Below are 72,089 nucleotides of genomic sequence, written 5' to 3' on the forward strand. Positions count from 1 at the left end.
TGATAATGGACTGAACTTTAGAACCTGGAAGCCAGCCCCAATTAAATGTTTTCCTTTATAAGAGTTGCCTTGGTCATAGTATCTCTTCACAGCAATGGAAACCTTAAGACAACATGCAAACATATAAAATAAAAGTTAAACCCCCCCCCCCATTTCTTATTTTAAAGTAGACTTGTTAAGCCTGGTGTGGTGGTTTGAATGAGAATGGCTCCCCCTAGGCTTATAGATTTGAATGCTTAGTCGCCAGGGAGAGATACTATTTGAAAGGATTGGGAGGTGTGGCCTTGTTGTAGGAAGTATGTCATTAGGGGTGGGCTTTGAGGTTTCAAAAGCCCATTCCAAGCTCAGTGTTACTCTCTCTCCTTGCTGCCTGTGAAGAAGACTGTCTATATCCATCCAGATATGTTCTCATTCTCCAGCACCATGCTTTCTGCCATGATGATAATGGGCTGAACCTCTGAAGTGTCAGCCAGCCCTGATTAATGCTTTCTTTTATAAGAGCAGCTGTTGCCATGGTGTCCCTTCACAGCCATAGAACACCGACTAAGACACTTGGGAAGGTAGCTTTCACACTGTAACCTCAGCACTCTGGTATAATCTTGGTCCTATGGAAATCGACACTGGACAATATTCAGTTTGAGGCAACATTTTGAGACAGCAAGATATGATAAAAAAATATAGTGAGAATTCTGAAATTTTGGTTTCCTTAAAAAACACAAATATAAGAATGTGCTTTCATTTTAATCTCAGGTGTAGGGATGTGGGCTGCTGCAGACTGTCCACAGCAGCTGATGGTGATTTGCCTCGTGCTCTAGTGGAGCGTGGTATTGCCAGCTGCAGATAGTTTCTGCGATTGTGTGGCATTTGTAGTTCTGGGAATGTTTCAGAGGGTATATAAATGCTAGGACTGAGCGTTAGGGTGAGCGGTTGTTGGTCATTCAGGGCGTTGTTTGCGGTTTGTTAGTAGCCAGGGTCAGAGAAGAAACAAAAGGAAAGAAATTAGAGTCAGAGATTTTCCTAATTCCTCTCTTCCCTCTGTCCTTGTTTTTGTTCTATCTAGTGTTAGGGAATGAAATGGAGGGGTGTGTGTGTGTATGTGTGTGGAGGGATGTGGGGGTGGGGGGAAAGAGTGGGGAAGAGAAGAACCCACAAAGTAGCAAAAACAAGCTACACAAAAACAGTGACTACCCTGAGAAAATGTTGCACTGTCTGAGAGTTCATATTCTTTTTCAAACCTTTGTCTCATTTATGTGTTTGTGTGTAGGTGTGGGTGCTCTTGGGTGCACATGGACTTTGGCTCCCAGACGGAAGTCAAAAGACAGTTTGTGGAAGGTGAATCCTTCCACTCCCTGGGTTCTAGGGACGCAAACTCAGGTCGCCAGAATTGGCAGCAAATCCTTCTACCCGCTGGATGCTGGACCGGACCGCTTCACTGGCCCTGGGCACACATCGTTAAGCCACTCCCCATTAAGCCACGCCCCTTAAGCCACGCCCTCAAAGCACTTTTATTTCATTTAATCGCTGGGCAATCCCTTTACATCCACGTTTCTAGTGAGTGAGTCTCGGAACCATTTTCACGAGCTGGCAACTAGAAGCCCTCAAAGAAAGGTCACTCACTTTGCTTCAAGTCATTCACTCAACGACATGCCACAAAGTAGGAATATGAACAATACTATTTTTAGAAGTCCCCCAAATAGGAGGATACTCACAGAGTATTATTTGGTGAAATGATCAAATAGGAGGATACTCACAGAGTATTATTTGGTGAAATGATCAAATAGGAGGATACTCACAGAGTATTATTTGGTGAAATGACGACACATCTTTGGCCCCTTAAATTAGTTCACGATCCTCAGAAGAGACCTCTTGCTGTAGTAACTTTCCTCTGAAAACAAAAAGAAAAAACAATTTGTCTGCCTGGCCAGCAAGCTCCAGAAAATTCTCCTACTTCTACTTCCCCCCCCCTCCCCCAGTGCTGGGATTGTAGAATGAAGCAGCACCCAGCTTTATGTGGGTGCTGAGGATCAAACTCCAGCATGCTTGCATGGGAGTTCATGCTTACACGACACACACTGGGCCATCTCCTTACTCTGGTAGATAAGACTTTAGCTTATAACACAGAACAGCCTTCAGAGCGCCTTAGGTCTTGAGACATTTAGATGTTTGACATGAAGGTGATGAATACTTGGGTGTCTACATTTCCCTGTACCTGAGTTGAATGAGCTGATCATAGCTTAATCAGACTCCAGGGTCTCAAGCCAGTGGGTTATTCTATATAGGCATGGCTTCTGGGAGCAAGGGTTGGTACTTGCACCCCATCCTTTCCAAGCTTGTGTTAAGTGTGGCTATGATAAGAAACCACTTCCCCCAGGAGTGTTATGGAATAGTATCTTTTAAACATGGTATGGCAGTTGTCCCCATGCTCATAGCAGCACTGGTGGCCTGAGTAAGATGGGGCCCATCAACAGAAGGGATGGAGGGGGCTTGGGGTGGACAGCCTCTCTGGGGAGCTAGTCTAGTTGCTGCGGGGGGAGGGGTTCTTATTCCTCAATGGGACAGACACCGGTCAGTTGTCCCTGCTCAAGTAAATAACCCCCACCCAAGCTCATGCAGGCAACTCTAGCTAAATGCAGTGGGGCACCAAAAAGAAAAAAAAAAAGTAGGGAGGACGACTTTTGTGGGAGAAGCAAGAGTTGAGGAGGAAAGAGAGGGTCCAAGAGTAGATAAGGTGGTGGGAGATATAATAATTGTACATTATACATACACATTACACACACACACACATGCATGAAATTGTGAAAGAATACATTTTTAAAAAGAAAAATCTATTTCCCCAATCCAGACAGAGTGTGGGCTGTCAGGATTTGTCCCATTTGTGACTTGGTGAACACACACACACACACACACACACACACACACACACACACACACGTGCATGCACATATGACACACCACCATCAACAACATCACTGCTGCTATCACAGTGGAACAAGCTATGAGCACATGTCCAGTGTTCTTTACTCATGAAAAAAACATTCTGGCAGATGCAACCCTCTCTGTAAATGACCCTGTGACCCCAGGGCTTGTCACAGCATGTCCCAGCCTCCTATCTCTAGGAATGGGGGTGGGCAATCCTTCAAATGACCCTGAGGGGGTAGTGAAAGGTCATGCTTGGCTTGAGGGCAAGTCTCTTGACACAGCTGTTCAGGCTCCAGGCTACCACGTGACTCCGTGCCAGGGTTTCCCCTGGAATGTGCAAGATAAGTCATGTAAACTCTCTGCTCCCTGCTGCTGGGGCTATTGGCTAGGAAGAGGTCCTGGGAAGTCACAGGTCCTGCAACTGTCCCTGTCTGTCCCTTCTGAGGTTACCTTTGATCTCCACTCTTAACTGAGATTGCAACTCAAAGGGAGAGCTCCTGGGTGCTCCTCGACTTCTACCTCTGAGCTCCGATCCTGGAGAATGTAGTCTGGTTGTATTTCTACCTCTCGGACGGTTCAGCAGCACCTGTGCATTTGTATTTGAAACTGAACTCTCTCTCTCTCTCTCTCTCTCTCTCTCTCTTCCTTTCTTGTCTTTTGTTGTTTTTGAAATTATTATACCTGGCCTGATTTGCTGCCTCCACTGAAAACACTTCCCTATGTTGAATTGATTTTGCCACCCAATATTCCAGTATTGACTGGTATTGAACCCCCAGCCTGGCATATTTTGTGAAAGCACTCTACCTCTGAGCCATACCCCTATCCTCTTCCCATTTTCTTCTTTCAGATTTAGAGTCAGAGTTTTGCTGTAGCTCAAGCTGCCCTTGAACTGACTCCATAGTCCAGGCTAGCTCAGGCATGTGTGGATAATCCCCCAGCCTCAGCTTCTGAGCCATGTCACCCAACATTCCTTATTTTCCAAAATTTAGTGAGATACTACAAGATTCACCCATGTGGAATTGTTGGGGGTGATGTTGTGTGAGATTGGGGGACACTAAAAATCCCTTTATTGGTATTTCTTAGAACCAGCAACCTAGTCTCTTCTGTTAGGTTTACTACAACTTCATTCTCCAAGGCCCGGGTCACCCTGGGGTCACCTTGTTGCCGGTTTGGGCAGGTCAGCACGTTACTCACTCTGACTAGCCAGCCACTCACCCTTGAGTCACATTGATCAGAAAGCCTGGGACAGATATGACATCATCAGCAAATACAGCCACTCACAGATTTGGGTACAGTTCTGTTTGCTTTAGAGATAAATGTCTCTGGCTAGGGCCTGTGGGGGGGGTGAAGGACACCAGGCCTGTGAGTGTTAGTTAACTTTATGTGCTGATGTGTCAGCAAAGCGACCAGGGAAAGGGAGGGTGAGAAAAGTCCTTCGGGACCAACCTGCTGCTCTGCCACAGTGATCAGGAGTGAAAAGGTGTGTCCTTGGCTACTGCACAAACAGACTTCCGGCAGTGGCACTTCCTATTAGCCGACTTGCTGTTCTGAGCATGCGTTCTATCTCCCCTGGGTTGTTATCGTGTGTGTGTGTGTGTGTGTGTGTGTGTGTGTGTGTGTGTATGACAGAGAGAGTATGTATGACTGAGAGAATGTGTATTTTCATGTGTGTGTGTGTGCATATACCTCTGTGTATGACAGTGTGTGTATGAGAGAAAGAGAGTGAGAGTGTATGTGTATTATACCTGTGTGTGTGTGTGTCAGAGTGTGTGTATGAAAGTGTGTGTGTGACAGAGTATTAGTAATGAGAGAGTGTGCATATTTGCATGTGTGTGTGTATATATATGCATATGCACGTACCTGTGTGAGTACATATACCTGTGTATATGACAGAGAAAGAGTGTGTGTGTCTGTGTGTGAAAGAGAGAAAGAGGGAGGGAGGGAGAGAAAGTGTATGTGTGTGCATGTATGTGGTGTGTGTTTGTGTGTGTGATGTATATATATGTGTTTGATGTATGTATGTATGCATGTGAGATAATGCAGTGCCATAATGCTCCCTTGAAGGTCGGAGGGCAACCAATAGTGTCAGTCCTTGATTTTTATCTTATATGAGACAAGGTCTTAGGCTGCATCTGCAAGGGTAGCTGGCTCAGCTTCCAGATATTTTCCTGTCTCTGTCCCCCACCTCCCTGTGGAACACTGGGAGTCTAGATGCCTGCGACACCATGTCTGGCTTTACATGAGTTCTGGGGATCCCAACCTGGGTCCTCAGGCTTGTAGGACAAGAGCATATTCACTGAGCCATCTCCTCAGCCTAGTCGGTGTCTTTCAGAGACCATCTAGAGAGTCTCCTAATGTTCTGCCTCTTGTTAGTCAAAGTCTCAGTCAAAACTCGGTAGATGCATTAGTTTCTTGTCTCACTGCAGTGACAAGATACATCACAAAAGCAACTTAGAGAAGAAAGGGTTAATTTGGGTCCATGATGGGAGGGGATGCATTCCATCATGGTGGGGAAGGCATGGTGGCAGAAGTATCCCTAGGCAGGAAGCAGAAAGAAATGCATGTTGGTAGTCAGCTCTTTCCTTTTCCTTCATGTTTCTTTCCTTCATATATATATATATATATATGTGTGTGTGTGTGTGTGTGTGTGTGTATGTGTATATATATGTATACATGTATATATACACACACATACACACACATATATATATACACACACATACATACACATAGATAGATATACATCTAATATATATAAACATCTAAAATATATAAAATCTCTTTATATAAAACATATATGTTATATAAATATATAAAAACATATATATGTTTGCCTCCATGTATCTTTGCACACCATGTCCATGTCTGGTGCCCAAAAATACCAAACAAGGGCATTGGATTCACTGGAACTAGAGTTACAGACAGTTGTGAGCCCCCATGTGGCTGCTGGGAATTGAATCCAGATTCTCTGGAAGAGCAGCCAGTGCTCTAACCACTGAACCATCTTTCCAGCCCCTCAATCTCTCCATCTTTTTCAGCAGAGAATAAAATGTTAGGAGGCAGAGCCAGGAAAATATCTGGAAGCTAGCGGGCTTTGATATTCTCTCCTTTGCAAACCAAGAGTCCCTCTCAGGCCTGGGCTTGGCAATGTACTTCAGGATTACATAATTCTTTGTTACACAACAGGGGAGAGAATGTCATTTCCTTTCTAGATATCAAAAGGGCTTTTGAACAAGTTTAAGGTGAGGTTTGCACAATACCAGGGATATCCTAGACACATGTGATCGGCACATGTGTGTCTCTCTTAAGATTTGCATTTATTTTGAATTATATCTATGACTATGTGTGTGTGGGAATGTGCAGGTGAGTGCAGGTGCTTCTGGAAGCCAGATGTGTCGTTCCCCCTGAAACAGGTCGTTGTGAGACGCCTGACGTGAGTGGGACTCAAACTCAGGTCCTCTGCAAGAGCAGCTCTCGCTGAACTTATAACCACAGAGCCATCGTGCCAGCCTCAACATACTTCTCTTTTTGAGACAGGGTCTCATGTATCTCAGGCTGGCTTCAAACGTGCTATGTAGTCTTCTGATCCTCCTGCCTCCACCTCCCAGTGTCACAGGAGTGTTGGAAGGAGTCTAGGGCATTGCCAGACTCGTTCCTTGGCAGGAACAAAGAATTGATTGACCTAGAAAGACAAAAGACCAAGCTACAGAAAAGGGGAAAGAGAGAGCTTTGTGATTTGGGATGGGAGAAATATAAGGCCGGAAGACCATCCATTGAACAGACAATGGCTTGAGTATTTTACAGGGCCTCTGGGCCTTCCGTCCCCACTATTGGTTCTGTGTAGACATTTGTCCCTGTGCCTTCCTGGCACTTCTTGTCTGGGAACAAGAAGCCACCATCTCAGGGAGCTTGCTTTTGTTTTGTGGTCTATATGTATCTCCGTAACTCTCCTTCACTGGTTTTGGGATTACTGGTGTCATGCCTTGGTTATGGAGTGCTGGAGATTGAACCCTGGGCTTATACATGCTACATAGGCCAGTTGAGCTACATCTGCAACCTTCCATTTTTAGTTTTTGAGACAGAGTATTCAGCTCACTATATAGCCCAGTCTGCCCTCAAATTTGTAATTCTGCCTCCACCTCTGGAGCTCAGTATCACACCTGACTTGAATCATACACTTTCTTTCTCCTCTTCTTCTACCCCTTCTTCCTCTTCCACCTCCTCCTCTTCCCCCTCCTTCTCTCACCTACCTCTCCTCCTCCTCTTCCTCTTCCTCCTCTTCCTCCTCCTCCTCTTCTACTGTTTTGAGACACAGTCTCATCATGTAGCTCTGACTGTCCTAGAACTCACTGTATAGACCAGGCTGGACTTGAACTCACAGAGATCTGCCTGCCTCTGGAGTTCTGGGACTGAAGGTATGTGCTAATACACAGACACAGCTGGATTATACATTTTCAATTGTTTTTCTTCATACTTATCCAGAACAGACAAAAGCCAACATAGACAACAGTAAAACTAATTTTGCATTGTATTTGCTTTGTTAAAATACATGAAGGGGACACTGGAGCCAGGTTAGCTGGTTAAATAAGTGCTTGGTGGGCAAGCGTGAACACTTGAGGCTGACCCTCAGCACCCATGTAAACACGCGTGTGATTCCAGCTCAGAGGAGGTAGAGAAAGAGTGATCTCTGGAGTTGGAGGTCTAACCTATCTATTTGGTAGGCTCCAGGTTCAGTGAGAGAACTTGTTTCAGAAAACAAGGATGTTCCCTAATGGGTGACATCTGAGGTTGATCTCTGGCCTCTACACACGTGTATGCTTACCCACATGCTTATACACACAAATAAATATAATAAAAATTGAAAAGAGATTTAACATAATCTTTGTGTGCGTATGTGCACACACACATGTCCATATGTTTGCATGCACACATGTCATCTATGGTACATGTGAAAATGAGAGGATGACTTTCAGGAGTCAGTTCTTTGCTTCTACTGTGTGGATCCCGGGAATTGAACTCAGGTTGTCAGGCTTGGCTGTAAGCACCTTACTGTCTGAGTTAACTCACTGGCCCGCGTTGAAGCTCTTGAGGACTGAGCTCGAAGTTAATGCCTCGAAAGACACACTTGTCTAGCTCTTTTTTTTTTTTTTCTCTTTGGCATTAGAGTTTGAACCTAGTACTTTGTGTGTTTTGGGGAGGGCTGAGGGTTGGGGGGTGTCTTTGGTACTACTGAACTATGTCCCCAGCCCTCAGTTATTTCTGAGACAGGGTCTCACAATGTATCCCAGGCTGCTTTGGGACTCTCAAGCCTTCTGCTTCCACTTCTGGAGTCCTGGGATTACAGGCATGTCTCACCACTGTGCTGTGCACTTCCCGAATCTCATTTCTCTCACACCTGCTGCAGATGTCACGAGTGTATCAGAGCTGTAGATGGAGGGAAGGAAATATTACAGCAGGAACAGGTCCACACTGATCTTTAAGAAAAGGCTCTGTGAGGGCTTGGCCCAGGGAGTGACACTATTTGGAGGTGTGAACTTTTTGAAGTAGGTGTGGCCTTGTTGGAGTGGGTGTGGCCTTGTTGGAGTAGGTGGTGTCACTGTGGGCGTGGGCCTTAAGACCCCCTCATAGCTGCCTGGAAGACAGTCTCCTAGCAGCCTTCAGATAAAGATGTAGAACCCTCAACTCCTCCTGCACCATGCCTGACTGGATGCTGCCATGTTCCCACCTTGGTGATAATGGACTGAACCTCTGAACCTGTAAGCCAGCCCCAATTAAATGTTGTCCTTTATAAGACTTGTCTTGGTCATGGTGTCTGTTCATAACAGTAAAACCCTAAGACACGCCCCAATCCAGTCCTGCTCTCCAGCCTGCCCCTGAGCATCACGAAGTCCCAGCTGTCACCTAGGACCCAGCAGAGAAGTAGCTGTACACACAGCTATGTGAACTGCCCCATACAGCTACTAGATAGTGCTCTGGGTGTGTACATGCATGTGTGAATGTGTACGTAGATAGGTACATATGTACGTACCTCCAAAGACAAAGGCAGTTATTGGATTAATCTGCTCCGCATGGGTTTAAGTGTGACCTCCCACTGCAAACTTGACTGAGGAAACACAGAAGGATGAGACATGAGAGGCCACATAACTGCTATCCTTTAATACCTATTTAATACTACCTGTGGGCTACATATCTGAACTCCTGTCTTTGAGGATAATGGTGGTGATGGTGATGATGGAGATGATGATGGTGATGATGATGGAGATGGTGATGGGAATAATTATGATGATCATGATAATCATAATGATTTTTTTTTAAAGGTATATAGGGCTGGGCATAGTGGCCCAGCACTTGGGGCACGGGGCTGGGGGCAGAGGCAGGCAAAACTCTGAGAGATCCAGGACAATCTGATATATAAACTGAGTTCCAGGATAGCCAGAGCTGTTATAGAGAGAAACCTTGTCTCAAAAAAACCAACCAAACAAACAAAAGTCAGTCCCAGGGACCTATTTCTGCCTTGATGTTTCAGCTGCTAAAGATTCCACAACCTCGTACAACAGCGCCACCAGCTGGGGACTAAGTGTTTAAACACATCAGCCAGTGGGGGACACTCCACACTGAACCACAACAGACACCATCAACGTTATATTAACGACGGTTATTAAGTACTTCTTGGTCCTAGCTACAGAGTAGATCCCCTTCTTGAGAGGCAAGCGCCCTACCAACTCGACCACACCCTGAATCATTTATCCTTGGTCTATTTTAGAGATGTCTTTGAAAGTGTGGTGAAAATTTAGGGCCTCTTCGTTGGAAAAAATGAAAGGAATTCATCTGTCTCAAATGTTCCCCCAGGAACAGACTCAGCCTGTGTGACATATGTTCCTTGTATGCCTTGGATTTGGGGGTGGTTTATTTATTTATTTATTTTTTTATTTATTTTTTTGGGGGGGTGTTTTTTAAACCCAGAGTTTTCTGTTGTAGCTAGGCATGTAACTCACCAATCCATATGTGCACTCAAAGTATTTAAAACATCCTTTGCTTACCTGGAGATCTGTTCATCCACTTGTGTGTGGGGAGGGGCGGGTATGTGTGTGGCCTCTCCCCTAGACACTTGTGGCACATTCCACTTCTCCCTCTGTGTCCTTTCCAGTTTTTGTTAATAACTCAGGTATCTGTTGCCTGCTGGGATTCTGACTAATCTAGTTGGCTTGTTCTTGTGCAGGTGACCATAGCTGCAGTGGCCACATCATGTTCAGAAGACTTTGCAACTCTGGTCTCCATCGTCTGGCTTTTAAATTCTTTCCACTCCATAATGGTTTGAACATGCTTGGCCCAAGGAGTGGCACTGTTAGGAGGTGTGGCCTTTTGGAGAAAGTGTGTTACTGTGGGGGTGGGCAATGAGACCCTCCTCCTAACCATGTGGGAGCCAGTCTACTCCTAGCAGCCTTCAGATGAAGATGTAGAACTATCAGCTCCTCCTGCACCATGCCTGACCGGATGCCGCCATGTTTCTACTTTGATGATACCGAACCTCTGAACCTGTAAGCCAGCTCCAATTATTGTCCTTATAAGAGTTGCTTTGGTCATGGTGTCTGTTCACATCAGTAAAACCCTAACCAAGACAGAAGTTGGTACCAGGGACTAGGGTACTGCTGTGATAGGCCTGACCACCATGTTTTTGTTTGGAAGAATGTGAATTCTGGGACTTTGGATTTGGAAAGCAGTGGAATGCTTAAGTGAGGATTAATGGGCTATCCTGTGACACTCGGAGGTGGAGGCAGGAGAATCAGAATACTGCATAGCAGGTTTCAATTTGTCCTTTCTTTTTCTTTGTGTGTGTGGGTGCATGTACACACACACAAACATATGCACCCACATTACACACACATACACGTGCACACACACATACACACAGAAACACACACGTGCACACGAAGAAAAAGAAAATGTTGAATGGGAGAGGGTGTGGAAATTTCTACACATGCGGAATGTCCTAAGGACAAATTGAATTACTAAAAAGGAGAAGATGGTGCGGATGGGCGGTGTTCGAGGATGAGGTGTAAGCGGACAGAAGGTGAGAAGGGATTTTTCATGGAGGAAACAAGGCAGGCTTAGGATGGTATCAAAGAAAGACATCAAGTCACACAGGTGTCTGGGTCAAGAGGATAGCCAGGACAAAGGCTAGTTATGTGTCTGAAGCACAGAGAAGAGACAATGTTACTAGGGCAGAGGGAAGGGCGATGTCAGACAGTGACAAAGGCCAAGGATTGTACAGTCTTGTGGTCACATGAGAACTTTATCATGTTCATCGAGAGCTATGAGGATGCCAGCACAAACGTGACATGATCTCTCTCCCTCTCGTGGTATTAGGAATGAAACCAAGAACTCTGTGCATACTCAGCAAAAACTCTACCACTGAGCCACACCCCAGCCCCTCACTGGGGGAGTCTAGGCAGAGGCTCTACCACTGAGCCATACCCCAGCCCCTCACTGGGGGAGTCTAGACAGGGGCTCTACCACTGAGCCACACCCCAGCCCCTCACTGGGAGATTCTAGGCAGGGGCTCTACCACTGAGCCACACCCCAGCCCCTCACTGTGGGATTCTAGTAAGGGGCTCTACCACTGAGCCACACCCCAGCCCCTCACTGGGGGATTCTAGGAAGGGGCTCTACCACTGAGCCAAGCCTCCAGCCTGTCCTTAGAGGATTTTAGACAAATGCTCTATTTCTGATGAATATTCCCAGCTCCAGCTTACATTTTTGAGGTGTTGTGTTTTGGAAAGGTTGGAATAGGACAACATAGAAGTGGGGACCTGACTAAGAAGGTCCTGCCTCTTCTGGGTGTCAGCGATCACGTGGCACCAGGGCAGGATAGCAGACATGCCAAAAGTAAATAGAAGAACAAATACAAAATACATCTTTAAGATAGAACCAAGCACTTTCAGGACTGATTGGGAGAAGAACAGCTTAAACCCAGGCTTTGTTCTCATCAAATGGATGGATTTGCTATCAGCTGGGGGGGGGGGGGGGGCGGGAGAACGGTGAAGGGAGGTGGCTTGCGGAGCAGGCTCAAGCTAAGCAGAGATCAGTCAGGCTGTGGGGAGTTTAGATGTCTGTTAGATTTGAGGTGGCGGTGTGGGGAAGGGACCTGGACGTACAAGTGTGGAGATCGGAGATTATAAAGTCGGGAGTCTCGGATGGAGACACTTAATGTCTGGGGCTGGAGAGGTGGCTCAGTAGTCAAGAGCACATACTGCCCTTGCAGAGGACCAGAGTTTAGCTCCCAGCCCGGACATCCATGGCAACACATGAAGTTAAAGTAGCCTCTTAGTTCAGCTTCAGGGGACTCAGCACCCTCTTCTGGGGACTGTGGGTACTGCACTCACATTCAGAAACGCACACCCTCACCACACATAAACGCATGATTAAAAATTACAGAAGTAAAAGTTTTAATGCCTTACAGCCATGTTTGTTGTGACCCTATTCACAATAAGCAGGCTCTGGACTTAGCCTCCATGTCCATCCACAGATTAATGGGCAAAGGAAATCTGGTGTGATACGTCTAACGGACTTTTTAGGTTATTATTGTCTTTAATTTTCCCTCACAGTCTAGTCGCTATCCCCCTCCTGTTCTGCCCTTCAACAGTTCTCCACCCCATTCCTCCTCCCATGGTCTCCAAAAGGATGTCCCCATCCCCCACCCCACCCCCACCCCACCAGACCTCCTCACTCCCTGGGGCCTCAAGTCCCTCAAGTCTCGAGGCTTGAGGGTTAAGTAACTCTTCTCTCACTGAGGCCAGACCAGGCAGTCCTCTGTTGTATATGTGTCAGGGACCTCGGACCAGCCAGTGTATGCTGCCTGGTTGGTGGCTCAGTGTCTGAGAGATCTCGGGGCCGGGGGTGGGGGGGCAGGTTCATTGAGACTGCTGGTCTTCCCATGGAGTCGCTCTCCTCCTCAACCTCTTCCAGCCTTTCCCCCAATTTAACCACAGGTGTCCCTGACTTCAGTCCATTGGTTTGGTGCAAGTATCTGCCTCCATCTTAGACAGCTGCTTGTCAGGCCTCTCAGAGGACAGCCATGCTGGGATCCCATCTTTGGCCCTGGCTGTAGCACACCTCCTGGACATACATTTATTTATTTATTTATTTATTTATTTATTTATTTATGAGACAGGGTTTCACTGTATAGCCCCAGGTGTCCTGGAACTCACGCTGTAGACCAAGCTGACCTGGAACTCATAGCTCAACCTGCCTCTGCCTCCCAAGTACTGGGATTAAAGGCTTGCACCACTGCAGCCTGGCTTCAAATGTATGATTATTCAGGCATAAAGAATGAAATTATGCCATGTGCAGGAAACTGGATGGGACTGGAGTTCATTGTGTTAAGTAAAGTGAATCAGGCTCAGAAAGACACATGTCATGTGCAGAATTTGACTTTTTAGGAAGTGAGACACGAGTGAGTGTGTGTGTGTGTGTGTGGGGTCATTTGGGAAGAAAAAGGACACTTGTGTATGAGGAAGGTAGGGAAGAGGATGAGGATCAACAGAGCCGTTACTTTATACAATAAGTACATGCTAACTAAAAATATAAAATGGCGGTGCCAGTAGACAGTGCAGTGGGTAAAGTGCTCGCCTTACTCAGGTCCCCGTGGAAAGCCAGACATGGTAGCACAGGTCTATAATTCTAGCATTCCCACGCAGAGATGGGAGGCACAGGCAGGAGGACTGTCGGAAGCTCTTGAGGCATGGAGCCTGTAGTATGGAGCATCAAGCAAGAGGCTCAGAGCTAAGAGACTCACACAGTTAAGGAGTAAGGATGTTCTCCTCTGACCTCCACGCACACACGGTGGGACACATGGCCTGCACTGATACACAGGAACACACATTCATGTCACACACACAAATGTTGTTGTTGCTGTTTTTTTTTTTTTTTTTTTTTTTTTTTTTTTTTTTTAAAGAAAAAAGGATCATAGATGTTATTCACAGGCATTTGAGGGCTGGTGAGAGGGCTCAGCTAGTGCAGGCACTTGCCACCAAGCCTGATGACCTGAGTTTGATTCCTGATACCTACATGGTGGAAAGAGAGAAGTAAATACCTAGTTTGTTCTTGGACTTCCACACACGTGAGCCTGCACGTACACACATACACAAATAAGCAAATAAGTAAATAAACACACTTTCCCCGTTCGTTTTCAGGAGAGACTTTCAAAAGTAACATAACGCGTAGGGCAGATTGTGAGTTCAAATGACAGACATGGAAAACAATGTGGCCAGCCTTTGATGGTATTGGAAAGTACTCGCTCTTTGCCTTAAGAACATCAGAGGAGGCTGAGGAGGCTGAGGAGGCTGAGGAGGCTGAGGAAGATGAGGAGGCTGAGGAGACTGAGGAGGCTGAGGAGGCTAAGGAGGCTGAGGAAGATGAGGAGGCTGAGGAAGCTGAGGAGGCTGAGGAGACTGAGGAGGCTGAGGAGGCTGAGGAGACTGAGGAGGCTGAGGAGGCTGAGGAAGATGAGGAGGCTGAAGAGGCTGAGGAGGCTGAGGAGACTGAGGAGGCTGAGGAGGCTGAGGAAGCTGAGGAGGCTGAGGAAGCTGAGGAGACTGAGGAGGCTGAGGAGGCTGAGGAAGCTGAGGAAGCTGAGGGGACTGAGGAGGCTGAGGAGGCTGAGGAAGCTGAGGAGACTGAGGAGGCTGAGGAGGCTGAGGAGGCTGAGGAAGCTGAGGAGACTGAGGAAGCTGAGGAGACTGAGGAGGCTGAGGAAGCTGAGGAGGCTGAGGAGGCTGAGGAGGCTGAGGAAGCTGAGGAGGCTGAGGAGGCTGAGAAAGCTGAGGAGGCTGAGGAGGCTAAGGAGGCTGAGGAGGCTGAGGAAGCTGAGGAGGCTGAGGAGGCTGAGGAAGCTGAGGAGGCTGAGGAGGCTGAGGAGGCTGAAGAGACAACTCAATTGGTAAAGTGCTGGCTGTGCAAGCGCAGGAGCCTGGTCCAGCAAGGCCAGGCACAATAGTTATCTCGGCACTGAGAAGACACAGGCAGAGGGTCTCCTGGGTCTCCTGGGTCTCCTGGACAGCCAACTTAGACAATTAGTGGGAGATCTGTTTCAAACAAACAACAACAAAAAACCCCAAACCAAAAAAAAAACAAAAACAAAAAAAAAACAAAAACAAAAACAAAAAACAAAACAAAACAAAAATCCAAGAACCAACCAAGCAACCAAACAAACCAAAACCAGAGTAAAGAGTGAACAAAGGAGAGATGCCCCCGAGGTTGCCCTCGGCCCCACAGACGTGTATCATGTGGACACACATGAAGACACACATAGACTGTCAAGGACATTGCCTCTTAACACTGAGCAATGGTCCCTCTCTTCTGAGCAAGACATTTTGTTTCGATTTGTTTTCTTTGGTTAAGTCTTCCCAAAAGCTGTCTTCCCTAAGGAACCCACTGACAAGCTTCCTAGTTACTGAGAAAGAGAATTATTTAAAAAAAAAAAAAGAATTGTAGCATTTAGGGGGTGGAGGCAAGGGAGTCAGAGGGATGGGGGAGAGATAGAGCCACAGAAACAGGATGACAGAGACAGTGACACAGGGATTGGAAGACAGAGAGGGAGAGAGACAGAGACAGAGAAGGATAGAGAGAGAGACACACACACACACACAGGTATCAGTGGTACCAGGAGTTTGATGTGCAATTATGAGAGCCAGAATTCAGAATCTCAGCCACCATGTAACAAGCTGGGCATTTGGCAAATACTTACATACACCTCCAGCTCCAAATAATCCAATGCCATCTTCTGGCTGTGGTATGCACAGGTCCACTGTCTTAGTCTCTATTCTAGTACTGTGAAGAGACACCTTGACCAGGGCAACTATTATAAGAGAAGGCATTTAACTGGGGGCTTGCTTAGAGTTTCATAGATTTAATCCATGATCATCATGGCAGGCAGGCAGGCAGGCAGGCAGGCAGGCAGGCAGGCAGGCAGGCAGGCAAACAGGCAGGCAGGCAAGAAGACAGGCAGGCAGGCAGGCAAGAAGACAGACAGACAGGCAGGCAGGCAGGCAGGCAGGCAGGCAGGCAGGCAGGCAGGCAAGAAGACAGACAGACAGGCAGGCAGGCAGGCAGGAAGACAGACAGGCAGGCAGGCAGGCAAACAGGCAGGCAGGCAAGAAGACAGGCAGGCAGGCAGGCAGGCAAGAAGACAGACAGGCAGGCAGGCAGGCAGGCAAGAAGACAGGCAGGCAGGCAGGCAGGCAGGCAGGCAGGCAGGCAGGCAGGCAGGCAGGCAGGCAAGAAGACAGACAGGCAGGCAGGCAGGCACTGTAGCGGTAGCTGAGAGCTACATCCTGAGCTGTAGGCAGAGAGAGATACTTTAGGCTTAGCTTGGGGTTTTGGAACCTCAAAGGCCACCTCTGGTAATAGACTTCCTCAACAAAGCCACCCTCCTAATCCGTCTGATCCTTTCAAACAGTGCTACTCCCTAGTGACAAAGCATTCAAATAGATGAACCTATGGGGGACCGTTCTTATTCAGACCACCACACCCTCCACACACATCTGGACCCAGACACATACAAGAAAATGAATAAAAATAAATCTTTATAAACATCCACAAAGAGGAGCTGGAGAGGTGGCTCAGCAGGAGAAGCACCTGCCACTCAGGCAGAAGATGAGGGTTCGGTTCCCAGCACCCAAGTTAGGGAGATTTCAACCACCCTGTTCCAGGGCTTCTGACACTTCTGGTCTTTGTAGGCACACATGGTACACAGACACACGTATGTACACGTAAAAGTAAACCTTGCAAATATGTACAGATCATGTATCTCTTTTCTCTTTGGTTGCCAGGGAGCTCAGACCTAAGCTGGAAACGTTCTCAGTTTTACATATTTAATTTACTTTCCTTCACTCCAACAAAAACACCTTTTATTTTGAGATGGGTTTCACACAGCCCAGGTTGGCCTTGATCTCATTGACTACGACCTTGAACTCACGATCCTGCTGCATCTGTTGCCCAGTTGCTGGGACCCCAGAGTCACGATACCGAGCCCTATGCAGCTTCTAACTTTTAGCAACTATAGTTTTCATTTTTCAATTTTATTTCTATCATAGGTATCCCCGCCTCAAATCTACATGGAATGAGGCAGGATGAAAAAGAAAGAAACATAATTGAATAAAATTGCTTCTTAAAAACAATGCGACTCATTTATAAATAAAAAGATATTGAAAATTTGCCTCAAAGGTAATTTTATATAGGCTGAATCTCATATTCCAACTGACTTTCATTATAAAATTGAAGATAAGTCCCTCTAGGAGAGAGAACATTAGTCCCAAAACATTCTAAAAAATCACATTCCAAAGTGCATTGCTTGTATAAATTCTCATATTTTAAAGGAACTAGGCTTGCTATATAGTAGGATACCGAGAAGACTATGCAAAATAAGTCACAATGTAAGGAAGTGCAAAATATTGCTTTTATGTCCTGGAATAACCATTTAAAGCTTACAAGAAGAGAATGTGAGCTTCCTATTTGGATTTCTATTTATGGTGTGTGTGCATGCGAGTATACAATGTGTGCACAGAGGTCAGAGGACAACTCGTGAGAGTCCATTGTTTTCCACCATGTAGGTTCCCAGGATTAAACTCAGGTCCTCAGGCTTGGCAGCAAGTGTCCTTAGCTGCTGAGCCATCTCCCTGGCTCGCGATTTCACGTTTAGACAGATTCTTAGAATCTCCACAGCTTTGTTTTCCCCAGAATCCCCGAAAACAGGTTTCTCAGGCCTGAGACAGACTCATACTTGACTTTACCATATCCCCCTGAGGCTGTTTTATTAACCTGTCAATCTTGGATGTTCAAATCAATTTCTTGTTTAAACTTAAATTGACTTACAAAGGAGGCAGTTTAAATCACATACAGTAAGAGTAAATTCACAGGTTTGCTCTTTTCCCAATGTATGTTAATACCAATTAATAAATACTTAAAATTTGTGTGTGTGTGTGACTGTGTGTCTGTGTATGTGTGAGTGTGCACTTATGTGCCCACACATGCATGTGTGTGTTTTTACATGTGTGTGTTCCTGCATGTGTGTGTATACACATGTATACCCACGAGTGCATGTGTGTGTGTTCCTTAGCCAGGCTTCACCTTATTTTTGAGATGAGGTCTCTCAGTGATCCTGGAGCTCATTGATCAGGCCAGGCTGACCCCAGGGAACCCCAGGGATCCTCCTGCCTCTGCCTTCTGAGTGCCGGGATTATAGGTAGTCTCTATGCCTTCCTAGTTTTTTTTTTTTTTTTAATGTGATTCTGGGAAGTCTTCACAACTTGCATGACATGCTTTACTAAGCCAACTCTCTGGTCTAAACTGTTTTGTTTGTTTGTTTGTTTGGTTTTTAATGTGGGTTTTGGGTATCGAACTCAAGTCTTCATGCTTTCACGTTACTGGCTGAGCCATTCCCAAAGCCTCTGTGTTCTTTATGCTTTGTTTTGTTTGAAACAAGGTCTCATATAGCCTGGACAGGCCTCAAACTCATCATTTAGCAGAGGCCAGCGATGGACACCTGATCCTCCTGACACCTCTCAAATGCTGAGATGACAGGTGTGTGACTCCATGCCTGGCTCATCTTTATGATACACTTGTGGATTAGAATTTCTCCACTGGTCACAGCTATGGGTTAAAGTGTTCTTGGGACTAGTGTTGTTAAGAGGGCACTCTGGCTTGGGTGATGAGGCAGGGGAATGCAGAGGCAGAATTTTACCTGTCATGTCATAATGTGACCACCAGGGGGAGCAGCGGCTCCACAGTTATCCGATGCTCCCACACTGTTCAAACTGTTGCAAGGACTCTCTCTCTGAGGTCTCCCAATGCTGTTCCCACCATGCCTCACTGACACTTGCTAAATCAGTCACAAAAGGGCCGGAGCGCTGCACCACAGGCCCTCCTTCGATTCCCAGTAGGACTTAACATAGCTTACCTAGTCTGTAGGTTATCTTCATCTTCATCCAATACAGATTTCAAAATCAGCCTCCCGGTGAGGTCTTCACACTGTGAGGAGACCCTCCTTTCTACTATATCCCACATTCTGCACAGTTTTAGGTGGGACCAAGAATCTTCCCTGATCCCCACAGTCTTTTCTAAGACATTATCTTTTTTTCCCATTCTAAGCTGGGGCTGGAGAGATGGCTCAGTGGTTAAGAGCACTGACTGCTCTTCCAGAGGATCCCAGTTCAGCTCCTAGCACCTATGGCTCACAGTAACCTGTAACTTCTGTCCCGTAGGATCCGACAACCTCTTTTGGTCTCGGAGAGTAACCAACACGTGTGGCAAACAAGAGACGCACCCAAATATATAGTCATATAAATCAATAACAGACCAACAGTGGGCTAGAGATGCAGTTTGGTTGATAGGGTGCCTGACTAAGCAGACATGGGCCCCTGGGCTTTATCCCTAGCAACATTAAACTGAGTGTGTAAGCCTGTAGTCCCTGCACTTAGGAGGTGGAGGCAGGAGAACCAGGTGTTTAAGGTCACCATTGGCTACATGAAGAGTTTGAAGCCAAACATAAGAACCCCCTCCCCCCGCCCCCCATCTCAAACAAAACAACAAAGACCATACCAAACATCCTACATCCCAAGTCACACTGGAGGTCATCTGGGTGATCACTGTCTGCAGCTTCTGTGTTCCATTGATTTCGTGCCTGCCCGTCCCCTTCAAGTCTTGCTATTGTACTGGTGTCTTCCAGATGGGGTGTTTTATTCCTGGTTTCTTATCACCTGGTGGCCACACACCCAATGACCTTTCCATACTCAGTGATTCAGTCAGCGTTTCCCATGGCCATCCCTGTTTGGTCTGGCCGTGGTCTGTAAATGATATCTCAGATAGCTCCCTTACTTGCTTCATTTGTCCTGGCTCTTTTATCTGGCCCCTCTTCACTGACTAACCCTTCCCTTGCTCTGGTTCACTTGGTTGTTGCTACTGGTATTTGTATGTTTTTTGAATATTCACGTGTGTGTGTGTGTGTGTATGCACACACACCTATATGGAGGCAACCTCTGGCTGTCCTCTTGCTGAGATCTGGGACTTACTAACTAGGTTTGGCTGGCTGGTCAACTAGACCTGGGGATCTTCCTATCTCTGGGATGTGGCTCGGCTGGTAAATTGTTTGCTTATTTTACATAAAGTCCTGGGTTCTATCCCCAGCACTGATGACTTAGTTATTGGTCTTTTGCTGTGAAAGATACCATGGCCAAAACAATGTATAAAAGAAGGCATTTAGTTGGGGGCTTGCTTCCTATTTCAAAGGGTGAGTCCATGACCATTATAGCTGAAGGTGTGGATGCAGGTAGGTAGGCAAGGTGCTTATACCACCTCCAACAAGGCCATGCCTCCTCATCCTTCACAAAACAGTGTCATCAGCCAGGGGCCAAACATTCACATATATGACTCTGTGGGGGCCACTGTCATTCAAGCCACCACAACTGGCATAAATTGGATGTGGTAGCACAGGCTTGTAATTTCAGCACTGGGGGAGATAGAGACAGAAGGATTAGAAGTTCAAGGTCATCCCCAGCTACATAGTGACTTTGGGGCCAGCCTATGACATGTAAAACATTATGAAAAGAAAAAAGACATGAGTGCTGGTCCACTGCCTGTGTGACATGGGTCATCTAGTGGTGGCTTCCTGGACTCAAGAGAGCAGGCTGAAACCGCTGTGGGCTGGGATGGTGTGATTCTCTTTCTGTTTGGAGTCTCTTGTGGACCTCACTGGGAAGGCAGCTCTGGAATGGGGGGTTCTGTTGGTTGATTTTCTCATTGCTAACAACACTTGAGGAAGAAAAGAAAATTGTCTTCGTTTGATTTTTGTTGCTGTGAAAAAACACTGTCTCCGTCAGTGTTCTTTTGCTGTGAAGAGACATTGTGACCAAGGCAACCCTTATAAGAGAAAGCATTTAATCGTGGGAGCTTGCTTATAGTTTCAAAGGTTTAGTTCATTATCATCATGGAGGGAAGCTTGGTGGCAGGCAGGCAGACATGGTGCCGTGGAAGGAGCTGATAGCTACATCCTGATTCTCAGGCAGGGATACACACACACACACACACACACACACACACACACACACACAGAGGGGGGGGAGAGACAGAGACAGAGACAGAAAGAGATGGGGAGTCAGGGAGACATAGATATATACAGAGAGACAGAGATAGACAGATACTAAGAGAGAGACACACACACAGAGACAGAGATAGTGACAGAGAGAGACAGAGTCAAAGAGAGACACATACACACATATACATAGAGAGAGACAGGGACACACACATGTATACACAGAGAGACAGAGAGTAAGAGAAAGACAGACAGATACACACAGTGAAAGAGAGAGAAAGAGAGACAGAGAGAGGAAGAGAGTCAGAGACAGGCACACACACAGAGAGACAGAGAGAGAGAGAGAGAGAGAAGAGAGAAGAGAGAAGAGAGAAGAGAGAAGAGAGAAGAGAGAAGAGAGAAGAGAGAAGAGAGGAGAAACCATGACACCCTTCCACCAACAGGGCCACACCTCCTAATCCTTCTAATCCTTTCAAAGAGTTCCACTCCCTGATGACTACTCATTCAAATATATGAGCCTAAGGGGCCATTCTCATTCACATGGCCACAGGGTCTGTTTGGAATCCCAGCTTGAGGGTACAGGGCTGGAAAAAATGGTGGCAGTAGCTTGAGGCAGATAACCATGTTGCATTCCCAGTCAAGAGACAGATGAATGCCAGTACTCAGTTCTTTCTCCCTCATGTGTAGTCTGAGACCCCAGGCAATGAGACAGCACTGAGTACATCCAGGACAGCTCTCCCTCCCTCACTGAGCTCTAGAAAGCCCCTCACAGAAGTTTGTCTCCAAGGTGATTCTAGACTTTGTCACGCTGACAAGCAATTTTAACCATCACAAATGTGTTCTGCTGAACCAATACCGTAACATTACCCCACATTACCCCATCTAAACACCCATCGCTAGCATTTAGCTGACTGCTGTGACATGGACACACCCATCATGGATGACTCCAAGTTAGCAACATGGCACCATCACATAGAAACACATAGTCGGCTCTTGGGAGCCTGGAATTCTGGCCACCACTGTTTATTTTCTGCTGAAGGTGACAGGAAAAGACAGCTGGTGTGGGCCAGTGAGGGAACAGTATGCCTTCTGGAAGCACAGTTCACGATGAAGTAACCCTCACAATAAGCTAGGTCTGAAGAAGCCATTTAAGGAGAAGACTATGCCCCACGAGAGAAATTAGGTTTGATTTCCCATCCTAGGTAGATACAGCAGCACCTGACACTCTCATTAGAATGGAGTTAGAATAGGACAGGCACTGGTGTACAGGTCAGCGCTTGTGTTTTTACAGCCAAGAAACAAATGTCAAGTCTTCTCACAGAATGAATCTGGAACATAGCAAATCACTCCCATTTTATATTTCACAAAGAAACACACACAGTTCTCTCTATGTAAGAGGGCATGATTATGATCTCTAGGCAGGAATTCTCTGGTCATTGTTGTTGTTGTTGTTAACCCAGTGAATGAATGGCTTTTCCCGTGCTGCTATTTACTGATTCCAATGGCAAGTTGTGGAAAAGAATGGAAAAAAGGAAAACTTCAAAATGAGGAAATGTGTGAACCATTCATCAGCACGAGGGAGACTGAGGCAGGAAGGGCATGGGCTAGCCTGAGCTACATAATGAGAGGCTATCTCAAAAAATAAAAGAAAATAAAACAGAGGAAATCTTAGATATCAAAAGGAAACCATGCTGGTAATTGACAGCAAAGTAAAATTTGGCCTCATGAAGATCAGAGATGGAGTCAGGGAGTTGGTAAGGTTTTCCAGGAACAAGTACAGGGCTTGAATTAGATCCCTAGAACCTACATAAGAAGGTAGGGAGGGCAATACACACTTGCAAGGTTAGCCCTTGGGAGCTGAAGATAGGCGGCTCCCTGAGACTCATTGGCCAGTCCGTCTAGCCAATCAATGAGCTCCAGGCTCCTGATGCTCATTGGCCAGTCCGTCTAGCCAATCAATGAGCTCCAGGCTCCTGATGCTCATTGGCCAATCCGTCTAGCCAATCAATGAGCTCCAGGCTCAGTGAGAAACCCTGTCTCAAAAACTCATGTAAAGAATGTTGAGGAAGACAGCCATCAGTAAGTGGGTCTTCCCACACCAGTTATCCCAAAGGAGATATTCCCTTATGGACAGTGTCACAGGCTACCCTTGATCTAGATAACCGTCCACAGGTGTACCTGGAGGTCCAACTCCTAAATGATCCTAGGTTCTGCCATGTTGACAGTTAACAGTGACCACCACAGTTGGCAAAGCAGAATAGGAAGACTGCTGGGTGCTGGTGAGCTGGGTCCTTCTTAGAACCTTCTAGAACTCTGTTCCTCTCAATGTGCGGTCCAGCATTCCTTAGCTTTAGGGGGCACAGTATCTGACTTATTGGCTTCATTGAATTCCAATAGAATGAGAAAATAGAAATAATTCTTTTTGTTTTTCTCACATGTATGTGTGTGTTTGCATGTATGTGGACAAATGTGTGGGTACACATGCATATAGAAGTCCCTGGTTGATGGAGAGGATCATCCTTGGTCACTTTTCTACCTAATTCATTCAAACAGGGTCTCTCAATCAAACTCACAGATTACTGATGAAGCTGACTAACCTCAACAGGCAGCTTTCACAGGGAACCCATCTCAGCCTTCTGAGGCTGGGATTACACATGTGTACACATGTGCACACACATAGACACTCAGATACACACACACAGACACACAAACATACACAGACACTCAGATACACACATACAGACACATAAACACACACACACACACACACACACACACACACACACACAGAGGCATGCACGCAGCATTTATGTGGGTTCTAGGGATCCAAACTCTGCTCCTCAGGCCTGCACAGCAAGCACTTTAACCACGAACCTATTTCTCCATCCCCAGTTCATTTTCTTTAGTTAATAATAAATTACATTTAGTCACTAACAATTATTTGTGCAAAAGATTCTTCCATTCTTCCTTCCTTCTCTCCCTCTCTCCCTTTCTTTTTTTCTATTCTCATTTTCATCCTTGCACTATGTGGCTCAGGCTGGCCTTGAACTTGTGATCCTCCTGTCTTAGCTTCTTGAGTACTAGGGTTATAGCCCTGTGCTCTGAGGTTGGCTACCCATTGCCTTGGGACAGCCTGGTGTCCCCTGCTATTATGGTGGTGGGCATGCAAGTGAGAACTGGCACTTTGTCCAGGAGTGGCAGTAAGAAGGATGCCACAGAGTCAGCTCCCTGTAGTCAGCTCACCTCTGCAGGAGAACTGTGCTTCCTTCCCCACAGTACTGGGAGCAGAAGTGACTCATGTGCTGTTGGGTATTGGAGCAGACATTTTATAAGTCATTGTCTTATTCAGCTATGACCAGCCACCTTTGCTCCAAACAGGGAGTGTTTGCTTAGAGGCCTGGTCCTAGAATGAAGAGGGTAGAGAGGAAAACCACAGCTAGTGTGCAGTAGGTAACAAAGGTACACAACAGGATACACCCTCCCTCCTTCCCTCCCCGTCCCTCCTCCCCTTCCTCCCTCCTTCCTTTCCTCCCTCCCTTCTTCCCTTCCTCCCTTCCTTCCTTTCCTCCCTCCCTTCTTCCCTTCCTCTCTCCCTTCTCCCTTCCCTTTTTCCTCCCCCTATCCCTGAATCTTTCTTTCCTTTCTATGTCTTGGTCCTTTTCTCTTTTTTTCTCCTGAAACCACCCCCACCCCCACCCCAGTATATTTGCACATGCACGTGTATGAGCAAATGCTCATGCCTTGTGCACCCAAGCGGAAGACAGAGGAGGACATCTAGGGCCCCGCTGTTACTCCCTTGAGTTGGGGTCTCTTACAAGCTTGGAGCTAGAGGTTGGCTGCCAGCAACACCCAGCAATTCTCCTGTCTCCATTCCTCACAGCAGGTGTGCGTACAACCACACCCAGCTTTTTATGAGAGTGCTAAGGATTTTAACCCAGGGCCCTCATGAATATACAGCAAGCACTCTTACCATTGAGGTATCTCTTTCTCCTTCCTCCTTTCATCCTCTTTCTCTCCCTCCATCCCTGCTCCCCTGCTCTCTCTCTCTCTCTCTCTCTCTCTCTCTCTCTCTCTCCTCTCTCTTCCTTCTTTCCTTCCTTCCTTTCCCACTGGGACTTTTGATGTTATTTGTTACTGCAGATAACCCAACATTTCTTGACTGTTACATTAGGAAACTTAGAAGTGACCTATTTGATTTTCTCAATCTTCCTGACATTGCCTCTAGATGAGAAAGTGTCTTCGAATTGGGTCTTAAGTCCTAGTGCTGAAACATCATTGTCTGAATTGGACCTCACAAAGTCCCTTATTTCCTTAGACACAGGGACTTTGGATAGAAGACCAATGACTCCTAACATGGATGTAACCAGAGAGAAACTGGGATGGAGGCAGAACATTCCAGTCTGTAGGCTTTCCTGCTTTTAATATGGGTTCTTCTTAAATGCTTTAACCTCAGTGGCTCAGTGGTAGAGCACTTGCCTAGAATCCTTCAGTGAGGGCATGGCTCCAAGGTAGAGCAATCTGCATGACATATACAAGGTCTTGGGTTCCATCTATGGCACTGCAAAAAGAAAAAAACCATCTGTAGCATTTTTGTTCCTAGGGTCTTACTGGCTAGGCAGCAGACTCCAAAGCAGCCTTGACATTGAGAATGAACCTAGCCTTCTCATTGATCTCTTGAGCATAGACAGGCTGGGGAGTTACAAGACAGCTTTATAAATCATAAAGAACAATGTAGATGATGTATAATCCTTAGCAATATTATTATTATTATTATTATTATTATTATTATTATTATTATTATTGCTAAGGATTATACATGGGCCTGCCCACATGCTAAGCCAGCACTCTACCCCTAGAGCCCCCTGCCCCCCAGGGGGATTTCAGCTAGGTGTTCTACTACTGAGCCATACATATTCACTGGGGGATTCTAGGCAAGTTTTCCAACACGGAGCCACACCCGTTCCTCACTGGAGGAGTCTAGGCACTTAGTTACAACCCTATTGTGCACGGATAGAGTTTAAAAAGAGTCAGGAAGAAAAAGAAATGTGAACACCGGGGAATTCTTCAATTGGGGAACTTTTTTTCCTGGACACTGCTTTGGTGGTGAGATGCTATCTTTGAGATAGAAGAGACCTCCTTGCACACCTGGAATGAACCAGGAGAGAGTTTTCTTTTTTCCGGTGCAGTGTATCCATGGCCCAGACGGATGGAATCTTTATCTAAAACTTCCTGCCATTAACATTGAATCACTGGCATCTGACACCTCTGGAGACAGAGGCGGCTCGCGGCTCAAGAGCTCACCTTCAGTGCTACCTAGCAACAAACCAGAGCCGCAGTCTCCTAAGACTTCAAACGCAGATCGGGTTGCAGCCATAAACTGTGTTTACAGCGTTCTAGGGGCGGAGAGAAGCGCCTGGGAGCAGGAGGCTGCTGAAGAAACCAAAGACTTATTCCATACATTTTTTTTTAACAATAACAACAACAAAAAAATCCATCGACAGACGAATCACGTTGGAACTGACCCTGAGGCCTTGAGCTGGGATGAGAGCTGCTGGGACAGGATGCAGAGGCCAGGGACAGAGGCAGTCAGGGGGCGGTCCCCCGCTCCCATGGTCTTCCACCCCTACCCCAGACTTCTGCCCCAGCAGGGGGCTCTCAGTTATTCTCCCGGAAAATTCCCTTTCCCCACGCGATTTTCCTAACTTCGCTTTCCTTTAATTTCTTTCTGTTCGTCCCTCTTCACTGTTACTCTTTCCTTCCCTTCAATTCCTCCTCCTTCCCTTCCTCCCTCCCTTCTTTCTTTCCTCTTCCCCCTCCCTCCTTCCTTTTCTCCCTTCTTTCTCTCTTTTCTTTCTTTCTCCTTCCCTCCCTTCCCTCCCTTCCCTCCCTCCCTCCCTTTTTTCTTTTTTCCTTTTTTCCCTTCCTTCCTCGTTCCCTCCTCTCTTCTCTTTCTGCCTCCTTTTTCCTCTCCTCCCTCACCTCCTCTTTTCTCCTGCCCCTTCCTCCCCTCTTCTGCTACCTTCCTTTCTTCCCTGAACCCACAACATCCCTTTAAGCCCAGGCTGGCCTCTCCTACTTCAGACTCCCATGAGCTGGGATTGCAGACTGGACCTCCATACCCAGTAACCTACAATTTCTTTCCTTCTGGGGACTTTCTGAGGGTAGCTTGCTGTTATATTTCATTGCTTTCAAAATAATATATTCTTGCTAGGCATGCTGGTACATGCCTGTGATCACGGCTCTTGGGAGGTGGAGGCAGGGGGACTGGGAGTTCAAAGTTGTCCTCTGCTATAAGCTAGTTCGAGGCCAGCCCGGACAGCATGCGATCCTGTCTCGTCTTCCTGCCAAAGGATTTCATATTCCCCACTTCATTTCCAGTTCCGGGAGGGCTGACCTCTGCGGCACACCACAGTGCTTTCGTTTATCAAACAGCAGAAAAATCCAGTAGAGAAAAGACTCTCTCATGGCAACGCCTGCCGCTAGGCTCTGTGGGAAGAGGGAGGTGAGCTGTAACCAGAGCCTGGGAAGAGGAAACTACGGGGGAGACCCCGAAGCCTTCCTTCTATCAGCTCAGGGGCGCCCAGGTGAGAGGTAGGGAGGTTCCCTGAGGAGTTTACACAGAAACCCAGAGCAGCCGGAGTACTTGGAACCCATTCTAGAACCTTCTGCGGTGCAGCTTTGATTCTCCCTCATATATGTCCCCTCACTAGCCCCCAATCCTTGAGCAGAAGTGGTAGGATGGTTCAGTGGATAAGGGAAAGACAGAAGAGGGGACTTCTTAGGTTTGTTTGTTTTTTCCTCACTGTTGGTATCAGGAACCTGCTTTAGGTTACAGGTAGCCTCTGAATCCAGCAATGACGGTGATGTCACGCATAGGCGACAGGGATCCGCTCATCTGTTGCCATGGCAATCGCCATACATTTCCCAGCATCCATTTGGTTTACCTCCCACCTTTACCTGTGAGTGGTTACAGACAATCGTCTTGACCTTCTCTCTTTTCTCCCTTTGTCTCTGTTGCCCCCTCTGCCCCCTTCCCCCATAATAAACATCTCTCACGTGGAATTGTACCGGCCTGGTATGGTCTGTCTGGACACGAGCTGCGTTTCTAACACAACACTCACACACATTTCTGTAGTGTTCAGTTGTTCAGTAGACACTCACTGACTATCATACAATGTCAAACAATGTTTAACCGCTCTCAACATGGGCCCTGATGGCAGACTGCCTGGATCTGAATCCAGGCTTTACCACTTACAAGCTGTGTGACTTAGGGCAAGCTGCTTAAACTCTCTGTGCCTTCATAGGACATGAGGACCATCATAGAAAGATCCATGAGAATTATTCTGCACAGCTTCAAGCAGGGTGAGGGGCACACGGTAGGCATGGTACAGGGAACACACCTGTACTCTCAGCTATGGAGACTGAGCAGTAAGTACAGGTCCAGAGCCTGTCTGGATTGCAATAGTGAAGTCGAGGCCAGGCTGGGCAACTTGGCCAGAGATTCTGCCTCCAAAAAACCCAAACCAACCCCAGACCTTTGGATAAAATATATCTTCTATCAACATTATGAGACAGAGATTGAACAAAAAAAAAAAAAAAAAAAAAAAAAAAAACAACCAGCAATGAAGGGACTGGAGAGTTGGCCCAGCAGTTAAGAGCACTTGTTCTTGCAGAGGACCCAGGTTCAATTCCCAGCACTGATTGACATCATAATGTCTCAAGACTACTTGTAACTGTAGCTCATAGATGTTGGCAAAACACTCATACACATAAAATAAAAATAAATAAATAACCCCTTGTTCTTTTGCTTTTTTTTTTTTTTTTTTTTTTTTTTTTTGCCTTTTGTTTTTCTGAGACAGGGTTTTTCCATGTAACAGCCCTGGTTGTCCTGGAACTCTTTCTGTAGACCAAAATGTCCTCGAACTCACAGAGATCCCCTTGCCTCTGCCTCCCAAGTGCTGAGATTAAAGACCATGCCACCATTGCCTGGCATAAATAAATCTTTCTTAAGAATGGAGAAGTGATTGAGGAAGACACTGGACACTGACCTCTGGCTCACACACATGCGCATAACTTACCCCTCCATGACCACATACACACACACACACACACACACACACACACACACACACACACACACACGATGATCTAATATTGTACTACAATTTTGCAAGATGCCACCATTGCAGAACAAGCAGGTAAAAGGAGCCACGTGCTCTCAGAGTCCCTCCTTATAACCGCGAATTTACAATCATCTCAAAATGAAAAGTTTAATTAAAAGAATTGGTGACCCAGAAAATCGAGTTATGAATGGTGCGGCTGGCAGCTTGGGGCAGGTGCTATTCATCGGTGTTCGTCAACTGCTAACCTGCAGGGAGACTAGAGGTAGCTCCTGCAGGTGGCACAGGACCCTGAGGGGCCAAAGGGCAGTCGCTGTAGCATTTGCGTAGACTCTGGTTGGAAGGCAGAGGCTGAAGAAGTGGAAAGTGGCTCATCTCTCTGAGGCCCTGACAAGTTCCGGAAAGTTCACTGAGGAAAAATGGCTTTAGCAAACCGTTTCTAGCATTTCAGGTCACCTCAGCAGTTTGAGGGATGGAGGGTAGAATAGGCAGATGCAATGGGCTCCCTATAATCCTAAGAGAGGATGGCTGTGGGCCTCTACTTTCATTAACCACAGTCAGGCTCCAAGTGAGTGTAGTGGGAGCAGGGGTGGGGGGGAGCATTGCATCCTGATATTTGCAGATTTATTCACGGAACTCCCCACACATCTGGAAGAGAATATATGCCTTGCCCCCCTGGAGGAAATAGTTAAATGAATCGCTAAAGCACAAAATGTTCTTGTAAAATTGCTTCCATATTTTATTAGACGCAGACGAGCATAAATTATTGTGAAGCCAACAGAGGGGTTTTTGCAAATTGGGTTCTGGCCCTTTTCCATAAACTACCCTCCCTCACGAGCAAGACTTTAATGGGTGTTGGTTTCAGATGGGACCATTGAGTAACACATTTATCCACCCATCCATTCATCCAGCCGTCAAACATGCATCGTGGGCACCCAGTGCTTGCCAGGGAGTGCAAACTAAATTATACCTGGATCTAGCATTCTTGACCTACCTTCAAATGGCACTGCGCATCTGGGCATGGTGGTTTACCTCTGTGATCCCAGCAGAAAGGAAGCTGAGGCAATAGATTGTGAGTCGGAGGCCACCCTTGCTCCATAATGAGATCCTGACTGAGACACAAGAAGCAGGAAATGGTGTCACTGAGGACAGACGTCCTTCTGAGGTGCACCTTTGATTTGTTGTTCTGTAGACATTTTCCTGGGGAGGAGGTTTCCTTTTGTGTGTTTCAAGAGTGCCACTGTCTCAGCCATGCCAATGAGCCAGTGAGAAAGAAGGGACATTTTCACATTGCCCCCTTTGAGGTTGGAGAGGCTAATTAATGTTAAATCCTCTTTCCTACAATCTCTTCATTGGCACCTAGGTGTGAAATTTCTTGGGGGCCCGGGAATGGGCACAGCCTGTGTACTGGCTGGCTTTCCGGCTGAATGAATCTTATTACTTTCTCACACTCTGTGTGGTTCTGCCAAATTGATCCCAGTTGGGCATTGGAGGTGCTGGCTCCATTTGGAACCCTCATGTTGTAGGAGACTTTTAGTTAGACATCACACACACACACACACACACACACACACACACACACACACACACACACACTCACCTACACATCCCAAAGACTCCCACAACAGACCAAAGTAACAATTCTACCAAATTTCAACTTCGTGAATGCAAAAGGCTTTGTTTTTATAAATTTCTTTCTTTTCTTTTCTTTTCTTTTCTTTTCTTTTCTTTTCTTTTCTTTTCCTTTCTTTCTTTCTTTCTTTCTTTCTTTCTTTCTTTCTTTCTTTCTTTCTTTCTTTCTTTCTTTCTTTCGAGACAGGGTTTCTCTGTGTAGTCCTGGCTGTCCTGGAACTCACTCTGTAGACCAGGCTGGCCTCAAACTCAGAAATCCGCCTGCCTCTGCCTCCCAAGTGTTGGGATTAAAGGCGTGCACCACCACTGCCCGGCTATAAATTTCTTTTTATTTCTATTATGTGTATGTTTGCATGCATACATACACATACACATACATGTGTGTGCCTATATGTATGTGCACATGCATACAGACATACATGTGTGTATGTGTGTGTGTGTGTGTGTGTGTGCCTGTATGTATGTGCATGTGCATTGCAGGTATTTGTAGATACCAGAAGAGGATGCCACACAGAACCCTTGGATCTGTAGTTACAGGGAGTGTGAGCCATTCTATGTAAGTAGGAGGATCCAACTCTTGCTCTCTGCAATAGCATTGAGTACTCAACCACTGACTCATCTCTCCAGCCTCACGCAATAGTGGTTTTTTTTTTGGGGGGGGGGGGGCGAGTTACTTACAGGATTGTGACTGAAGAGCAACTTACAGGAGCAGAGACAACTCAAAGCCAGCTGCATCAGTGAAAAGACAACAACTCACAGAAACTACATCCCAGGAGCTCTCTGCGTGTAGCACTCTGCCTGTCTTACAGACATCAGATAGGACGGACTCTCCTGGTGACAGCTAGCTTGGTCTTGATTCCCCAGTAGTTACTTACTGCTCCAACAACCTTGGGAAGGGGCCATCTTGAATCTTGCAAGTTACAGCTTTCCCACACATATCTTCTCCCTGAGGTTTGTGAGCCTCCCCTTCTCTCTTCAATTCAGAGGAAACTGCTGTGCAATACTCTAGCATGGGACGAGCCCCTGAGGATTACAGAATTCTGACCTTCAACTCTTGGGAGGTCTGAGCCTAACAGCAAGGCTTGGATGATCAGTGGATGGGGGAAACTTCCCAGGTTGGTACCACTGAGTGGTAAGGGACAGATGTGCCTGAATTGGTTCATACTGGTGGTGGGAACAATAGAAGCCAGCTCCATGGGGGGAGTGAGCCTTCACCCTATCCTGAGAGGGTTTCCAAGGCTGGCAGGAGGAGCACTGTGTCCTGGGTACCATCAAATCTGCCTCAAAGAAAGAAGAAGCATGGTGGCCCCTTGCCTGGGTTTGCTGCATGAGCTTCTCCTGTGACTTGGGGACAGGCTTGAGAACTGGAGAGCCTCTTCATACGGCCTCTCAGATGCAAGGGTCGGAGAAGCATGTCAGAGGGTGCAGCAGCACACCTGAGCGTTTTCTTTGGTGTATGTATATGTGTGTGTGTGTATATATGTGTACATGTGTGTATGTGTGTGTACATATGTGTACACGTGTGTGTATGTGTACGTGTACATGTACTTGCCATTTATTTTATTTATTTCACGTAAGCCAGTTGGCCCTTAACTTGCTATATAGCCAAGAATGACCTTGAACTGTGGCTTCTCCCCTCTTACCTCCCAAGTGACAGGATTACTCGTGTGCATCGCTGTGATGGGTTGGAGAGACTCAATGGGAACTTGCTATTCCTTCTGTTGATCTCTATCAAAGAGGAAGAGACAAAGGAAAAAAAAAGAAGGAAAATTGTGTATGTGTGCTGTAGGTTCAACTTTTGGCCTCATACATGCTAGGCGGTGCTCTGCCACTGAGCCCCTCACTGGGGGATTCTAGGCACATGCTCTACCACTGAGCCACACCCCCAGCCCCTCACTGGGGGATTCTAGGCAGGGGCTCTACCACTGAGCCACACCCCCAGCCCCTCACTGGGGGATTCTAGGCACATGCTCTACCACTGAGCCACACCCCCAGCCCCTCACTGGGGGATTCTAGGCAGAGGCTCTACCACTGAGCCACACCCCCAGCCCCTCACTGGGGGATTCTAGGCAGGGGCCCTACCACTGAGCCACACCCCCAGCCCCTCACTGGGGGATTCTAGGCAGGGGCTCTACTACTGAGCCACACCCCCAGCCCCTCCCTGGGGGATTCTAGGCAGGGGCTCTACCACTGAGCCACACCCCCAGCCCCTCCCTGGGGGATTCTAGGAAGGGGCTCTACCACTGAGCCACACCCCAGCCCCTCACTGGGGGATTCTAGGCAGAGGCTCTACCACTGAGCCACACCCCAGCCCCTCACTGGGGGATTCTAGGTAGGGGCTCCACTACTGAGCCACACCCCAGCCCCTCACTGTGGGATTCTAGGCAGGGGCTCTACCACTGAGCCACACCCCAGCCCCTCACTGTGGGATTCTAGGCAGGGGCTCCACTACTGAGCCACACCCCAGCCCCTCACTGTGGGATTCTAGGCAGGGGCTCTACCACTGAGCCACACCCCAGCCTTTGTTGTAAAATAAGTTATTGAAGTTTCTGTGAGGGAGCACTAGGAAGGGGAAGGACCCTTGGCTGCATTTCCTTTCGTGTTAAATTGTGAAGGAGAATGATTGGGGGAGTGTCCGGGAAGGATTTCCCCTTACGTGAGAGGTACTGTTTGTGATCAGACCAGGCAGGCACAAGAAGCAGTCCTCATTCCAAAAGACAAGTGCCTGGAATGGTTAACGATTTGGGAAAACACATTGCACAGAAACGGAAATTCTGCTAATCACACTTTAGATGTAGAGGGCTCAGGAAGTGGGTGTGGGGTCAAGGGGCGCCTGGCTCTCATTTACTGAGCACTCGTCTGAAACCCTTTTGGTCTCAAGGTCTGAGCTATTGTGTGAGATTTATTGTAGACAAAGTAGCTTCCCTGATTCCAGATGCATATTGAAAATGTCCATTTTGGTAAATGGGGTGGAATAAATGTGCCGACATCTCCATTTGAATAATTGAAGACCCTTTCTGGGGCAGTGGTTCATCTTAGCTTGCACGCGTGTATCTGTGTGTGTGTGTGTGTGTGTGTGAGTGAGTGGACATGTGTGCATGCATATGGAAACCAGAGGATAACCTAGAGATCACTCCACCTTTTTTTTTTTTTTTTTTTTTTTCAGAGTTCTTTACTGTCTCACCAGGTAGGCTAGACTGAGTGGAATTCTCCTGTCTCTGTCTCTTCAGTCCTGGAATTATAAGTGCACTCTATCATACCCAGATTTTTGTTTGTTTCTGAGATAAGGTTTCTCCATGTAGCATTGGCTGTCCTAGAACTTGCTTGGTAGTCCAGGCTGGCCTCGAACTCACAGAGTTTACCTCCTGGGCTCTGGGATTAAAGGCATGCACCACCACTGCCCAGCATCACACCCAGCTTTTTTAAAATTATTATTATCAAATCATAATTTTTACTTTTTAATACAGGGGTTATAAACACAAAAATGCAGGATGTGGGGAAGGGGATGACACAGGAGCGTAGGTGTTCAGGGGGAGTACAGATATCTTTCAGAACGGGGTATCAGCTGGGTGAAGGTTCAGGGGTCAGGTCACTATGACTCTGCCTATGATTCACTTGTCCTTATCTAAGTTGGTACTATCCACCAAGGCTGCCTATTTACAAGGTCTATGACTACTCAGGCTGGTAGATTTCCACAAAAGCTGCCTGTTTACAATATCTTATAGCCATCTATTTTAGTGTTTTTCCACAGAGACTCAAGACTTTGTGTTAGCAGGCATGAATGTCAGGCCTATTGCTGATTTTAGGCTTATGGCTGATTTTAGGCCTTCAGTGTATAAGCAGAGCTGCCCCTGACATCTCCTCCCTTCTCCAAGTATAGAAGGGCCATGGTGATTCTAATCTTGCCAAGGCGCATACCCAGCTTTTTATGTGGATGCTAAGGATCAAACCTGGAATTCCCAGGCTTGTCCAGCAAGCTCCTTACCAACCAAACCATCTCCACAGGCCCTCTGGGACAGGGATTTACATATGCACTCTCCATATGGTCTTCTGAAAAGCCCCGATTCCAGGGTCAGAGGACTCGGGTTGGAGTTTGGCTCGGATGTCTACTTGTCTGGGTGACTACAGGCAAATCACCATGTGCTGAGCTGTACCACCTTCCTTGGTAACAGTAGGAGAGAAGAGTGTGTGTCATCTGGATCATCCCAGAGGGTTGCAGAGCCCACAGTGAGTGAGGTACTCTGTCTTTGCGTGTTGGCACTGCAATCACTGTGCAAATACAAATTGCTGTAATCAACCAGGAGGTTTGGTGTTAGAGGAGACGAGAACAGATGTCTTCTAAAATTCAGGTTAGAAGCTGGGCATGCTCATGTAACCTTGGCACTCAGAAGACTGAGGCAGGAGGATGGAGGGTTCAAGGCTGGTCTGGACTACATAGCAAAACTCTGTCTTTAAGTAAAACACAAACAGCAACAGTAACTATGACGACGACCCTAGTCAAAGCAAAATAAATCCTCCAGGTTTGGTGACTAGGTTCTTCTTTTCATTAATTTTTTAAAAAAATTATGTTTGTGGGGACTGGAGAAACTTCAGGATGAGAGCTCCCAGGTTTTTGGAATTTGTGCGTGCGTGCATGCGTGGGTGCATACATGTATGTGCGTGTGATTGTGTATGGATGTGTACATATGGGGGTCAGTGTGGAAGGAGGACGTGTTGGGGATGTCCAAGGGGTGAAAGGAGAGAGCTGACGGTGGTTATGATTAAAATACACTGTCTATATATATGAAACCATCAACAAATAAGTAAAAAATATTTTAAAAGATAAAACAACAAATACCAGGTTGCTCTGACTTGAGTCTGGAATCCCAGCTGGGGAGGAAAAGACAGGGTATCTCTGGGGCTTCTAGGCCAGGTTAGCCAAATCAGGAAGCTCTGGGTTCACTGAGAAATGCTCTCAATAAATTAGGATTTATTTATAGAAAAATATAAATAGCAGGCTCTACTTCTTAGGATTATGGCATTTCCAGCCATAGGCTTTCGACTAAGATTAAAGTTCTAGTCATGAGGTCCATCCTGTTCAGTGCCCTCAGATTTCATCAGAAAGTATTTACCCATGGCAAACATGTCACTATTGATGAACACGACCAAGGATTGAGCAAGACACCCACTGTTGACTTCCTGTCTTCACATGCACAGACATGTATGCGTCTGCACCAGCACACACACACACACACACACGCACGCACACACATGCACACGCACACACATTCACATGCACACACACACTCACATGCATGCACGCACACACACACATTCACACGCACACACACACACTCACACACATTCACATGCACACACACACTCACATGCATGCACGCACACACACACATTCACACGCACACACACACACACTCACACACATTCACATGCACACAAACACACACATGCATGCACACACACACACTCACATCCACAGGCACACACACACTCACATGCACACTCACTCACAGGCATGCGCATGCACACACTCACACACACACTCACTCACATTCACAGGCATGCACACACATTTTAAGTATTGGGTTTATTGGAGTTCTTTCCATTAGCCCTTCTGGAAAACAACTGAACCGAATCTGTGACTGAAATTCACTGGCCAGAAGAACAGCTTTGCCTCAGGGACGCATGAACTTGAAGTCAGCTTCTGCCGTCAGTCTTACCCATCCTTGTGTCTTAAACCCACGGAGCCTGGTACTAACTTTGATTGGTCAGCATCAGGACCGCTTCGCAGTAACTGTGGAGCCATGAGAACAACACATCTTGATTGTTTTCCCCCCACCAAGAAACATCTCTTGGGGTTTCTCTTGGGTCATGGCAGGCCTGGTGGCAGGTGCTGCACGTTACCTCGATGCTGAATGTCTTGCTACTGGAGGAATCCACACGCTTAGGATATCAGCCGATTCAAGGGGATGTCGCCAGCATCATGAAGAACACACTGAGATCAGGATTGCTATTTTGGGAGGAGAAACAGATCAGAAGGACCAGGTTTTCACATAACATCATTGAACCAAGGGAATCTAAACGCTTTGTGAATTCAAAGGCTGGAGAGTAAATTTTGGCAGTTATCTCGAGAGGTGTGCTGTTTCCAAAGAGCTCAGTTATTTGTGGGTGAAGAAAAGGTACAGGTGGCTGACACTTCCTGGTCATTAAGACCTCCTTGGGATGTGCCACCTGTGGGGAGTTCAGATAAGAGGGATTTGGAAGTCAGGGCCTCTGTCTCTTTACTGAGAAGCTCTCTTACCCAGAAAAAGCTAAAGTTTTAACAAAAATTATATTTATTTATGTTTATACGTGTGTTGTGTGCATGCACCTGTGTGTCATGGCATGTTGCAGGGACCAAAGGACAACCTTCACGAGTTGGTTCTTTTCTTCCATTATGTGGGTCTTGGGGATCCAACTCAAGTGTTAAACAGACTTGGTGGCAGGCACCTCACCCACTGAGTCATCTCTCTGGTCCCTAAAAGGACTAGATTTTATTTGTTGAAGAACATTTCAAAAAGAAGAAAACGGGGCCGAGGAGATAGTTAAGCTGTAAAGTGCTGTCTTGCAAACAAGAAGACAAGAATTTGATCCTTGGAACCCATGTGAAAACGCTGGATATGGTGGTGTGTGCTTGGAACCTCAGAATTTACTGGGAAAGGAGGATCCTGGGGCCCACTGGCCAGTCAGCCTAGCCTAATTCCTAAGTGGACAGGGCCTGAAGAATGGCAGAAGAAGCTGGCATCTGGCTCAACAAACATGTGCACATGTGTACACACACACACACACACACACACACACACACACACACACAATTGCAAACCCAGGTGCCTTTTGGCCCACTCAGCACTTGGGAGGCAGAGGCAGGCAGATAATCTGAGTTGGAGGATATCCTGGTCTATAGAGTGAGTTCCAGGACAGCCAGGGATTCACAGAGAAACCCTGTAGTACCTGTATTTCCTCCTGAATTCTCACCATTAGAAGCACTAGTTGGGGACAGAAAAGAGCCCTGTGTGAAGCTCCATCCTAGGTATTCATGTGACCCCCAGCTCAGCCAATAAGGCAGGTAGAGCTGTGGTCAGGGTGATGGGTGTGGGAGGGGGTGGGCTGCTGGTGGTGACGACCTTGTGGTGCGAGGACATTGTCCTCAGGCCACCTGTACATCTTCAAACATAAGTGTGTGAATTCTCCAACACCCTTTCCCATCTGTTCTTGGATCCCATGATTCTCAGGTCACTTGCTTGCTGGGAACTCAAAAGCTACCTGACACTCGAGGCAATGGAGAGTGGCCAGCCACAGAGTAGCTAGGACTCGGATGCAGACCGGGAAGTAGAGTCGGCCCCACTGTGGTAGGCAAGTGGGAACTGAAAAATCGGAGCCCAGATTGACTTGTGAGGAACACAGGAAGCCCTTCCTTCAGTGTCGTCATCTAACGGACAGAGAGCGCATGAGCAAACGGTGCCTTTGAAATAGAACCAGGAGAGAGGCTATAAAAACCATCGGCTGGGCTGGACACTCTGGGGCTCGTTTATCAGCTCACTCTTGGGGTCACCTCTTCCTTTTTAAAATAAATTGTTTCTTTTTCTAATCCATTTCTAATGTAAAGGATTGGCTTGTCTTCTGCGTCCTGGCAGCTGCTAGGAGCGTCGCTACTGTCTTAAATGCTAATAAAATTAGCCCGAGCTTGCTTTTGAATCTATTTCTAATTTTTTTTTATTAGCGAGACCAAGAAGCCCAAAAGGGAACCCCATTCCCCCCCCCCCCCACTAACAGCATCAGGAAAGGAGATTCAAGGTTGGCTGGATGTAGAAACAAAGAAATGCAAGGTGGGGGCTTAGGAGATGGCTCAGTGGGCAACGCGCTCGCTGCAGAAGCCGGAGGAGCTGACGCTGACTTGAGGTTCCCAACACTCATGTAAAGAGTCACACACGGCAGCACGTGTCTATGTCCCCAGCACTGGGGTGGACACGGGTGGATCTTGGAATCTGACTGACCAGTGAGCTTCTGGGTTCAGGTACCCCCAGGTGAGGAGCTGTTGACTGTCGATGGCTGCTGGGCAGGGGTGAGGGGAGGCGGTGGTCAGTTTTCTTTAAAGGTGTGGGCCTTGCAGGTCGACCATGATGCAGTAGCTGGCCCCACTGCCATGTGTATGTGGGCAACAGTAATTGGACTCAGTGGGTTATTAAAAAAAAAACAAAACAAGAAGGACATCGGGTTCAGAGAGGGAAGAGAGTGGATCTGGGAAGTTAAAGGGAGGAGTAGGGGTGGTTATAGTAAAAATACGTCGTGTGCATTATGAGATTCTCAAAGAATTAATAAACTATATTTAAAAATAAGGAAGAGGGGCAACAGAGGAAGACACCCGAGGCTGACCTCTGACCTCCACACATGGGCTTGCATGTGTGTGCATGAACGTGAACATGCACACGCATACGCACACACCAAGATGGTCTGCATTAGAGGAACGACAGCCAAAGCTGCTCTCTGGGTTCTCCATGAATGTGTGCTCACACCTGCACACACACACCTGCACACACACACCTGCACACACACACCTGCACACACACACCTGCACACACACACCTGCACACACACACCTGCACACACACCTACACACACAGCAGTCAGCTGGGCTTTGGCCTATGGAGGGCAGCAAGATCTGTGTGTGTGTGTGTGTGTGTGTGTGTGTGTGTGTGTGTGTGTGTGTTTTCCTTTTCCCAGGTTTAGAGAAGGGCCTTTCCCACCCAGTAGAGGACTCTGGAGCTAATAAGAGGGAGATAAACTCAGAGCTGCAGATTTTCGACCAAGGGCTAAGTAAGAGAAAACAGAAGACTGTGAAAGGACAAACTCCCAGGGAGTTCCCAAAGGCTCGCCCTAGGCACAGCTAGACCAGTAAGAGCTCAGCCCAGGTTCTGGAAGCTTCTTCTGCAGGCAGGCATAAATAATGAAACCACTGTAGCTACTTATAGAATCACACTTTCACAGGATGCTTTCGGATTCTCTTTGATCCCTCCTTTGTACCTGTGGAGGGCCTGCCTCTGGCCTTCCCACCTGCAGAGAGGCTGTGCTGCCCTCAGGGCTGTTTAGGGTGTGGCTGAGGGCAGCAGCTTGGGTCTCAAAGGTAGTCAGTTCTCTAAGTTTCTGCTTGATCCCTGGATCCTCCCAGCAGGCAGAGTTGGCCGGGCATCAGAGTTGGCCGGGCATCACTCATAAGCCAGGGGACTAATGTAGGCTCCCAGAGGAGTGCTGTGTAGGAAGGTCTATGTATTGGTTCCTTTTGTGTCACTGTGACAAAATATCAGACAGAGCCACTTGAGCAGGGAGGTTTGTATAGGCTCACAGTTTCAGAGAGAAGACAGCTATCATTCATGGTGGCAGCTCCTTTGGCTGGAATTTGATCAAGAGGTCAGCCTCCATTGCCTATGTAAAGGCCACGTGTGCCTTTTATGCTGTGTAGCAAGTGCTTTACCAAATGAGCCAAGCCATTAGCCCCCCATATGCTGATTTTTTTTGTCTTGAGGGGGATGGGATCTTATGCATCTCATGCTGGCTTCAAACTGATTATGTATTCAGTGGTGGCCGTGTACACCTGATTCTCCTGAATGCTGGGATTGCAGATGTGCACAAACCTCCACACTTGGTTTGATGCAGTTCTGGAGATCAAATCCAGGGCTTTATGCATGATGAAAACATTCTACCAGCTCAGCGTCAGCCAAGCCCTGACGCTTCCTCTCCTTATAAGTAATTATGCTGGAATTTCTACCGTACACCACTGGGCGTGACAACCAACGATATAGCTTGGACCCAATTCGCATCTTTGCCCTCTTGAGTCACTGCTTGTTGGATTTACTTGTTGTAAGTCTGCTCTCCCCGAGAGGTGATCCTCTGAAAACTCCACAGTACCGAATGCGCAGTGAGACCAGCCCGTCACAGTTGGTGGGGAACCATCTGGAAGTTCTGGAACCAACAGCACACACTTCCGCTAACACCAGGGTGTTTTAGTTTCTTTTCTGTTACTGTCATAAAATGGACCAAAATCAACTTGAGGAGGAAAGAATTTATTTGGTTTATACTTCTAGGTCAGAGTCAGGGAATTCAGGCAGAAACTTGAGGGAGAAACCATGGAAAGATGCTGCCTGCTGGTTAGTTCAGGCTAGCTATTTTTTTTACAGTTCAGGACCACCTGCTTGGGGAATGATACCACTCACAGTGTGCCCCCCTGTAACAACTAAGAATTAAGACAGTCCACCAAAGACAGGATACAGGCCAATTTGATCTAGGCAAATTCTCCACTGAGACTTTCCTGTCAGATGACTTTAGGCTGTGTCAAGTTGGCAGTTAAAGCTAACTAGGTCACCAGGATTTGTGACTTTCCCTAAACACTTTGGATGGTTCCTGGTAGAGCTGAGGCCAAGACAGGAGGAGAAGTCACTTGGCTACTGTGGGACAAAGGCTGCAGGGATCTCCCTGCCAAGCCAGGGCGAGGAAGCCATTCTTGTTTCTCAAAGGATCCTCGACTTCCTTGGTGACAGAATGGAGCCCTGGAATTCTGCATTCTTAATGTCCCTACTATTACCGAGATGGGCTTATCTCCTCCCCAAAGTGCCCAGGAAGGCCACTCTGGTGCACACTGCACTTTGTGTTTTGCTTCAAGGACAAAGCTGGAATGAAGCCCTCAAACAGCCCAGGGCCTCATCAGACTCTCTCCATTCCCCACCCTCCCCGGGCACTTTGCACATTCAAAAGCTGTTTTAAAAGTAGCAGCACATTTCATTCTCTTTAATGCACTTCCAGGCAGCACAGATGTGCATCAATGAACGAATGTTCCCTGAACCAAAGTGCTTCTCTGGGCCTCCTGATCCTCTCCCCCGGTGCCCACTCCCAGGCCAGGAGCAGCCTATGAATCATGCATTAGTTCCTGTGATTGCTGCTCATAGAGATGGTTGGTGGCACCTGCAGAGGGAGGGAGAGGAATTGCATACTATGGGAGTTGAAAAGTCTGGATCTTGTTAAGTGAGTGGTGTCAGAGGTTGGAGACAGAAGGCTTAGGTGGGCAGGATGGCTCAGGGGATTAAGGTACAAGTTTGACAGCCTAAGTTCAGTCTCCGGAACCCACGTATACAAGCTGGATGCCTGTATACATCCATATGTATACATATACATATGTGTGCATATGTAATTCCAAGAAGGTACGCTGAGACAGGGAATCAGCCTGCGTGGCAGGAACAACAAAGAGGGACCCTGCCTCAATCAGGTGGAAGGAGGAAAACACTACTTCTGGAAACTTGGGGCTGGAGAGATGCCTCAGCACATACTGTCTTTGCAGAGGGCACAGGTTGGGTTTCCAGCACCCACTTCAGGTGGATCACAACCATCTGCAACTCCAGGTTTAGGGAGCCTGATATCTTCTTATGGTCTTCCAAGGTACCTGCATGCATATACATGGATCTGCACATATACACAAAATTACATATTAAAAATAAATCCTTGAGAATGAAGAAAAGTTATCCCCTTACCTTCATGTGCGCTATAACTTGCAAGTACCCACATTCATGTAACACACACACACACACACACACACACACACACACACACACACCATAATAAAACATATTTAGAGGTGAAGTTTACAGCATCCAGAGAACTAGCACCAGTTCTCATGGCAACAAGGCCCTGGCCTTCCTGTACACGTCCACAGATACATCAGATTTCATACTAAATGGAAAAGAGGGTGGTTCCATATTGAGCCCGATTTACACAGGAGTGATCCAGGAAGGGAACCAATGGACACAAAATAAAGAACAAGATGAAAGAGAAACACTCCAGAGAGGGCAACCACAATCAGCCAAATTATAAAGGATGTCAATGAGGCTGTATGGATGCTTCCTTATCACATCAGGACCATTGCACATGGCCCATTAAAATATATAAAGGTGAAAATTAAGCACTGTAGCCCTCTGTCTCTGAGATGTGTCAGTCAGACCGACAGATGACTGAGGATATTTCTGAGGATATTTGATATTTCTGTCATTTGCACAAATACAGTATTTTGATCTTGAGGGGGGAGGTACAGACATTCACGATTCAACGTTTAATGTGATTTTCAAAGTTTTGAGAGTTCTCTCTCTCTCTTTTCTTTTTTCAAGTTAAAAATGTCCCTGGGAAGACATGGGTTATTAAAAGATGAAAGTCTTTCTTTAGTGAGAGGATGGGAAGACATGACAATATCAACCAAGCAGGCGTCCTCAGCACCAGTGGTCTGCTTGGGGAGAGCCCGGTGACATAAAGGCTCTTCATATCCCACAGGTGCACTTCACCTCACCCTTCCTCTTTCCTTGAACACCAGACTAACACCAGACTCCGGCTTCAAACTCTCTATGTAGCTGAGGATTTGAGTGCAAGGATTAAGGGCATGCATCGCCATAGGGTGTTGGGGATTGAACCCGGGACCTCACAAATGTTAGGTAAACATTCTAATAACTGAGCTACATTTTCAGTATCTTCTTTCTCTCTTTTTAAAAATTGCGTATTTATTTATGTCTGTGTGAGAAAGAGACAGAGAGAGAGAGAGAGAGAGAGAGAGAGAGAGAGAGAGAGACAGAGACAGAGACAGAGAGAGATAGAGAGAGAGAGAATGCTCATGCCCAGGAATCCATAGGCCACAGAATGTGCAAGTCAGAGGACAACTTGTGGGAGTCAGTTCCCTTCTCCCATCGTGTGAGTCCTGGGAATTGAACTCAGGTCTTTAGGCTTCGTTGCAAGAATCCTTACCCATGGTGTTTGTGGTTTGAATGAGAGTGGTTCTCAGGTTGGAGCAATGGCTCAGTGGTTAAGAGCACTGACTTCTCTTCCAGAGGTCCTGAGTTCAATTCCCAGCAACTACATGGTGGCTCACAACCATCTGTAACAGGATCTGATGCCCTCTTCTGGTGTGTCTGAAGACAGCAACAGTGTATTCATATACATTAAATAAATACATAAGTAAATATTTTTTTAAAAAGAGAGAGAGGCTCTCAAAACTCATATATGTGAACACTTGGTCCCTAGCATGGATCAAGATGTGAGCTCTCCGTTCCTCCATGCTACCATCATGGACTCTAACCCACTGAAACCATAGGCCAAATTAAACATGTTATGTTTGTTACCTTGGTCATGGTATTTTATCACAGCAATAGAAAAGTAACTAAGACTACCATTGAGACATCTCACTGTTCTCCAGTACACGTGTGTGTGTGTGTGTGTGTGTGTGTGTGTGTGTGTGTGTGCGTTTTAATGTGGAAGACTTACTTCCACATGATTTGAATTTGAAATGTTCCTGCAGGTTCATGTGTTTGAACGTTTGGTCTCCAGCTGGGGTTGCTGGCTTTGGAGGCTGTAGTAGACCCTTTAGGACATACAGTTTAGCAGACGAGCATGGGGCCACGGGGCAGGTTTTGAGGGCTGTAGGTTGGTCCTGCTTCTCATCTAGTTTTCTCTGTTTCTCATCTATTGAGACATAAGCCAATGTTGTGAAAATCTCTTGGTGCTGCAGCTGGTGCAGCCCTGTCCTTCCTGTGCCTTTTCCACAGTTGTGGCGTGACTGTGAAATGCCCTTCGTAGGTGGATGCATTTGAACACTTGGCTCTTAACTGGTGGGACTGTTTGGGAAAGTGATGGGACCTATAGGAGGTGGAGGAAAGATGTAACTAGGTGCAGGCTTTGGAACCTGATAAGCTGGAACCGCTCTGATTGCTGAGTGTAGACATAGTGCGATCAACCAGTTTCCTGCTTCTTTGGTTATCCCTCCCCTGCCTGCTCTGTGTCTTCCCGAGTGTGATGGATTCTATCCCTCTATAACCACAGGCCAAAATGAGTCCTTTCTTTCTTAAGGAATTTTTTTTCTCAAAGAATAAATTCTTTTGATTGTTTGTTTCAAGACAGGGTCTCTCTTCATAACCTTGGATGTCTTGAAACTCACTTTATAGACAAGGCTGTCGTCTTCAGACTCACAAAGACGCACCTGCCTCTGCCTCCTGAATGCTAGGATTAAAGGTGTGCACTACCATACCCGGCTCCATTTTTGTAAAAGAAAAGAAGAAAAAAGAAAAGAAAAGGAAAGGAAAGGAAAGGAAAGGAAAGGAAAGGAAAGGAAAAGAAAGGAAAAGAAAGGAAAAGGAAAGAAAAAGGAAAGGAAAAGGAAAGGAAAGGAAAGGAAAGGAAAGGAAAGGAAAGGAAAGGAAAGGAAAGGAAAGGAAAGAAAAACGATATGTGTGTGTGTGTGTGTGAGCATTGGCGGGTATGTGCAGTGTCCTCAGAGATCAGAGATGAAGACTCTCTCTGGAGCTAAAGTTACAGATGGTTGTGAGGGTAGGTGTCCATGGTGGCCAGAAGAGGGCATCAGATTTCTTCTATCTGGAGTTATGGATGTTTTGGGGTGGCTTAGCATGGATGCTAGGGTCTAAACTCTGGTCCTCTACAAGAGCAACAAGCTAGAGAGACAAAAACAGGAGGACCCCTGGGGCTCGACGTCAGCAAGCCTAGCCAAATTGGTGAGATCCAGGTCAAAAGAGATCCTGTCTTTAAAAACAAAGTTATTGACTCCAGGAAATAACAATCAAGATTGTCCTCTGGTCTCCTCATGGGTGTGCATATATGTGCATGTGTACCTGCTCACACATGTACAGCTCTACACAAAAGAACACACACACACACACACACACACACACACACACACACACCTTTTTTTTGAAAGAGAAGAGAGCAGAGTTAGTCTGCCAGACAGACTGTCTGAGAGTGGCCGGCTGATGGTCACTTGACACTCCGGAGAGCCTGCCTAAGGGAGAGAGAGCTCTGTCACCTCCCACACCCAGTAGCTCCATCTCTCAGGGTAACTTATTAAATTGGCAGTGTGGCGTCCATTCATCAGTTTCTTTGAACTTGGTTCATGCCAGGTCACCTCTGAGAGAGATGGAACCGTTTTGATGTGCCCAGAAAATCAACATCTGGTACAGAGCCACTGCTCAGTAAATAGCGCCTGAATGAACAGAAAATTAGATTTCTAAGCCTGTTGGGGGAGGGTCAGACCCAGGCAGGCTTGAAATGGTCACCCAAGAAATGGAATCCCAAGAAATGGTCACCTTGTTGGAGTCAGATAGGGGAATGGCTGTTCTGGGCTCTGGTTTACCACAGACAGCATGGAGTTTGAGTACAAACATTCCAGAAGCATAGGAAGGGGCCCTCACACACTCCTGCTGAGTGGTGTGAATACTGTTGGTGAGGCTGTCTGAATATGCCGAGTTAGTCTCTCTCTCTCTCCCTCTGCCTCCCTCCTTCCCTCTCTCCCTTCATCCCTTGTTCTTGGACTCCATGTCTTATTCAGATAGCCACAATACTCTGCAGCCTTGATGGGCTTTCTTTCTGAGTGTGTGCAAACGTGTGTGTGTGTGTGTGATACACGTGTGTCACAGCATGTGAGTAAAGGTTAGAAGACAATTTTTCAGGAGTCCGTTGCTTTCCACTTTGTCAAAGCAGTCTCTCTCTCTTGTTTCTGCAGCTGTTTTGTACTCAGAACTAGCTGGCCTGTGAGCTTCCAGGTTACTCTCCCTTTCACATCTCACAGTTCATTTTGTGAGCACTGGGAATCCAGATGTGCACCACCACATCTGGCTTCTTACGTGACTGCCAGGGTTCAAACTCAGATCACCAGGCTTGTTTTGCAAGTGCTTTACCCACTGAACCATTTCACACACACACATACACACACACACACACACACACACACACACGTGTGTGTGTGTGTACATACATACACATATATACATACATATATCAAGGTATATATTACACATTGAACATATCTTCCCTAGTCTCACTGCTGTGTTCTGTCCACTGTCCCTTTTCTTTTCCCATCTCCTCCCGTTAGTCCCTTTCATTCTTGTAGACAATCTTACTTCTAATTTTATTCAATATATACATATATGACATGTGACCATATAATGGACTCTATTTCCAGGGGGAAATAGAGTTGTCTTCCTATTACCAGATTAGTATGACGGTTCCAGTTGTATCTATTTTCCCACAAACAACCTAATTTCATTTTTCTTCATGGCTGTAAACATTCCATTGGGTACACACGATATTCTCTCTCTTCCTCTGTTGATGGACAACTAGGTTAGTTATGTGACTTAGCTATTGTGAACAATGTCACAATAAACACTGATGTACAAGCACCTCTGTGATGGATTATCTTTGAGAAATGCCCAGGAATGGCATAGTGGGGTTTGGTTTGTTTCTCTCATGTCTTCAAAACCTATGCCCATCTCTTCCCTCCTCATCCCCTTCTCAAAGAAATCTCTCAATCTCTATGTCCCCCCACTCTGAGGTGTGTGTGTGTGTGTGTGTGTGTGTGTGTGAACACCAGTGCACGTTCACACAAGCCAGAGGAGGACATAGACATCCTGCTCATTACACTTTATTTCTTTGAGACAGGGTCTTTCAGTGAACCTGCAGCTAGGCTCACAGCCAGCAAGACCTGTCAATCCTCCTGCCTCCACCCTCCACAGCACTGATATCATGGGCATGTGTATGGCCATATATGACTTTGAATGTGGTGGCTGATATCTGAGCCAGGTGCTCACGCCTGTGCAGTAAACATTCTTACCCACCCTCTCTCTCTATCCCTCCCCTTTCCCAGTAATAACAAAACCCCAGAAATCAAATAACCCTGTATCCCATCAGATGTGCCAAATTCCTGTGGACTCCAGAACACATGTCCATGTTTTAGTGAGCACAGGCAATAAAACACAAACACATGTGATCAATTTGGATCCTTGAAAGGTTTCATAAATTCATTTTTAAAAAAGATTAAACATTTTAACTTATATATATTGAGTGTCTCTGAGGGTAGACTTGTACATGTATGAATTCAGGTGCTCAGGAGTCCAGAAGATGTATCAGGTCTCCTACAGCTGGAGTTACAGGTAGTTGTGAGTTGCTACACGTGGATGCTGGGATCAAAGCTCAGATCCTCCACAAGGTGCTCCTAGCTGCTGAACCGTTTCTCCAGCACCATAAACTGATATCTAAAACAAACAGTGCATGATCTCCTTGGGAAAATTCTGAGATCTTGGCTCAATGGAGATTTTTAAAAATCCCCTTACTGACTTCCGGTCAGAGTTAGGAACTCTGGGAAAGAGTCTGAAGTGGGAGGTTCGCCAGTGAGACAGTGCAGGAGAGGATTCGCCATCAGCCAGACACAGAGGAAGTACTGGAGTCTGAAGAAGAGGTAACTAAAAAGGCACGTGGTGGAACAGAACTAGATGGTCAGGTTTACTCAGATGAGTTAGTTAAGAGTCTGTTCAGCTAAGACCAAGATTTCATTTTTTTTTTCTTTATAAATCCCCTTATCATTAGAACCAGGGCACTGAGGCAGGAGTCCTGACCACGTCCCCTTGGTGGAGCTCCTAGCTCCTCCTGTTCTTGAGATCTGTGATGGTTGATTTTCACTGTTGATTTAGCATCACCGTGGAAAACCACCTTTGGGTGTGTCTAATGAAAGCGTTTCTAGAAAGCTTAACAGAACTGGGTTGCCCCAGCCTGGATGTGGGTAGCATTGTGCCATAGGGTAAGGACTTGTTAATAAAAAGGAGAAAGTGGTCTCAGCACCAGCAATGACCTTTCTGCTTCCTGACCGTCTACACATTGTGACCAGCCTTCTCCTGCCATGCCTTCCGCTATGACGCACCGCACCGCGCTAATGGAGCTGTGAGTCAGAATAAATCCCTCCTTCTGGGCATGCGCACACGTGCACTCACACGTAGAAGTCAAAGGCCAGCTTGCAGAGTCTGTTCTCTCCTTCTGCCTTGTCGATCCTTGGGATCAAATTCGGGGCACCAGGCTTAACAGCAAGCCGTTTTACCTGTTGAGCCCTCTTGCTGGCCCTGAAATCCTTCAAGTCGATTGATCGTTTTTTTAAAGTATTTTGTTTCCTCAATAAGAGAAGTAACCAATGCAGGGCTCTATCTGTAGTATGGAAGGAAATGAGAGCTAACAAGAGGGATGGTCACAACCGGAGTAGCGTTGGAGCGTAAAGGAAATGTTTCATCTCTGTGAAGGTGATCTTTGGAAAGACTCGGGAGTGCTGATGTGAAAGACACTCCAGAGTCTAAATACTCTGGAGTGTCTTTCTCACAGGGCTCCAATGTTTAAGAGACTAGAGCGTCCTCTCCTCTATGCCCAGCTGGCTCCCCTAAGAGAAGATAGCACTCGGCTCTCTCTCACCGTCCAGATGGCTGCCCTGGATCCCTCTGGTCCTTTATTCCCATCCCCACCTGCAGAGCCTAACATTCCTACAGACGTCCACCTTTCTGGCTGCCACGCCCTCAACATAGCCAAGCATCTGCACTGGCATAGCATCCTGGTCTTCCCAGTTCCTCCCTGCCCAGTGGTGCCATCCCAGTTTCTGTGCAGCAGGCCCAGGCCCTGCTTTGTGCCATGCCAGTCTCCTTCTGTGTTCCCCTCTTGAAAGCCTGGGCCCAGCCCTGCCCACTTTGCCCTGCCTCTTACCCTTTGCACTAGGGTCGTGGTCTGTTTGTATCTCTACCTCTTAGATCCTTAGAGTCTGTTTCTATTTTGCCTTTTCCAAAGGCAATTTAAAAAAATTCAAGTACAAACATAAATAAATAAATAAATAAATAAATAAATAAATAATTTGTTTTTTTAAAACAGGGTTTCTCTGTGTAACAACCCTGGCTGTCCTGGGATTAAAGGTGGGTGCCACCATGCCTGGGCTTATTTTATTTTTAGTTAATTAATTAATTTCCTTAACTTGTTAATCTTCTATAATGTCTGTCTGTGTGTCTGTTATACATGCATCATGGCATGTGTGCGGAGAGACCAGAGGACAACTTGCAGGAGTCATTTCTCTCCTACCACGTTGGGCCAGCAGGTGTGACAGACAGCAAGCGCCTTCACTGGCTGAGCCGTGTCACCCACCCTCTATTCTTCTTAGTTTACATTGTCATCTTTCCTTTCCTTCTTCTCTTGTTTACAAGATTAATGTGCTTAAATTATTTTTGAGAACTTGGGGAGCATTTGGAAGCCCTCTTTTAGGAGCAGGGAAGACGGCTTGCAGGAGGCTCACTTGCTGATTTCGTAAATGTTCTCTGCCAGGCTACAGAGCTGAAGCCTTCACCAAAAGAGCGATTCTTTGGGGACCTTAGTTGACAAACATTCATTGTGTATCTGCAAGCCTCAGGGTCTGCAGACTGGAGGGAGCAAAGTATGGAGCTCACAGGCACAGAGGAACAAGAATAAGGGTAATCACCTCAGGATGGTTTACAAAGAACCTTCTCCACTGCCTGCTTGATCCTTTAGGAATGAAAACAGAAAATGTAACAGTTTCTCTCCCTCTGCTTCTTCTTCTTCTTCTTCTTCTTTTTTTTTTTTTTTTTGGTTTTTCGAGACAGGGTTTCTCTGTATAGCCTTTGGCTGTCCTGGAACTCCACTCGGTAGACCAGGCTGGCCTCGAACTCAGAAATCCGCCTGCCTCTGCCTCCCAAGTGCTGGGATTAAAGGCATGCGCCACCACCAGCCGGCCCTCTGCTTCTTAAAGACTAAGAAACAAAGGATCAGAGAGGTTAGAGGTCAGAGGGACCCTGTCTGCTTCAACAGAACAAGGAGACCTTTATATTCTTCTAGGAACTGGGATTGCGGTCTGAAGCTGTAGGAAGGACAAGGAATCAGTCATCTTCCTAGAACTATAACAAAACACCTGAGACAATTTATAAAGAAAAAAAAAGGTTTTATGCTTTTAGGGGGTGGTGAGGAGAGACAGGATGTTGTGTAGGTCAGGTTGGCCTTGAACTCTCTATGTAGCCAAGGGTAATTTTGAACTTTGATCCTCCTGTCTCCACTGCCTGAATGTTGGGATTATGAATAAACATACATCGGTTTAGTGGGGTGCTGGGGTACTCTAACTACTGAGCTATACTCCCAGCCCTTGGCTGATGGTTTTCGAGGTTCTGTAATTGGCTCATCAGATTTTGGTTCCAGCACAAATCAATGGCCTCGTTGTTTTGGGTATCAGATGAGACAACAAACACACTTAGATGGTGGGATCTGGTGGCCCCCCAAGCTGCCATGAAGCAGAGAAAACACACAAAAGTAAGAGGACTCAGAGATCCCACAATCCCCTGAAGACCCGAATGCCATCTCCGGGACACACATGGTGGAAGGAAAGACCAGATTCCTGCAAGTCGGCCTTTGATCTCCCACATACAAGGTAGCACATGTAATCACAAGTAATCACACACACAGAGAAAAAAATGTAAAAATAAAAAGAAAATCAAGGTCATCTTTAGTGAGTTTGAGGCCAGCCTGGGCTACATGAGACCCTGTCAAATAAATATGTTAGATATAAAATGATGATCAGTGAATCAGGTCAGAGAGCATCTGTCTCCTGGAAACAGTGAGCCGGATGACGGAAGCTGCTCTCATCTCGGGTTGACATGCTTTATGTACGATCACTCTTTTGACAACAGACGGTACATAAAACGGCTCAGTTACAGTTTCTTGGAAATAATAAAATAACTTGGAGGGACTCATATGCCAAGAACTCTGAAGATGGATGCCTGGCTATAAAGGCGGACTCACTTCATATTTCATAAGGCTGCGTGCGGCGGTTTGGCTGCCTGGCAGGTGAGTCGGGAAGAGTAGATTATCATTTGGAGGTTTACAGAAGCACCCAGTTTATTGGATAGATGGTGTTTAGATTTGAATGGAAGGACTCATACTCTTCCTTGAAGGGGTCCTTTGGGATATGATAGTTTTAGGCCTGGTTGACTTCAACATGACAATTGTCTGTCCCTGAGATATTGGCAGGGCATCCATGTTTGGACTCTATAGTAAATATTGTGTGTTGGGCTACTGTCCTGAGAACCTCAGAAGCCATTATCTTCGTATTACAAATGGGGAAAATAGGGTTTCAGAGACACTGTTACTTGTTCAATGGCAAGAATAAAGAGAACAAAACGGTTCTGGGAGTTTGGCTGAGGACCGAGGGCTGGGAGACCCTGGGAAGAAGACTGCATGCTCTTCAGATACATTGAGCTGCTGAAAGAGACTGTGCTTACTGCATTAGACTGAATCTTGCCTTCTTCTCCTCTTACCTCCAGCTACAAATGGGGTGGGAACTTTGCAGGAAAACCAAGTTATTTACAGACCTTATTTATGGAGAAATAAAATTACACTTTGCACATCTGTATGCAGTGTAGATGGATTCATGCGGTCTGGCTGCTAAGGGAGTGTGTGTATTTTTCTCTTTTGAATCCAGAGAGAAACTGGAAACCAAGGTGGGTGGGAGTAAGTGGTAGAAGGTTTGACCAGAATGTGCAAATCCTATGTTCTATCCCAAGCATAGAGGAGGAGGAAGAGGAAGAGAAGGAGGAAGAGAAAGAGGAGGAAGAGGAGGAGGAGGGCAGACATGCCAGGCCTGGTAGTGAAGGCCTATAATCATAGTTCTTCAATAGACTGAGGTGGGAGGTTTGCAAGTTAGAGGCTGCCTGGGCTACAGACTGACATCAAGGCCAGCCTGGGCAACTTAGTGAGACCTTGTGTCAAAACAAAAGATAAAGGAAGGCTGGAGGTGATCTAGAGGCAAAGCACTTATCTGGCATTTATGAGGTTCTGGGTTCAATCCCTGGTGAGCCTTGGAAGGGAGAGAGTGGGGGAAGAAGAAAGAGGGAGGGAAGAAGGGAGAGAGAGAGGTGGGAGACAAGGGATGAAGGGAGGGAGGAGGAGAAAGAAAAGATGAAAAAGGGAAAGATGGGGCCAGGTGAGGTGACTCACTGGGTAAAGGTACTCACAACTTAAGCCTGGTGTCTAAGTTGTCCTCTGACTTCTTAGAGGCATGCTCTGTGGCATGTACACCAACACACTCGCGTACACGTGTACACACACACACACACACACACACACACACACAGGGATGGGGTGGAGGAAGGATTTCATGTCAGCCAGGAATTTTCTCCACATAATGAGACCTTGACTAGAAAGGAAGAAAGGGAGGGAGGGAGGGAGGGAGGGAGGGAGGGAAGAAGTAGTGATTAAAACACAAAAAGAAAAAAAGAAAGGATGCTTTTAGATTTGCAAATTGTTAGCACAGCAGTTCCCTGGGCAGAAGAGAGAATCAAAGGCTTGTTGCCAGGTGACACCTTTTAGCCTGGTCCTGTCTCTTCCCTCCCCTTCCTTCCTCTCCCTTTCTTTCTTTCTTTCTCTCTCTCTCTCTCTCTCTCTCTCTCTCTCTCTCTCTCTCTCTCTCTCTCTCTCTTTCTTTCTGTCATTCTTTGACGTGAGTTCTACATACCCCTGACTTACCTGGTGCTCATTACGTAACCCAGGCTGACCTTGAACTCACAATGATCCTCCTGTCTCAACCTCCCAAGTATGTATGTCTCCATTAGTGTCTGCTGAGATCATTAGAGCAGGCAGTTCTGATGAAGGTTGAGTGTCTTAGGTAGGGGTATCTCAGAGCACAGTTTAGGCACATCCCACAGGAAGGGGCTAAGCACCCTGGCGGTGGGGGCTGCAGGAGGATGGAGGCTCGCACAGGCTCTGAGGAGCCCTTTGCCTGAACTGACATGAAAGCTCAGGATGTTGGGTCCCCTGCCATCCTATTACCTTATGGCCTTAAGATTCATGGCTAGCAGGGGTCACTTTCAACCCAGAAGATGCTAGGTTTGAAGCCTTCTGAGACAGTGGAGACTTGCAGGGCTGGTGCCTCTGAATTTTCTCCACTGCGGGAAGAACAGGCAGTTTTATTTAACATTCATTTGTCTTCACTACTAGCTAACTGAAGGGTGATACACGGGGCTCTAGATTGATTTTGAAGGGCCCTTCTCTGAGAACTCCAATAAAGTCCTAAACGGATCATGCCTGTTTGGGGAAAGATAATTCCAGAAGGGGACCTGGAGTTTGTCAGAAGAAATTCCAGCTGGGTGAGCATTTAAAGACAGGATAAAGTCAGCGCTTGAAGACAATGAATTAGATGGCTGGCTGTGCCACTGGTAATAATGACGAATAGTGAGAGTGAGAGACGGGCGAAGGGCTGTAACTCAAGGAGTGTGGGGAGGAGACTGGAGGATTTATGGCCTTGTAGTACCTGAGGAAAGCATCTCAGACATGGGCTCTGGCTTTTGAAGAGGAACCTTCTCAGAGAGACTGCTTTTCTGGAGACTTTGCTTCCCTAAAAGAGCACCTAGGTTTCTATAAGACAAAGATGGCTGTTGACAGACAAGCTGAATTCTTTTCCATCCCTTTCTCTGAAAGATTCTGTGTGTGTGTGTGTGTGTGTGTGTATGTGGTGTGTGTGTGTGTATGTGGTGTGTGTGTGTGTATGTGGTGTGTGTGTGTGTGGTGTGTGTGTGTGTATGTGGTGTGTGTGTGTATGTGGTGTGTGTGTGTATGTGGTGTGTGTGTGTGTGTATGTGGTGTGTGTGTGTGTATGTGGTGTGTGTGTGTGTATGTGGTGTGTGTGTGTGTATGTGGTGTGTGTGTGTGTATGTGGTGTGTGTGTGTGTGTGTGTGCACGTGTGCCTATATGTGGACACACACACGGGGACACACAGACACTCGGGCACATACACACACACACACACACACACTCACGGGCACACATGCAAAGGCCAGAGTAAGACACTGAGTACCTTAGCTCCCTGACATTTCCTGGACACAGAGCCTTTCACTGTTGAAGTTCATTAATTGTGTGGATTGGTTTGCCAGTGATGCCCTAGGAATATGCTTGACTCTGCCCATCAATACTGTAGTTACAAGTGTTTGGGGCCATGCCTGGCTTTTAGGTAGTTGCTGGGGATTTGAACTCATGTTCTCATGTTTGCACAACAAGCCCTGTTAACCACTGAGTCATCCCTCTAGCCCGGACCCTGCAAGCTCTTAACAGTCAGAATGAGTGTAACTGCAGGGGCAACCCGTTATCCCATCCTCTCATAAGGAGACTCTCATAGTCTCTTCTCAAGCAGGAGGAGGACCCATGGCAAGGGAAAGAGGTGCTAATGGCTGGAAAACAGTGGCTACATCTGGCCAGAAAGCATCTCATATGCACCAACAAGCCTGCTATTTTTGTTAAGGTACAGGGGTTGCCTCTTCTATAGCTATTCAGGGTAATCCTCTGAAAGATATGAATCAAAAATAAAGCAAGCCTCAGGCCTGTGGATCAATGCTGACCTTTAATCATTTATTCATCGTCTTCCGGGAAGCGGTGGTGTGGTCTGCATGAGAAGGTGCCAGAAGGGGCATCTTGCAACATTTCCCTCCCTCCTGGACCTTCCTTGTCCACCTGCAAAAGATGTGTGAGCATCTTCCGTTTTAAACACCCAGCCTTGACTTCCCTTCTTGTCCCAGCCTGGCCCCTTCAGTGTGGTCTCCTTTGTAGGAATTTCTGAATGGGTTACCCATGAGTGAACTTTCTTCCAAGTTATCAGTTGTCTTGGACAAAGTGCTGATCAAAAAGCCACCAATGAACTCTGGGTTGCCCAATCCAGGAACTTCTGGTCACCTCAGTTGATGCTTGGTGACATCCAGCACACCCTGCCATTGCCTCTGCCCTGAAAAGGCACCAAAGGCACCTTTACTTTCTAAGCTTCTGTGACTCCCATCATGGTTTATGATTTGTATCCAGTTCTTCATTTATAAACGGTATCTGAGTCTGGCACCAAGAGAGCAATGTTGGGGAAAAAAAAAAAAAAAAAAAAAAAAAACTTCGTGCCAGGCTGGGATGTAGCCCAATTGGTAGAGTGCTTGCCTAGCATGCACAACCCCCTGGTTCAAGCCCCAGTACCACATAGACCAGCAGTCACAGAACTCTTGTAATCCCAGTAGTCAGAAGGTGGAAACAGGAGGAGTTCAAGGCCATCCTCAACTACACAGTGACTAACCTGGATCACAGGATACTCTGGCTCAGTTTTTTTTTTTTTAAGGTTTAATATTAGTCATTGTTGCCCTGGAAACAAGATGCAGGGCACCCCAGGCACAACCACCCTGGGAAGTGCCAGACTGGGATCAGGAGACAGTTGCGGGGAGGGAGAAGCAGAGACTGCTTCAGAAGCTGCTGCTGAAACAGCCTGGTTTTGTGGGCTGTGTGGTATGCAGATCACCAAAATGAGTCTTGCAAATGAGAAATTGTTTATTCCAGAGACAGCGGAAAGTAAGGAGGCTTGGAGGCCCGAATCTCAAGCCTGCTCTGTGGAGGATCGAGTGCAGGGATCTTCATGGGAAAGGGATACAGGGGGGTGTTTAGGTGTTAAGTAAGGAGCAGGTGTGGTAGATGGAGAGCTATGGGTGCATCTGCCTGTCAATCTCCTGGCCCATACGGAAGAGGTGGATCTGTGGTCTCCCCAAAGAACGTGAAAGTGGAACTGGAGAGACTGGCCAATGGTTAAGAAGCAAGTATGCTTTTCCTGTGGAGGGCCTGAGTTTGGTTCCCAGCATCTATACAGGCAACACACAGCTGCCCATAATTTCTCTGTCTCTGACTGTCTCTATCTCTTTCTCTCTGTCTCTCTCTCACACACACACAATTGAAAACAATTGTAAAAGCTTTATAAGAAGTTAGCAAAAATGAAATCTATACGGTGTGTTCCATTTACTAAGGGCAACGGTTTATTTAATATTTCTGTCTATTTCAAAGCCTTCACGGAATATTTTTCTATTGCAAATGTGAGGCAGGGTGGGGGTGACAGCTTCGACTGGCCGGTTTGAGTAATGCTGGTGGGCTGTGGTATACAGAGTTGATTTCTGAGTATCTGGTACATAGCCTTAGGGAGCCTTAGGGCACAGAAACTAGTGTCCTGGTATGACAGGCTGATCAAGAAGGTGGCTGGTGATTTATGTATCATAAAAACAAACATTCTGGGGTTGGAGAGATGACTCAGTCAGTCAAGTGCTTACCTCAGAAGCACAAAGAGCCGACTTTGATCTTTAGAATCCATATAAAAATAAAAGCTGGTTCAAAGGAGGGAATCCATGCCTTACTGTAATCCTTGTTACAAGTTGCTGTGAGTTTATGAGTGCAATGGCCTGGTCATGTCCTTGAGATGGCATTTCACTGTGCATGTGCACACAGACACGTATGCACACACACACGCATGCATGCACACAAACACATACATGCATGCATGCACACCTAGAGACACAGACACAGATGCATGCACACATACGTGCACACGTGCAGACATAGACATACATAGAGACACAGACACAAATGCATGCACATACACACATATACACACACGCATGCATGCAAAAACAGATGCATGCACACATGTACACACAGAGATACAGACACAAATTCATGCACACACACATGCACTCATGCAGACACGGATGCACACACACACACACACACACACATCCCATTTTCTTTCATCGTCATTGCTCAACATAATTCTGTGAGGAGAGGTGTGGTCCTCTCTCCTCATCCGACCTACTCTGCTTTTGTCACCAACATGGCGTCTTCTGTATCAAGGCAGTCCCGGCACTGCTCGCTTAGACAGGCCGAGGGCTCGGTCTCACAGGCTGCTTCTTGTCCCAGCAGCAGGTTGCCAAGCACATGTGTCTGACCTTATGATCTCCCCTCTACAACTGTTTCCTCTGGTTCCATCAGGCTAGAGAAGCACTTTGCTTGTTAGCCACGAAGGGTGGTATGGAGGGCACGGGTGTACTGACAGATGCAGGCTATATAGGGTGAGGTCCGGTGTGTTCTAGGAAAGGAGCTTCCATATTCGTGGGGTTGGAGGTACCTCCTCCTGCCCAGCAGATGGGTGCTTTCCAGCACCTGGAAGTTCTCCAAAGCCTACAGTTTGGAAACTGGCACTTTATTGACTGAGCTGTCTCCTCTGCTTGGATCTTCAGCCCCTCTTGCTTTTCAACATGTGGTCTCATTAGAACAGTGGTTCTCAACCTTCTTAATGCCGTGGCCCCTTAATGCAGTTCTTTATGTTGTGGTGACCTCCAACCATAAAATTGTTTTGCTACTTCTTAACTATAAATTTGCTACTGTTATGAATCATGGTGTGTAGGGTTATGGGTTCTGAGTCCACTCCGCCATGGGACTCAGCTGCTCAGCAAGGTGGGACACCTTGACAAAGCTTACCGCATGCTGTCGCCAGGTGGGTGTTGGGCTGTAGGGAAGCCCCAGGGTTGGGAAAGCGCAGTCTGAGGGACAGCTGGAGCTGGCTCAGGGTTCAACAGGCCTGCAAGGAGGCTGGTGCCCTCTGCTTCTCAGGCTCTTGGACACCCAGGCTCTGCTGGCAACCACAGAAGAGCAGAGAATGGAGTGCATTCCCCTGTACCCCCCACCCCCAAAGGTTGGATCTAGCCCAGGGCTGGGGAGGTGAGGGGGAGCTCTGGCTGGTCTCCTGGGGAAAGTCCGTGGCTTGGGCTTGAAGTTCTCTGTTAGTCATGGCTGGGAGTGCAGAGAGGCTTACTGTGAGTGACTCTGTAGGAGAAGGCAGCCTTCTCCATGGCTCCCCATGGTGCATCCTGATGAAAAGAGGCAGACCATGGTTTAAGCATTTACAGTCATGACAAAGTGGATGAGTAAAACCGCCATTTCTCAGGGTGGGCCTGAGACTAAATTTCTTTTACAGAAAGGAGTGTCTGGGAAGGAAAGCTTGCTGGCTAAGCCCTCCAGGCCTTTAGGTCCCTCATTAAAATGGAGATCTGTCTTGAGTCTGAAGACAGGTCACATCCTCTACATGTGGGCTTGGGGCGTTGCCCTTATGTGACTGATGGCCACAAATCTATGGGGCAGGGGATGGGGGGGGGGAGCTGCGGCTAGTGACAGGAGCCTGGTGCCTGGGAACAGGCAAAGTGCTTACCATCCCTTCAGGGTTTCCAGGGCTTCAACTGAAGACCCCCATACTCGGGAGACCCTTCCTCAAGTCTCAGGAATCACGAACACCCAAAGATCACAAGAAACCATACCTGGATGCAATCAGCAGAGGTTTATTAGGGAAAAGAGCTGGCAGCCAGCGGTCTGACCACGTACTCGCACAGGAGTAGGGTCCGACCCCAACATCCAGTCTGTGGAGGGTTTTAAAGGGAAAAAACACAAACCAGGGGAGTGGGGAGGGGGTGAGGTGTTGCCAAGGATACATAACATAAGAATAGTGAAACATTCCAGAGAAACCCACCCTGAAAGGTTAATAGCCATGGAAATTACTCAGTACAATCATTTTTCTAAAAAAATGTAGTCTTACCAAGTCACTGTCCCCTATACCATCATTACAAAATATTTCTCACTTCCTCCGGTCACAGCCCCACCTAGATGGCTTGTATCTTTTATGGTCAGGAATGCGTCTTCCTGCTTCGCTCCCCCCCCCCCCACACACACAGGTGGGCCCACTGCCTGAGGCTTGAGGAATGTAATCCAGCAAGTGTCCTCTGATTCAGGGGCAATGTCCTTCACCGGAATGTGAAGGCCTGAAATCTTATTTTCAGTTCCGAGTTCTGGAATCTGCACTTTTCCTGCTCAGGTCTAAGGCAAAAAATCTACACATATTTCATAAAATGGCCTTTATAATTTTTCACTCTACACAACCCTTAGCCCGGGACCAAGCTACCTTTCACAGACCCACAGTGGTGTAAATATCTGATACACAGGATATCTGATATGATATTCCACAGGTTGAGAACAAGACCCTCCTAAGCCTTGGAAGCTTTAAGAGATCAGTATGGTCATGTCAGGGTCTCCTGTCAGATGTTCTTCCTTGTTCAGGAAATAAATAGCAAAGTTTTTTTGTGAATCCCATGTCATGGTCAGTGACTGTCAGTTACCTTTCTTGTGGCTGTAACAAAATACCTGGCAAAAGTAACAAGAAAAAAAAGATTTTAAAAATAAAAATTACAGTTTGAGGGTCTGTTAGGGTGGCAAAGGCGTGGTAGCAGGATCTGGAGACAGCAGGATTAGGAAGTAGCTGATTCATGTTTTGCCCAGTCAGGAAGTAGAGAGAGATGAACGCTAGTATTTAGCTCATTTATTTTGTGCAGTCCAGGACCTCAGCACACAAAATGGCATTGCCCTTGGTTAGGATGGGTTTTCCCACCTCAACCTAATTAGAACCTCCTTCTTGGACATGCCCAAGACATGCCATTTCTTGGGTGGTTCTAGTAGACTATATTAACTACTCTAGATTACATTTTGCCAATTTGTAAGATGGTGTACTGATTCTGTGACCACAAAAGCTGCATGGGAGGCCATGAGGATCTCAGCCAATCTGGCTGTTACTTTGGCGTTGTGATGAACGGATGCCCAGGGGAGAAAGTCAGAATCTCAGAGCACACATGTCTCTTCTGTGTTCTTCTCTGCCTCTCTAGGTGTTGGATTGTTACCCATCTGGGTCTTCTCACTAGACTTTTCTTGCAAAAGATCTCCTTGTGCATGGATTTAAATGTTGTCTCTCTACTCCCAGCAACCAACAGCAGCAGCAACATCCCTCTCAGGGCTCTGGCATTTTTGTACACTCTCAAGAGTCCCCAGAATTTCAAACATGACTAACTTGCAGAAACTATCTGCAGCTGGCGAAATCACACCCCTGCTAAAGCATAAGGCAGATCAGTCAGCTGCTGTGGACAGTTTAAAGCAGCCACATACCCCACACCTAGGATTAAAACAAAAACATACTTCTGTAACATTTCTTAAAGAAACCAAAATTCCCACTATATGTCAGTTTCTTCATTTCTACTTTGCACGCTCATTAAAATGTCTTGGGGGGCGGGATGGAGAGATGGCTTCATTGTTAAAAACATTCACTGTTGTTGCAGTGGACTTGAGTTCAAATACAGAACCCATGTCAGTAGGCTTACATAACTGACTCTGTATAATGTACACACACACACACACACACACACACACACACACACACTGATGTTGAGTGTGCTAGTGTTTTTCCTATAAGGAGACCCATCATATAAGTTCAGAGCCCCAACAACATGACCTCTTTCAACGTTAATCACCTCCTCAAAAGCCCTTTCTTCACATATAGTCATACTGCAGGCTTTCATATAAAAATTTTGGAGGACAAAAATTGAGTCTTACTTCTTCATCTTCCCAACATGCACCATGGGGTTACCCTCCCAGGAAAAAACTTCTGTTCCCTGAGCCCTTATCTCTAGTCTTCTCTACTAGACTAGTAGAATGGCTGTACTAACAGCAATACTAGCAGTATTGCTGTACGGCTGAGCAATTGTGTAGCTATCTCCTCTGAATTGAAACAGTCTGATAAGGCCCAGGAGGTAAACACAACTCATAGATCTCAGGAAGCTCCTGAAACTTAAGAAATTCACAAAGCTCATTCTACTTTACAATAGTCATATTAGCAGTGGCAACATCTGGGAAAAGTAGACTCTTCCTGCAGTTTGTGCAAAGAGCTCTGGGAATGTGGCCTTCATGAGCCATCACCTCTGCTGGGGTGAAATTTTTTGGTGGTGCATGTGTCTTTAAGTCTTCCATGACCTGTTGTCCTAGTTAGCTTTCACTGTTAACTTGACACATCTTAAAGTTTCCCTGAGAAAGAAGTTTCAATGGAGACATTGCCTAGTCAGATTGGCCTGTGGGCATGACTGTGGGCAATGTTCTAATTGTTGATTAATATAGGTGGCTTCAGCCCATTGTGGGTGGCACCAATCCCTTGGCAGGTAGCCCTGGACTGTAAGGAAGTTAGCTTAGCATGAGCCTGTGAATGAGGCAGCAAGCAGTGTTCCTCCATAGTCTGTGCTGTATTTCCTCGGCTGTAAGTGAGTTCCTTGGTCAGAGACAATATTGTGCTGTCTCCAGGTCCCTGTGTCATCAAACCCAGATGACAGCCACCTTCCTTTTGTGTTCTCACATGACTTTTGCTCTGTGTATGCACACATACTGTGACCTGGAAGCTCAAGCCAAATAAACTCTCCCCACCTCCAAGTTGCTTTGGCCATGGTGTTTTGTCACAGCAACAAAACAAACAAAACTAGATTATCTATGTTTCTGTAAGTAAACCCTAATAAATGTACTGGTTCACTAAGCTAGACTTGGGTAGACACTATCTTAGGTGCCCTCTCTGAGGTAGACATTTTTTTCACATCTCCCCCCAAAGTCACAACATGACGTGTCCTCTAGACTGCCAGCAAAGGATGGCATTGTATATGTCCTCCCACAAATGTTCCTAACGCAGTTCCTGGACCATTGGGGTGAGTCTCAGGTCCCTCTAAAGCCTCACAGACTGTAGTAGTCTCTGCTGTCTTGTCTCTCACCTTCAGTCCCCCTGTTCCATCTGCACCTCTTGCTTGTCCTCCCTGGGGAGTCATATGGTTCCAGGGTGGCCTGTGCCCATTTCGGTGGTGTGTGAGAAGCCATCTGAGGGGCTAGCCATGGGGCTTCTATTATCTCAACTCCCTATCTGGAGCCAGAGATAGCCAATGGGGAAGGCAGAGGGAGCCATTTTGAAGACTATCCTTGGGAGGCAGAGTCTGTACTATGTACAAAGTTTGCCCTAGTGGGTCCCTGTCAGGCCTTGATGAGGGAGGAAGGATTGCCTGCCTCTCTGGGTCCTGGGATTTTGGACACTGTGTCTGCTTCGAAGGACGAGAAGGCTCACTGAGCAGGCTATGGCTGCTCATTTATTATTGATGCAGCCCTTGGCTGCCCTCTTTTGAGCGGCTCTGCTCTGTATGTAAATTCCAATCTGGTTTCAGAGCAGCGAGGATGTTGTCGCACAGGCGAGTCCATGTTAGCTGTGGCTGCCTGGAGTGGTGCTGGACTAAGAAGAGCACGTTCCCACCTGACCCAAAAAAGCCTGGATATTGGGGTTTGGGAGCCCTAAATTTTAATGCATGTGGGCTCTGTTTTATTTTGCCTCATTCTCCAGGGATGGCTTCATGCATGTGTGCACGTGTGCATGCTTGTGCGTTTGCCTCTGTGTGTGTGTGTGTGTGTGTGTGTGTGTGTGTGTGTGCGCGCTGCCAGGAGGTCAACTTTGGATGTCTTCTTCGCTCTCCACTTTTTCTTCTGCATGTTTGCATATGATGAGAATTATGTCTTTTTCTCTTGAACTAGGTGGTCTCTATTTTAGAGAAGCAACACTAGATTTAAACTGTACCTAAGATTAAGGTTCTAGGTGTCAATCTCACAGAGAAAAACAACTAGGGACTTTCTGACCCCACCCCAGGCAATTCCCTGAATTTCTACCCTCCCTCTGCATTGTTCCTGACCATCCAAGCCACAGATGGATCGGATTGCCTTTGGTCTCAGCCAGTGAGGTCGAGGGCTGGGCTCCCCTTGCTTTGGGAATAAAAGACCAGCTTTGACTGGCTGTGTGGGGTGCTTGCTCCTCCCTACAAGGCTTCCTTGCACCTTCTGCAAAAGTAGGATTTGTCCTGTCAGATACATAGGTTGTTTGTGTTCTTTGTTGCCTCTGACATTCCATACTTTCGATGTACAGCATGCATTTGTGTGTGTTCGTGTGTTTTAGTGTAGGCATGTCCATGGAGGATAGAGGACAACTTTGGGTGTTAGCCCTGGCCTTCTACCTTGTTTGAGACAAGCAATCTTGCTCTCTGCTGTGTACACCACGTTAGCTGAGTGTGATCTTCCCGTGACTTTCTTGTCTGTGCCTCCTACCTCACTGTAGGACTGCTGGGATTAAAGGCACACACCTCTGTAAGTAACATGGGTGCTGGGGATTCGAACTCGGGTCCACACACTTGCACAGCAGACTCTTTACCCACCAAGCCATCTCTCCCTCCCTCTCTCCTGTTTTTGTGAGACACGGTCACGTCACTGAATCTGAAGTGTATCAATTCAGCTAGGCTGGCCAATGAGCTCCAGAGACGGGAGCTGGGTCTCTTGGTCAGCATTGGGGTTAAAGACATAGAGAGCCATGCCAAGCTTCCTGGGTGGGAACTGGGGCTGTGGCAGATCCTCATGTGTGCACAGCAAGCACGCCATTTACTAAGCCATTAATAAGCTATTTGGATGATTTATTTTTTCATTATATAATTTTTAATTTTTTTGAAAAGTTTATAATGTATACAATGTATCTTGGTCATATCATCTCTGTCTCTGTCTCTGTCTCTCTCTCTCTCTCCTGTATCATGTCACCCCCACATACACACTCCTTCCATCTCGCTTTCTGTTCCTCCATTGCATCCTCCATCTCCCTGTTAATTTTGTGCTATTCATAATTTACTAATGTATTAGTCAGGGTTTTCTAGAGTAACAGACCTTATAGAATGAATCTCTCTCTCTCTCTCTCTCTCTCTCTCTCTCTCTCTCTCTCTCTCTCTCTGGAATTTGCTGGGTGTGATGGCACATGCCTGTAATCCCAGCACTCAGAGGCAGAGGCAGAGGCAGGCAGATTTCTGTGAGTTCCAGGCCAGCCTGGTCTACATAGTGAGTTCCTGGACAGGACATTCACAACTGTTAAGACAGAGAAACCCTGTTTCAGGAGAGAGAGAGAGAGAGAGAGAGAGAGAGAGAGAGAGAGAGAGAGAGAGAGAGAGAGAGAGAGAGAGAGAGCACTAGAAGGATTTATAGGCTATGGTCCAGTTTAACAATGCTGATATGAATGCAAGGTCCAAGAGCCCAGTATTTGCTCAGTCCCACAAAGCTGGGTGTCTCAGCTGGTTCTCAGCAGATGCCGGAATACTGAGGAAGTGGGCTCTAACGCCGGTGAAGGAATGGACCTGCTAGCAAGCAGGCAAACCCAAAAGCGTCCTTCTTTTGTGTCCTTATATAATATAGGCTCCCAGCAGAAGGTGTGCTCCAGATTAGATCTGGATTAAAGCTGTGGCCTCCATTTGTGAATTTCAGTTAATTCCATATGTAGTCAAGTTGATAACCAAGAATACCCGTCACAACTTAACGCCAATCGGTGCTGCTCATATGCGCATGTGTGTGTGTAGAAGCGCCTACCGGGGCAGGTAACACACCAATTTTTGTCTTCTCTATCAAAAAAGATGGAAAAGATGTTAATGGAAAGGATGTTAACAACTAGAGGATGGGTGGGGGGAGTGTGCTATGAAAAGCTGGTCTCTAGATATAACACGGCTCTCACACACAAGACCTCAGAGGAATTGTGGTCACACACAGGACCTCCACGAGATCAAGACAGTTAAAATTTGAGTAAGGAGGAGGGAGCCCCTCCCAATGCCCCAATACTAGCTGAGAATTTCTTTCCATTTGAAATCTGACTCCTTATTCATACAAGACCACTTACAATGTCCACAGGAGCCTGTAGACCTCTCTTCTGTCTCGTGCCCCCTCCACTCCGCTCCAGTGACCTACCCACAGGCAACATCATTGTTTGGAGGTTGCTGCTTATTGTGTATGCGGAGCACACAGAAAGGGTGTAGAGTCAATGATGCTCACCCATCTGGCAGCTGTGGGCCATGTGTGGCTGGTTAATGTTAAGTAAAATTTGCAATTTGGTTCTCAGTCGCATTGGCCACTTTTCAGGCACTCAATCATCACAGGGGACTGGTAGCCACCATAGTAGCTAGAGTATATTTTTAGCCTTCTAGAATGCTCCCCTGGCCAGAACTGGATTAGTGGCTTTGGTCCTGGTGGGACACTTGAAAGTGGACATTTAAAAGGAAAAAAAAAAAAAAAAAAAAAAAAAAAAAGCCAAGCCTAGTGGTTCAGGCCTCTGCTCAGGAGTCTTAGGTTGGGGGATCACAAGTTCAAGGTTAGCCTGGAAAACTTAGTAAGACCTTGTCTCAATAAAATAAAAACAGAGTTGGGTATGTAGCTTGGTCATACAGCTTCTGCCTAGAATCCCCCAGTGAGGGATTGTGGTGTGGCTCAGTGGTAGAGCCTCTGCCTAGAATCCCCCAGTGAGGGGCTGGGGTGTGGCTCAGTGGTAGAGCCCCTGTCTAGAATCCCCCAGTGAGGGGCTGGGGTGTGGCTCAGTGGTAGAGCCCCTGCCTAGAATCCCCCAGTGAGGGAAGAGGGGTGTGGTTTAGTAATAGAGTATTTGCTCAGCACTCACAGGCCCAGGTTCAATCCTTGTGCTATAATGCATAAATAGCAAATTGCAGAAGTTCATTATCGTTCTGCAGGAGAGAAGAGCAAAGCAGAGAAGAAGCAAAGACACCAGAAGTGTTTGGGTAGAGACAAAGGGGTGGTAGCATATCCTTGCAATTCCAGCACTCAGGATGCTGAGGCAGGAGGATGTTAGGCTCACAGGCTACTCAAGCTACCATAGAGAGGCTCTGTTCAGAAAATGAGAAACAGTGGTGGGGGAGATGACTCAGCAGGTAAATGATGCAAGGAGCGGACAGGGGCAAGTAGCATGCTTCTATAAACAATGCTCATATGGGAGGAGGAGGGTTGGGAGGTAGAAACAAGGGACTCTCCAGATGCTCGTGGGCCAGCTAGCTCAGTGTTCAAAGCACAGGTGCCAGTGACAAAGACCCTGCCTCAAGCAAGGTGAAAGGTGCAGACTGGTACCCGAGGCTGTCCTCAGACCTCCGCATGCGTGCTGTGGTACTGCACCCTTTACGTAATGCATGCATAAACATCATGTGCACATATATTATACATAACACACACACCACACATGCATGCACACATGCACCCACATCCAAGCGTGCGCGCATGTGCGCGCGACACACACACACACACACACACACACACACACACACACATGCACCATTCAATCTGCCAAGAAGGAAACTGCTTGGAGTCTCCTTGCTCACCACTGGAATACAAGAGGGTTCAGCAAGGGTGGGGACAGGATCCTGGGTGGTGAACCAGCTTATTGACCCCCACACCCTTCAGCTCTACTATCCACAACAGCAGCAAGAGGTAAGGAAATAAAAAAAAGACCGTCAATATCTTTAATAATAGAAAAGATAAGTCTCCCTATTAAGACCAGACACCACCCAACATTGATGCAAGTTTTACCATTTGTGCACAGAGCAGCAGCACACCCTGGGGCTCTCGTGATGGGGCCGGGGCGGGTTTAGATGATTCTCTTCTGTTGCCAGCTCCCCAGGCACGTCGTTTTTGAGATTCATTTCGGCACTATCTGCTCCTCTGGCATGTTAAACAGATCTGAAACTTCATCTGAGGCTAAGTCACAGAGGGACATGGAGTCGGAAATAATATTTACTTGCCTCATAAGTGAGTGCGTCCCTTATTGTACAGGAAGCCATTTGGATATCTGTGGGTGGGCCTTTCCTCTTTTTTTTTTTTTTTTTTTTTTTTGTATATTTAGCTTCTGTTTTGTTTGTTTGTTTGCTTGGTTTGGGTTTTTTTGTTTTTGTTTTGTTTTGTTTTTGAGACAATATCCACCTTTGTAAGCCCAGGCCTGGTCATGATTCCCCTGCCTCAGCCTCCTGAGTGTTGGGATTATAGTGTACACCACTATGTCTGACTTTATTTCCATATTTATTTCTATTTTTTTATTATTTTAAAATTGTATTTCTTCCCATGAGGCCTCAACCATAACACAGAGAACTACAGTAACTAAGGAATGCCGAGAACAGGAGAAATAGTCTTCCTCAGGGAAAAGCATAGTAATTGGTCACCCAAGATCAAAGGATTAGCCCTGAAAACATGTGTACAAGTGACATTGTGCAGAATGACCATGGTGTATTTCTGTATTTAGGAATACATGTATAGATGTATATGTATTTGTATGTATGTGTTTGTATATGTATTTATGTGTGTATGTATATATGTATATATGTGTATATGTAAAAACAATGAATGAAAAAGGAGTCCATGAATTTGAAATAGAGCAAGGAGGGGTATATAGAAGGACTTAGAGGGAAGGGGACATGACATAATTATATTGTAATTTCAAAAAATGAAAGGAACAATTTTTTTTACAGTTGTATTTATTTATGTGGTTGTATGTGGGACTGAACCCAGGACTTCACATGCATAGAACCAACACTTTACTACTGATCCACACCCCCCATGGTCTCCACGGTGATCTGCAGTTTTCAAAGGATGGTGAGGAATCGTCATAGCAAATAATAGAGGCTGAGAAGGGATAAGGGAGGGAGCCATCACGTGATCAGAGGACAGCAGTGTGTGGCCCTGTGGTATAGCATGCTCTGGGGAGGTAAAAATGAAAACCTCTTCTGGTGGGTCTCAGCCTCCCTAATGCTGGGTGTGACCCTTTAATACAGCTCCTCATGTTGTGGTGACCCCAACCATAAAATTATTTTCATTGCTACTTCATAACTGTAATTTTGCTACTGTTATGAATCATAATGTGAATACCTGTGTTTTCCGATGTTCTCAGGAGACCCCTGTGAAACGGTCATTGCTGAGAACCACTGTTCTATGAGCTAATCAGAACCCAGACTAGGAAGCAACGGGCAGCCCTTACATGACCTTTGGGTTTTCTCTAAGTGACACAGAGATCCCTTAGTTACTCTCCGTGTCCCTCAGTGACTCACTCCTGCTCCTGTGTCAAAGATGTCACAGCCTCTCAAAACAGCACCCAGTTGGGGACCAAGTGTGTAAACACATGAGCCTGTGACAGACATGTCAAGTTCAAATTGTACCAGGCTACACTGGACACTAGTAAATCTGATAACAGACAGCTGCTGACGAACTAGTTGAAGATCAGATACTCCAGAGCAGTGGTTCTCAACCTGTGGGTAGCAACCCCTTTTGGGAAGGGGTTGCATATCACAGTTACATTACAATTCAAAACAGTAGCAAACTTGCAGTTATGAAGTAGCAACAAAAGTAATTTTATGGTTGGGTGAGTCACCACAACACAAAGAACTATATTAAAGGGTCGCAGCATCAGGAAGGCTGAGAACCACCGCTCTGGACTGCTGTTAACCTGATAAAATTGTTCTTAGGGATCTGGCTTGAACCATACGTGTTTTCCCAGGATTATTCTGGCTGATGTGTTAACAATGGGTTTTAGTGGGGACCCATGCAGAAATAGAGAGACCCAGGAAGGTCCTTTAGCATCCTAAAGAGAGATGAGGGTGATTTGGATGAAGATGGTGGCTGTGGAGGTGGTGAGACGTGAAGCTCATATTCCTGCTGGGGTAAGTTTGTCTGGAGCCCCAGGAGTCCTGATGTGGATTCACTGAGGGCCTTGGGTAAGTTGCACAGATTGAGAAAAAGAATAACTTTGACTTGTGGCCATGAACATATCAGGAAATAGAGGGAGGGACTGTGAAGGGTCTCAAGAAGCCATCAGGAGGAGGTAAGAGAACCATGGGAGTAGAGAGGAGGGGGCAGAGAGGAGGGATGGTGTTGATGGAGCAGCTAAGATGGTGTGTTAGTCAGGGTTCTCTAGAGTCACAGATGTTATGGAATGCCTCTCTATATTAAGGGAATTTATTGTGATGACCAACTGTAGTCCAACTAACCCATCAATGGGCAACTGTGAACAGGAAGTTAAAGAATCTACAGGTTGCTCAGTCCCATGAGGCTAGGTGTTTCACCTGGTCTTCTGTATAAGCCGGAATCCTGAAGAAGTGGGTTCCAACACATGTGCTGGCAGGTAAGTGCAAGCAGGTAAAGAAGAGTGAGTCTTCCTTCTTCCAATGTCCTTATGTAGGCCTCCAGCTGAAGGTGTGGTCTAGATTAAAGGTGTGTACCACCATGTCTGTATCTGGGTCTTGCTTGTTCCAGGCTGACCTTGAACTCAGAGATTTGCTTGCCTCAATCTCCTGAGATTTAAGGTGTGTACTACCTTGCCTGAGCCTAAGCTTTTTATGGCCACTGTGCCTCAAGATCTCCATGTCAAGATCCAGGTCAGAAGCCTGTGTCTTCCAGCCTAAAGATCTGGATCACAGGTGTCCCCTCCATTTCTGGATTGTAGTTCATTCCAGATGTAGTCAAGTTGGCAACCAAGAATAGCCATCACAGACGAGAAGGTCAACCAACATTACATTCAAATGTGGCCATATTGAAAGCATAACATGGAAAATTCCAGAAATCAGCAATCCATGTCTCTTAGCCTACAAAGTCCTCTAAGGAGCACAATGAAATCTGTAGTCCTTCCACACATCCTTCTTGAGACCCTTCTGTATCAGCACATCCACACTGTCTCCTCAGTTATCAGATCAAGGCTTGTTAACTATATCCATGCTGTATACGCTACCCTTTCGTTTGTCACTCAGAAGCCACCTCAGTTATCAGACCATTGTCGAGGTATCACATTGCTTGTGTCGCAGTGTCTGCCCTTGCAGGCCTGGGGCAAAGGAGGGAGTGGCCCTACTGCTTGTTCTGGAGACAAGATTTCCAGGGCTGGACATGATTTGACCCCACTCCTGGCTCAGACTGGCTTCTCAGGGTTCCACAGTTCTTGATTCACCTCATCCTGTAGGTATTGATCATATGCCTCACAGCATCTCAAGAATGGCAAGTGTGTGCAATATGGTATTTTTAAGAGCATTTGCATAACTTTCATTAAAGGATATTGTCATAATCTATTTTATTATTGTTCTTAATCTTTTGCAGTACCTAATTAATAAATTAAGCAATATATTTATATATTCATGTGTGTGTATGTACATATATGGAAAAATCATAGCCTTGGGACTATGGTTTCAGGCATACATTGGAGTTCTTAGAATGAATCCCTTGAGAGGAAGGGAAGACTACCATACAGAGTGTTTAAACCTGTCTCAACAGGAGGTAGCTGGAGGAACTGGAGCGAAGAAATGAGACAATGGTTGGGAGAAGAAAATCGGGTCAGGATGGGGTCTGAATGCTATGAATGCAGAGTCTGGTGCAGATGTGGTTGGGGCGGTGTGATTGGTGGGGGCTCCCTCAACCTATTTCCGTTTTCTCCAAAAGATCATAACCATTTCCCATGCCCTCATACTTTATATCAGTTTTGAAAATTTTTAATATAAACCAATGGATTATTGAAGACCGTTCCATTATTCATCTGGAATCCATTTTTACCTTTGGAAAGTAAGCATTATTTCCCATCGCTCCCTCCCTTGAAATACTCTGGGCTTCCCACACTACCTGTTCACTTTCCACTTTAGAAGCTGAGAGAGGTTTCTGGCAGGCTCCATGGTCAGGGTGTGCCCAGTGCCCTGGGCCTAGAACGATGATCGATTCTTGGTGTAAAGGCTTAGAGCTGTTGGATTCAAACCTTGCAATCTGTTCATGCAGTCGTGGAAATGTTCAGAATTTAATTACCAAAGTGTAGCAGACAAATCCGGGAGTGGGCACAGCAGACGAGGGAATAGTAAGTCAAACAGAGAGAGCCTCGGGCCTTCAGCTTGAGGTGGGAGGGTGTTTTTGTCACTGGCTGGCCAGTGTGGCTTCTGTATTTAAACTGAGCCAGGACATGAGTGTGAGCCAACCCATTACTCTGTCGGGAGCAGCCATGGAAACAGGGCTGTCCTACTTGGGGACAGAGATTCAACTTGCTAAAGACTGGATGTTCATGTTCTCCCCAAATTCTTCTGTGGAAGCTTTAACTTCTGGCGAGATGGTCCTAGGAGGTGGAGCCTCATGAATGACATCAGAGCTCTCAAGGGATGAGACAAGAGCTGGCTTGCTACCAAGACTTGATGACCTGAGTTCAGGGCCAGTAACCTACATGGTATAAGGAGAGAACTGACTCTTGCAAGTTCCCTGACTTTTACACCATGGCATGTGTGTAAATATATGTATACTGACGTATGCATACTAATAAATGTAACAACAATTTAAGAAGAGGAGGAGGGAGGAAAGGACAAGAAAGACAGAAAGGAGGAGGAGAGGGAGAGAGAGAGAGAGAGAGGATGTATAAGGCAGGAGAACTCCATCTATCCATGTTGATACCTTGGTCTCCTATCTGCCTGTCTGTCTGTCTTTCTTGGTGTTGTTTTCATGTTTAATGATTTTGATGCAGGGTCTTGAACTTGTTATGTAGATGAAGATGGCTTTGACTTCATAATTATCCTGATCCCACATCCCAAGTGCTGGGATTACAAGCATGAGGTACCATACTTGTTTGTTTAATTAATTAATTAATTAATTTTATTGTTGTTATTATTTTTTGGTTTTTGAAGATATATTTTCACTATGTAGCCCAGGCTGGTTTTGAACTCACTGTGTAGTGGAGACTGGTCTTGAATTCAGGATCCTCCTGGTTTAGCCTTCTAAGTGCTAGGATTATAGACAGGTACCATCAAGCCTGGCAACTGACACCCTGACCTTAAACTTCCAGCCCCTAGACTTGTGAGAAGTACATTTAAGCCCTACCTCCTCAGTCTGCTGTGGTTTTTTTTTTGTTTTGTTTTGTTTTGTTTTTTCGAGACAGGGTTTCTCTGTGTAGCCC

This window comes from Arvicanthis niloticus, chromosome 24, assembly GCF_011762505.2.
Source record: "Arvicanthis niloticus isolate mArvNil1 chromosome 24, mArvNil1.pat.X, whole genome shotgun sequence".
NCBI classification, from domain to species: Eukaryota; Metazoa; Chordata; class Mammalia; order Rodentia; family Muridae; genus Arvicanthis; species Arvicanthis niloticus.